This window comes from Ziziphus jujuba, chromosome 5 (assembly GCF_031755915.1).
Source record: "Ziziphus jujuba cultivar Dongzao chromosome 5, ASM3175591v1".
NCBI lineage: Eukaryota > Viridiplantae > Streptophyta > Magnoliopsida > Rosales > Rhamnaceae > Ziziphus > Ziziphus jujuba.
This window is the reverse complement of record NC_083383.1, coordinates 12,242,080-12,301,880: the sequence shown is the minus strand read 5'-3', so window position 1 is coordinate 12,301,880 and position 59,801 is coordinate 12,242,080. Positions and strand designations below refer to the sequence as shown.

The window sequence follows — 59,801 nt, the reverse complement described above, 5'->3', positions numbered from 1 at the left end:
CATCAGAGACTCAACATTGTATATACTAGAGAGAAAATCCTGTTACATTGAAATGAAAAAAACATCTATAAAGTGGCAAACTTTGTAATGCCGGTTGTTAAAAGTAAAAAAAGTAACTAACTTTATAAAAAAAAGTAACTAACTTTATGAAAATGTGTACATATTTATTTATTTATTATTTTATCAATATGTGTATACAGGAAAGAGAATGGCCAATGGCCTTCTTAGTAATCCACTTGTATTTGTATTATGAGGAGCATCTAAAGTAAAATGGGTTTTATTTACCAAAAGAATAAAAAAAATAATAAAAAAATAAAAGTAAAATAAGTTTTGGATTAGGTAAGACTACTTAAGTTTGTAGATATATATCAAACTTGCAAAGTTGAAAATTTTCAGAAGGAAGCACATAAGATTTACGTCATAAAGAAGGAAATTATATCCTTTTTCAAAACAAGTTGCCAGGACAGGACCATGAAACTAATGACTAGGTTTCTTTTGGTTAGCTATTCAAGAACATGTAATTGCTTTTGCCTCTGCCTTTGCCATGGACATTTATATATAAAAATATCCAAGGTAGTTGATGATCAGACCAAAACTCATAAACCTTTTCTTCAACTGCTTTGCCCTTCCCCAGCCTAAAGGGTCACGAAAATGACCATTATCAATCCATTATATATATGCATCTCCATAAAGTATATAAATAATTCTAACACATGTGGGGTATAATGCTTTACCATCACTATAAAGCAAATTTAACTAAAGTTATGCTCCAGAACTTGGCGAAACCAAGTATATTACCAAATTTGGCAACTAAAGTTTATATCAATTCGTGACACGATTTGCAGCTTTTTTTTTTTTTTTTTTTTTTTTTTTTTAATTTCCATACTCTTTGCCAACATCTTCTTCAGTATTCCTGTCATGCATGTTGAGCCTTGTCTACATGACATTAACATTTTTTCTTTTAATTAGTCATTATTCATATATTTGCCATATATATGTGTGAAGCTCTAACAAATAAAAATTTATCATATTGAACTATTTCCCCAAAAAAAAAAAATGAATCTATCAATTAATAAATAGGTGGAATATGTATGCTTTAATAGTATATGTATGAAAAATTATTTATAAAATGAACAAATGCTATTTAGTAGAAGTATTTGAGGATGCTATTTTAATTAGTAATTCAAAACAAAAATATAATTGGATAAGTGATAATTTTTAATATTTGTTAGGTCAATATAAGATAAAAAATGACTCCCATAACAAATTAAAATCCCATATATATAATATCTCCTTTACTTTGGAGTGTTATAGATAGGAAATCGTTTTACCAATACCATTAACCAAGTAGGGTTGAAATATTAAATAAATAAAGAATAAAATGCATAATCATATTATTAATTGCATCATTTATCGAATAAATTTAATAAGGAATTTAATGACTATAGTATTATTATTGATAAATATTTTATACATGTAGTTTCCAAAATAACAAATAAAAAGCCTTAGATTTCACGTATGTTACTTATGCAATTTTGAGACAAATTTATGAAAGTAGGTGGATGTCTTAGCCGAAAATTAAAAAAATTAAACTAATAAAACAAAGAAGTAGGTGAATATACTCCTAAATCTTAGCTGGCTCAGGCAGCATATTGCTTTCAATCCTTTCACAGTTTTATGATATACCCCATGAACGTGATATCTGGTAGCTGCAGTGCCGATGCCCCATGTAAGACCCGAAATGCTGCGTCAACTTAGCATGTAAGGCATTAAGAGAAAAAAAAAAAAAAAAAAAAAAAAAAAAAAAAGAGCATAAAACAAAACAAAACAAATAAATAAACAAAACAAGCAAAACAAAAAAGCAAAGAACGGACGAAGATGTAGCCAAGTGGCTAAACGTGCATGGAGCTTGGTGATTTGGTTATGTAGGCTTTTTCTGGTACATAATCACACCACTAAGAGGGTAATCCATCACCAATTATTGGGTCCATGATTTTTGCTAAAAACTTTATGTAACTATCTGCTACTATTCTTACCTTTACTTAATGGGTTTAAACTCATGAATAATAAGAACAAACATGTTGTTATTAATTAAGCTCAAAAGATATTTTTCAAAAGCAAAGTTTATTTTATACGTATTTAAGGTTCTTTGTGCTAGCGTAATGCTTTTCTTCCTTTTTTTTTTTTTTTTTTTTTTTGGTTTGGGTATCGATGGGATTTTATATAATCTTTATATATATATATATGTGTGTGTGTGTGTGTGTGTAGATAATGAAAAGAGATCCATAATGATCAAAATTAGGTAAGAGAAGAATGGAAGAGCAAAAAGAAAAGGTGGTAAAAACTTTTGCTTTTTTTAATGCTTCAAGGTGGGATTTTGATTTATTTACCATAAAAAATAAAGAAGGTGGGACTCTGATTTTCTTTTCAACTTTTTTCTAATTAATGGCATCTTTTCTTTCCTAACCTCTCCCCCATCACTTACGGAATGTAAAGTGGGTTTTCTAGTGCTTATACCAAGCATATCTCTTATATATAAGATACCATTAAAAGGTATTTTGTTTGGACTAACATACCCACCTTTCTTTTCTTCTTTTTCTCTTTCCTTCAAGTATTATTATTATTTTTAAGCCGTACACGCCAGAGGCCGAGGACATTAAAATGAAATTTTCAATACCTGTGATAAATACTAATGCTGTTGTGATACTACAGGTTATTTTTTGACATATATATATATATATATATAAACAAAAATGTTATTGTGGAAAAAAAAAATTCACTATTTGATAGGAGACAACTATATATAATTATCAAATCACGTAAATGATACAAATCTAATAATTATAAATGAATATAGTTCATCATATAGTATCTATCTATATTATTAGGCCCATATATATATATATTGGATGATTAATAAAAATGTATCAATTCAAACTTACAAATAGTCTACCTAAAAGATAATTAGTTGGTATGTATCATTGAAGCTAAAATTTTTATATCACCATATATATATATATATATACATAGTACTTTGAATTTCCCATACCTAAGGTGTTTCTTTAATTTTTTTTCTTTTCGTTTTTTTTTTATTTTTTTTATGTAATATATTGCATATTGTGAAAAGACAACTTTAAAGTGAATTTACTCTTGAGATTCTGAGATGTGCTAGGTACGTAATCTAAATAATATGTTGAATGAAAGTCATATGAGAAGAGTACTAAAACTATAAGAAAAGGTTGTAAATATGAAGAGAATATTTACCATATGAGTAGTAGTATCAAATGTCATTCCCTCTGGCTGTGGACTTTTTCTTTCCCACTATATATACCATAAAATGGGAATAAAGATTCTCCATTAAGCAATGCCTTTAGAATGTTAAAGTCATAAAATTGATTGGATTTGCAATTTTTTAATATTCCTTATCTGCAAAACATAGGAAATTGAGTTGGTTTGTGTGATTTCTAGCTTTACTAGTTAATTACTAACAAGAAATTGAAAGAATCTAGCTAGCTCTCTCTTTTGCTTGTATGCATGGCCAATAATGAGCATATATAGGTAAACATCGCTCAAACTGGTACCACTTATAGAGTGCTCTGCCACAGAATTTACAATATCCCACTTTGACCTTCTTTTTGCAAAATATATATATATATATAAATACAAAATATATTGTATTAATATCTTTCCTCACAATTAATTGTTTTTTTTTGGTTGACTTATTTATATGTTAAAATTAAATCTAAAAAATAACTTAATAAGATATTGATTTTATATAAAATTACTAAAATGAGCTGCTAAAAAGACTTACTTTATATATGTATTAGTCATGTTTAAATGAAATTTTTATTGAAAGTAAAAATTTAAAATTACATTTATCAATTATCGAATTTTATCAATATTTATTTTTTCTAGATAAAATTTTAATATATCACTAAATTCATATTTAATCAATTTGTAAATTTTATATCTAAATTATTAATGTTGTTCAATGATTTTTACGGCTAAAAATTAATTTAATAAAATAAAATAGATATGTATATAAATTACATATTTTACACTTACCATCAAGGCATTCCATTTTATGTTTGAAAAATGTTCCGACATTTTATAACTCCTATATATATATATATATGTACATATTTTCTTTACTTATTAGAACCAAACGATTTGTTAACTTCAAGAATCACCGTACTAAAGGTCTCGCCTCTAAGTATAAAATTAAGCTGGACTTTCTTTTTATTTTTAAATTGTTTATAAATTACTTTATCGGCAACATGAACAAAATGTTTTCTTAAAGATGATATAATATACAAATATATGATATCCTAATCGTGGAGTTTATTAATAATTTGATAAACATCATATTAATCATATGCATCGCAATATTTTGGAATAGAAATTGTGATCCTTTTGGGATTGAAAGGTAAAATGGAAAAAAAAAAAAAAAGGGAAAAGCGGTAATTTGAAGAGTTAATTAATTAAAATGTAAATAATATATAAGCAATTATATTTGGATAACAAGAAGATCGTCGCTCGATTAAGGGATTAACATCATATGATGCGTGTTTGATTCTGTTAGCCTTTTTTTTCTTTTTCAAATCACTTCCTATGCAATTCATGTGTACATATCCTACTATTGAACATACATACATATATTATAAAACCATAGTATACATTATATATAAACACAGAGAGAGAGAGAGAGAGAGAGAGAGAGATGCTAAATGCAAATTAATTCTGCAAGAATCTTATGTGGTGCGAGAAGTTGAAACTCTTACAAGCCAAAGGAATCTATAATTTCCAGTCGCTAGCATGTGATGGCTGTAGCCTAAAGTGTTTAAAGTGGCGAAACCCACTTGGATTCCCAAGTGGTTTTCAATGAATAGGTATATTTATATAGTTTTTATATATATATCGTTTTTTGGTATTATGTTTTATATATATAGTTTGGTAAAAGTGGAAGATTAGCTTACGTTTTCAATGGATTAATCAGCAAGCAAATGAGGCCAGAGATGTCTTGGCATAATTGGAGATTACAAAAACAAAAAGCAAAGCAAAAAAATAAAATTTGAAAAAACAAAAAAGCAAAGGTCCTAGCTGGCCAATAGAGTTGCCACTCCGCAGTCTAATTATTTAAAAAGTAATAACCAACGAAACCTGAGACATGATTGTAGAAAAGATATATGATTCCCAAGTTGAAGGATTGATTTATCATCATAGAGCCCTAGACTATTGAGAGAAAAAAAAACTCTAGAAAGCCTAAATTATTTATTTATTTTATTATTTGTTATTTTATAAAGTGTGTGTGGGCGTGTGTGTGTGTATATATATATATATATATATATGTTCTCACAGCTCAAAAAACTTGGCTATTGGGACATCAGTGACCAAGTGATATATCAATATTATCTCCTCGTCAAAATTGTCATCTTTAAGTATGTCTTTTCTGATTTTTATAAATAAATAAATTATTAAAGGTGCTCTAATATATGTTATGTTGAAATCCAATCAGTATCTTATATCAAATTTCAACCTATTTAATTATTATTATTCATCATTTTCTAAGTTTTCCAATCTAATCCAAATCATTAATTAGATTCAACTTGTAATCCATTTGATCTTTTTTTTTTTTTTTCCCCCGAGAGGCTAATCCAATTCAATTAAAGCAACTTTGGTTCCATTATTTTTAATTCAACTAATTCTTGAAAAGATGGATTAACTTTTGTGATCAGATGAAATCATATCTCTAGGTGAACCTTGTCAGCTACAAAGAATTGAACAATCCTCAGAGCCAAAAAAAAAAAAAGTGTTTTGAACAATCCGTCCAATTTTAAATAAATAATTTATAGAATTAATACTGAAAATATTTAGATTATCAAATTTTGGGGTTTGGGCCACGGTATAAAAGATGGGAATCAGAACCCAATTTTCCCAGTCATCAATCTGAGAAAAATAAAAAAATAAAAAAATAATCCGAACCCAGAAATTAACTGTCATAACGGTCAAGAACCTCTAGAAATGAGAGAATTAGAGTCCTTTATTTATTTATTTTTTTGTATATATTCTTGCTAGTTGGTAAAGTGGGGTTAATGGGTCATGAAGTTGCTCTGTAATCCCACAAAAGTTGCATGGAAATCAGGTGTGGCTGTTGAGATGAGATCTCTCTCACAATGAAAATAGGATCCTCTTCAACTAAATCTCTTTATTAACTTTTTCTAACCGGTTCTTCGATCTTTCTGGCGGCTCAGGTTTTGCTCCCAAATTACTTGTATTTTTGACCTGCTCTTTTTGCTCTTTTTAACTTTTCACTCTCTAACCCCAAGTTTATTTTACTAGCTTTGCCCACATGCTTATTTGCTTTGTTTTTCCTCTCCAAGCTTCTCTTTTTGTCATTTTTTGGTTTTCTTAGGTTGATTTTAAGCAAGTGATAGAATTTCAAAAGACTTAAAATTTTCATGTAGCTAGTTTGGTAAAATATCATTTGGGTTTTATTTTATTTTTTCCATCCCTTAGAAATGTACACAACCTAATTGCAAAAAAATTTCTTGGAATGGATGATAGAAGTAGTAGTATAATGTCTCCTCCAAGTGGAGAAGAACAGGATCCACAAGCTCTGCCACTGGCAAGACAAGGGTCTTCTTTGTACAATCTCACATTGGATGAGGTCCAGAACCAGCTTGGAAATTTAGGAAAGCCATTGAACAGTATGAATTTAGATGAGTTGCTTAAGAATGTGATATCAGTTGAAGAGATGCAGTTCCTTCAAAACCCGTCTTCGTCTTCATTGCCCGCGTCTTCATTCCTTTTAGGTAATTTCAATCTCAATGGAGCATTGAGCAAGAAAACCGTCGATGAGGTTTGGAAAGAGATTGTTCACCATGAACATGTCAATGCAGAGGACAACAACCAGTTGGTGCAGCAGCAATTGAATCTTGGTGAGACTACACTAGAGGATTTTCTACTTCGTGCCAGTGTTGCTAATTTCGGAACCAAAAATGGTGCACTCAACTCTCAGCCGATCATGGCAGCAATCGATCCCATGGTTGTGGTGTCACAACAGACTGATTGGCTGCAGTTTCAAATTGCTGCAGTTCAGCAGCAGCAGATGACAATGCTGGACTCGAGCTTTCCGGTTTCTGAATCAGTGTATACGAATTCGGTTGTGGATGTTGGTTACTCGGACAACCAAGTTGCTATGTCAATGTCAATGCCAACATCAGCATTATCAGCAGCAACGTCTTTGGATTCTCAGGCTGCAGCAGCCGAGAAGAAGCGTCAGCATTCGGACGATGTGATGGAGAAAACAATCGAGAGAAGGCAGAAGAGGATGATCAAGAACCGTGAGTCTGCTGCCAGATCAAGGGCGAGGAAGCAGGTCTAAATTGGTGCTTATTTTGCATTTTTTTAAAGATGGTCTTAAATGTAACTGGGATCATAATTAGTATGCCTTTTTTTTAATTCATTTTTTTTTTCTTTCCTTGTTTAACTAATTTAAGGCTTATACCAATCAATTGGAGCATGAAGTTTTTCGCTTGAGGAAACTGAATAGCTGGCTCAAGAAGCAAAAGGTACCAATATCTCAACTCCTAATGAAATTTTCTATTTTCCTTGGTTCTTTTTTTTACTACATTCATTATCAAAGCTTGTAATGCATAAATTTTAACCTTATTATGCAGTAGTAAATAGAGAAAAAGCTTCTATAGAACATACATATGTGGTCTTTCATTTTTTTTTCTTTTATTTTTATTTTTTTGTGGCTTCTAGACACATTGGCAGTAGAATGTACATGTGCATTTTGTCTACAAGTGCATTTTTTGCGCATAGAAATACTAATTTGTTTGGGGGACTGGGGGGGCGAAGTTTGATTACAACCGGTGAGCCTGAGGTTCTTGTCAGTTGTCACATCTGAAAATGTATAATGGAAACATATGTATAATGGGTAGGACCAACTTGTTCGCTTACTAGTTGCCTCTTTTTCCCCCTTTTTTTTTTTCCCCCCAGTTTGTGACAAAATTGCAGTTAAACTCTGTGGCTGATTGATTGGTAGAGATTTTGAATTTTAAGGATTAAAGTTTCATATAGCAAGAAAAAGGAATGGCTAGGCAACATATAAGCATGTCAGCTAAAAGGAAGCTTCAGTTTTTGTTTGGTAACTGACTCTTCTTCCAAATTAGCAAACCCCATTTCATCTTTCTGGTGAATACTTTTTGTCCAATATGTAATTTGGAAAGTGGAATTAAACACTTGATGTGTAAAATTATGTTTAATTTGTTTAAAATAATCATAAATTAAAATAAATGGATGTTTAAGATATCTGTTAGACATCATGTTGTTGTTCTTATCAAGGGGTTAAATTTGAGAATATTTAGCTGAAAATTGTGAGATTTTGTCATAATATTATGCATGTTAGTGGTTTTATTTTTTGGCTTTTCGTTTGCAGGAGGTGGAGATATTCTTATCTTCGGATGAAAATCTGATGCCCAAATACCAACTGCGGCGAACCAGCTCTGCTCCTTTCTAGCATATGTTTATATATATATTCTTTGCTAGTTTCATTTATTCAATTTATTTATCATCTGTTCATATTCTTTTCCTTTATTCAATTTTATTTTATCATTTGCCAAAATTTTGAATTTACCTCCTCCATATGGAGAATTGGTTTTTTTCTTTTTTTTTTTGGTTTTTTTTTTCAGTATGAAGGAACAATTTTTCATGGTTTAATAAAATAACAAAATAGATAGCAAAGGAAAGGAAAGAAAAAAAAAAGGGAAAAAAATTATATATCTATATATTTATATGTATTGTAAATTTAAGAATTTTATTTTGTTAGGTTTTTGTTTTCGTAAGGTTCGAGTTGTCAAATCTGAAAACAATACAAATTTGGATACATTGATGGGAAAAAAAAGAAAAAAAAGAGTATATGAACAAAACCTTTGATGCACTTTTTCCTATTAATTTGTCGTCATTTTCTAATGGTATAAGATTAAGAATCCAGAATTACTGATGAATTAACAGTTCATATGAAATTTTGGTTTATTTAGTTTTATTAGAAAGCAGCGAGGAACTTAATAATAAAATTATATTCACATCCAAAAAGATATGAAATAAAGTTAATAATAAAAATCATTTACCAAAAAAAAAAAAAAAAGTTAATAATAAAAATCATTAATGCAACTGGTTTGGTTTGGATTAGGTGAATGGATTGGGCACGAAGACTTAAAAACTGGGCCAGTTATGCTTGTGTTCGATGAATACAAGATTTTGCTTGCCCAATAAAAGAGTTTTTATATACAACTCTATAAAGAGGAAAATTTTCCCCCCTGTCTTTTGGAAGCATACAAAAAGGTCAAAATTGAAAATTCCTTGTTTTTGTTTGTTTTGTTTGTTTGTTCTATTATGGCTTGCAATCTCTCTAACAAGTTAATAAAGATAAAGTTATTTTAAAAACATTATCTATAAAATGTGTGGCAAAATATCAATGGGGGTTGTCTCTAGTGAGCTTCTAACAAATCAAGTATTGACACACACATTCATCAAAATACTTGGTAGTAGTGGTGGAGTTGTGTAAAGAATCAAAATGAAGTAGTCAAAACTGGGAATGGAACAAATTCTTCTGGAACTTTTAATACACTTTCTCCAAGTTCATGAGGTATCATGGTTCCTCTGCTTTTTCTAAAAGACTTATAAGTGCAGACAGGATTGGGATTATATTCCTTACCATTTTCTTTCTTTTTCTTTTCTTTTTTTCTAATTGTGATTCTAAAGTTGCTTTTTTCTATGAAGAATAAGTAATTTCACCAAAACAATCTATCAATTTTAAAATATATATATATATATATATACACACACACACACATACACACACATAATGACATTTTGGTAAAAATATTTTCAATTTAAAAAATTAAAAATAAATGAGTTTGATCACTTACAACTTTTAAATTATATATATTTAATTTTTTTTTGCTTGAATTAAATTATATATATTTATGTGAGATATTTGATGGGACATGTAATTTAACAATTCAAAATAATTAAGTTTACATTTTCATCTCACCAGAACTAAATAATTATATATATGTGTGCAAATTGTTAAAAGATTTGATACTGACAAAGTCCTAAACTAAAATATAAACACTATATTAAAAGTATGATAATCAATTTCATCTGTTTAGGTTTTAGCTCCATATTCAATTGAACTTACGACATTAAAAAAAGTTATGTCTTGTAATTATTGTTAATTGAATTGTCCAAAATAATATTGAACGTCTTGAGTAATATATGTATTAAAAATATTTAAAATACATAAGTTGTAGTAATTTGAAAAAAAAAAAAGTTTTAATGTTATAAAAATTACAATGGCTAGTTCGAATAAGTCCAACCCAGCAGCCGTTACCCAGAAAAAATTAACAAATAAATAAAAGTACAAATAAAAAATCGAAGAGGAAGAAAATAAGAAAGAAAGAGAAAAGCCTTATGGGACCGTTAACAATGATTTCAATCATAAACAAAATAAAATATTGACTTGCAACGTAGACCAACCAAAATGAGTAAGATGTACTTAGCTATATTCACCACACATATATATATATATATATATATTCTTTCTTGTGTCAGAAACTTCATTAACATGAAACATATATATAAATTTCTAAAAATATAATGATATATATATATAAATTATTTTTCAATTTTCTACAAAAGAAGGGATGGAGTACCTATGGTTTTGTAGGAAAATAATTAGACGACCTCTCTTCTGAAAACTTTTGCCTTTTAATATAACCATTTTACTAACAAGTACTCGTTATATTTTGTAATATTATAACATATATATTAACTTAACCGACAAAATATAAAATTCTTATTATTATTTTTTTTAATCAGAAAATTATAGTTAATTTAACCAACTAAATATCAATATTTTATTGTCTCCTCGGAGATAGTCTCAGCCAAATCCATTATTTTTTAAAAAAAGTAATATGATTTTATTTTTGTCTTTCAATAGTGATATGATATTAGTGTTAATTGTTTTTGGTAAACGATATTAGTTTTAATATATATATAATTAGGAATATTAAAAACATTTTGGATACCAAAACTTACCTTTGACCATCAGACCGCTCTTTAAACTTAAAAAACTAAAGAAGGGGTGAAAAAAGATTCAAAGCTCTAATTTGGTAATTTAACAAAGGATGAAATCAACCTAAAAAGAACATACATATAATAAAAAAATCTAAAATGGGATTTCACAAAGGACAATTTAATGAATAATTAATCGAGTTTTTTTTTAAATGAGGTGATATATAAAATTATAATTTATTAAAAATTAAAAAAAAAAAGAACATATTCCCTTATTCTTTTCCCATTTTCAAACTGAGCGCAAGGACAAATTGGTAATTTTGAAAAATCCTGGTTTGAGTTAGTAAAGTCTCGCTTTAGTCTTCTCTAACAATTATCTCGGGCAGCCGAAACTCGGTGCCGTGTCACTGCCCAAGCTGCCCAATTTGCCTCCTAACTCTAACTTCACGGGCAGGTCTGGGCAGGCTCTTCTCTCGCTCTTCTCTTTCTCTTTCTTTCTTTCTCTCGTACATACCCTGAAAGGTTCTCTCTAAGTGGTTCTTCTGCGTCTGTGAGATCAAAATCTGACGGTTGAGAATGAAAATGATTCTAACGCAAGCTTTCTGAAACCAAAGAAACCAAAAAGAGAAAAAAAATAGTTTTACAATACTCACTCGCAGTCGCAGTAGACCACCTCCGCTCCTTTCAGATCTTCAAAACCTTCGCTTTTTCTCTCTCTCTCTCTCTCGCGCGCGCACGCTCTTACTCGCTCGCTCAGTTTCAGGTTCGCTTTGCTTTAACTTTGTTTTCTTCCTTTTCTTTCTCTGTGTTAGAATTGGAATTCCATTTTTTTTTCTGGTTTCTCGCTTCTGATAACTTTCTCACTCTGTCATTCTCGAACTTTCTTGTTTCCTTTTTTTTTTTTTAATTTTCTCCTCGTCGTTTTCCCGGAAAATTTTCAAGTCACGCGCGCTTCGTGGCTGGTTTTCAGTTTTTTTTTGTTTTTTTTGTTTTTTTGTTTCTCGAAAAGATAAATGTGCCGGATTCTGTAAATAATTTCGTTATATTTTTTTTCGTTGTTATTATTATTATTATTTTTTTGTTGTTGTATATTTTTATTTTCAGATCTGACGGAAAAAGAACATAAACGTATGCTATTTAATTTTTTTTAAAAAAGTTTTCTCCGATTTTCTACTGTGTCTGATACTGAGATTTTTTAATTGAAATTTTTCGTTTTTTAAAAAAAATGTTTGGGTGTAAATTTTTTGTACTTTTACAACCAGATCTAACGGTCGAGGGGGTTTGGGGGGCATAGATCTGACGGTAGAGTGGGATGATGATGATGTCTGTTTGACACTTTGACAGGTTTTATTAGAGTCCGTACAAATGGAGACCAAAAAGGATGGTGTGGTGGAGGTTAAGGCTGTTAACCTGGGTTTGCTGCTATCATGCGCCGGGGATGTTCTAGCTACCCTTCTTACCTCAGCTATGTTTTCGGCTTTGATTTCCTCACCCCAAGTGAGCTTTTATTATTTGTCTTTTTTTAAAAAAAAAAAAAAGTTATTTCATACCATCTTTTTTTTTTTTTATGGGTTATTCGGAAATTAATTTTTTTTATTTATGTAATTTAATCATTTACTCATGCCAAAAATTAGAAAAATAAGAACATAAAATTTGATTTTCTTTGTTGTTTTAGAGATTATATTCACAAAAAAAAAAAAGAAAAATCCCAAATTTTATTTGTTTATTATTTCCTCGGAACTGAAATAGAACATAGATGTTGTGGTTGTGAGATTGATTGAGTTCCGGTGGGTCCACTTTGAATGATAATAAATAATAATACCCCCCGTGTTGGCTTTTCCACAACAAAGAAGAAACTTAAAAATAAAAAAAAAATAAAAAGAAAATCTTTAAAAGTCAAGGCTTTTTAAAAAATCCCTTATTTGTTTTTTTCTTGGGAAAAATTTTTGCTTTTCGATTTTTAATGTTTTCGTATAAAATCTGATTTTTTTTTTTTAAATTATTACAGTGAGATGAAAAATAATATTGGAATATTCTATTCGTTTTTGTCGTTTGTGGTAGAAAATATTTTTCGAGGGCAACCTTGGAAGTTGGAAGTGGAAAAAGACATTACTAAAAATAGAGTGGTAAATTCGCAACAGTTTTGTCTGCTTAGCTTAGGCTGGATCTTAACACTTGGTCCGTTTGTGATATTTATAATTCATGGTTAAGTTACATATTTGCCCTTTTCAAGCTCTTGTTCATCAAACTTGAAAATATAAAAAAATAAAAATAAAAAAATAAAAATTTGGAGGAGAAAAAAGTAAAAATGAGAACAAGTTTAGCGTGGTCTAGCTTTTCGTCAAAATTGGGTCTCTAGATCTTGACTTCCACCGTGGAAGAAAATATTACAACTCTGCTTCATTAATTAGGTTGTCTCCGTTTGCTATGAATTATCATCATTGATTTGATTGTGACTAAAAAAAAAAAAGTGTAATTGCGGATAAAAATGGTACAAAAGTCTATATGGAATTTGAGGTAAAAAAAAAAAAAAAAAAAAAAAACAAATTTGAAGACCTATTTTAGTTCACATAGACACCTGTTGGAGCCTTTAATGGTACTAGTCTGTCACCTACCTATTTTTACCCCAAAAATAAAATGTCTTTCACCTACCCTACCTATTGTTAAAATATCAGATTACTATAAATATAGATTATGATATATATGTTTTATTTGGAACTTCTTAATTGGGTAAATGGACTCTGGAATTAAGCATTCTATTATGGTTTAGTAACTCTGCCTAGCTAGCAATAATGTGTATGCTGATGATTAGAAAAGCTAAAGCCTAGCTTGCTTTTACATTGCTTAATATAGACTGTCTAAGCCTGTCCTTTTTTCTAATTCAACGTATTTTGGAACCCAAGCTATCCCAACATTCAAAATGTAGCTTAGCTTCCCGGTTTACTTTCCTCAACTTTAAGAATTTATTTTGTAAAATGGTAATTTTCCAGGACTCTATTGGGGTTACAAAAGCTACCATCGTCAAAAATTGGGATGATTGCTATCACAAGGAATGCCAGTCGAAAGCGGTTGATGGTGGGGAAGATGGGGACGAAGACGATGAAGGGGATGGTGGCTTAGGAGGAGAGGGTGAAGACGAGCTATCTTCCGAAGGAGGAGGAGGAGAAGGAGGAGGAGGTAGCGGAAACAATCCTAATGGAAACAGCAACACCAACAACAATGGTAAAGGCGGCGGAGCTGAAGGAGGAGAGAGTGGTGGAGCTGGGGATCGTGACAATGGAGAAGATGAAGATGAAGAGGGTGATGACCATGAGGACGAAGATGATGATGACAATGATGATGACGACGACGATGATGGTGAGGATCAGGATGAAGAAGGAGTTGAAGAAGAGGATCCGGATGATGAGCCAGAGGATGAGGCGGACGAGGATGAAGAAGAGGCCCTTCAGCCCCCTAAGAAGAGGAAGAAGTGATTAAAGGAAAATTTTTAGTGTTATATGAAACCATTCAGCATTGCTGCTTTTTAACATTGTAGTGACTTTTTAACGCTTATGAGCAACAACTATTTTAGGCTGGTTTTTATTTCAGGCGCATATTGTATGGACTAAGTATATTCAGATAAGGTTAATTCCCTCTTAATTTTCTACTTGGAGTTCGAAATTTTTCTACAATATAAATATCATTTGTGAAAAATTTCAGTCAAAAAGTTCATAAAGATATAAAGATAAATTACACCCACATTCAGTCTATTTTTAAACAAATACATCTTAGACGTACTAATTTCATTTTCAGCACACGAAAATTTAGCTCATAATTATGTTTTATAAATATAGATTTTCAAATCAGTTCAAGTTTATGTTGAAACAAAAATAAAGTTGATCTTACACACATAATTAAATTCCAATATTAACTTATTAATTGTAGAACCATTAACCTTCAAAATTGCTCTCTAACCTTTTTTTTTACATATATGTGAAGTAATCTTTCAAAAACACTAAGGAAAATACGAGGTGTGTATATTTCCACTTGTCCTATTGATAAAGCCTTAGTCTTTTAAATATTGAAATCACATGTAAATTATATGATTTACCAATTATTTTAACTCACAACAAAATAATAATTTAATAATATAATAATAATAATAATAATATGAATACGTTAAACAAGATTTTTAAATAAAACTGATCTTCTTTAATAGATCAATTGGATTAAATCAATTGAAGTATTATAAAAAATATATATCCAAAAATCCTATTACATTAGTTAATAAATAAACTAGTTCTATTAATAATATAAATAAACTCTATAAATGAATTATTAATTATACCGAATTCATATAATATATATATATATAACAGATTAATCATAATTTTTTATCCATCACATTCCTTTAAGATGATAATTTGTCTTTTTTTAGTTTTAGTTAATTATTTGCTTTTAATTGGATAATCATCTTCGAGTGCTGGTCAATTAATTTTGTGAAAGGAATTTATTCTTTTTCTCTTTACATATATGAACGGAATATTTGTAGAAGTAACCCTATCGTCACTAAATTTGTTTATTTAATTGTAAAGAGAATTTTTAGTTGCAATACCAAAGAAAATTAATACAGTTGTCATTTTTTTAATTTTCTCAGTTACTTTTTTGGATTTTTTTAAATTTTTAATTATGTTAAAAAAAAATTGCGAGTAGGAGAATTGCCGGAGGGTTTCCTGCAAGCCTATCCCTATAGCAGTGGAAGCTCCTCCTTGGGGGATGAAAACCTAACCCTAATTCAAAATGAAAAACAAAAAGACAATGGTAGCTTTGTACTTTTATGGAATGGTATATAATTAGTTTAAAATTGCAAATAGAATACTAATTAACTTAGCTACGTAGGTCCACTCCTCCCACATGGAAGGGTTGAAGTGTAATTGCACACATATAATAACTATGGATTAATAAAAAAATGTATAACTTTGTCTTTAAGAAATCCTTGTGGGAATTATTTTATACGAAACTTGGTCATAAATCATATTATCTTTTCTTTATTCAACGAACTAATGAAGCTTTTTTGTATTTTTTATGTTTGTAGATTAATTTGGATTGGACATATTGAAGTTGCTGATGGAAGGTTGCTTCAATAAGCATTTTTTTTGTTTTTTTTTGTTTTTTTGGATGATAAGCTGTATTATTAGTTGAGTAGTAGTTTTCATAGTTTTTACTTACATTTGATACTATACATTATCTTATCTTATTTAAGAGAATTGCACAACAATGTAAAATAAAAGAGAGAACAATCTTGCTGGACTAGTATAATATGTCCAAATTTTCATCAAAAAAAGGTATACTATGTCCAAATCAATCCATTGAATGAGCTGGACTGTTTTTATTTTTTATTTTTTCTTTATCTGGGATAATATGAACATGCAATTTTTGTCAAATCAAATACTAGAAGTCTTATAAGAGATAATTTAAAAACTTCTAGAAATGTAATTGCATACTTCCATGTTCTTGTGATTTGATTGTTTGTGTGGTTGCCGGTTTTTCCACATACAAAATTTGGTGAGGAACTCTGGAGGTATATGATTTTGGAGGAAATAGAGAGGATCCAATATGATAAGATTTAATTACTATAAAATAATATTAATTTCAATTAAATAAAGAGAAGTTGAGTTTAAAATCTTTTAAGTCATGTCAATTAAATAACTTCACAGTTGCAAGATTTTTGTCAATTAGAAAAGGGTAAACTAGCCAATAAAAATTTCAGTCATTCTCGTCCTTTAGAGTTTCATATGTTTTTTATTTAGACAAATTATATTCATACTATAAAATTATTATACACGTTACATTCTATATATATTTAAATTAAAATTTATTTTTACTATTTATGTTAATATATTATACTTATTTTATCTTTAATAATTTTCTTTAAAACGAATTAATCCTAAATACACTACAATTAATTTTTCAAAAACAATCCGACCTTTTCATAAATTTAAAAAAAAAAAAAAAAAAACCAACCAATCAAAAAATTTTCCATTTTTTGGCTAAAAAATCAACAAACGATCCGTTGTTTTTTAATAAAAATCATTGTTTTGATATTTGTCTAAACCACCCCCAACCTCCCTTCTTCTTTTTTTTTTTTTTTTTTTCATCTCTTTCTTATCTCCTCAAGGGTGTGGAACCAAAATTGTTAGCTGTTCGACATAATTGTCTCTCCTCACCATTTGCCGTTCATTATCTCCATTCATTAGTCATCCAAAAGTGTTCAAATATTCATTTCTTTTATTATTATTTTTTTCCCCATAAATCTAAAACTTGGCATTCAAATATCACTTCCCAAAGTGAATCCAAAATAACAATACATCTATGGTAGACAAATCAAGTTGAGATTTGGCTGAAAGATTAGAGAAAACACTATAAAACTAGATGAAGCAACTGATACATAAAATCAAAAGTTCAAGATTTGTACATTGTAGTGTATTTTATTTATTTATTTATTTATTTATTTTAAGGCTAGTTAAGATATTTTATCTATTGGTATTATTAAAATATTTAAAAATCATTAAAACCGTCGTGTGTTTAACAAGTTTTTTTTTTTTTTTTTCAGTATAAGTAGAACTGCCATTTTTATTTTCCTCCTAAGGAAGTTGTAGTCTCATAGAATTGTTGTTTACTGATTGCGTTGGGTTCTTTAGCCCTAGCAGTGTTTCACGGTACTGTTTTTGTTTGGGGTGTCTAACCACCGGTTTTTACAAAGAAAAATAAATAAATAAATAAATAAAATAATAGTCAATTAAAAACAAAATGAAAGTGTAAATATTGCTCCCCTAAATTAAATGATGAAATAAATCTATCACAAAACTTATCCTAATAAAAAAACATAAACGTGGAACGAAGTCATCATAAAAATATTGATTAAAAAAATCAATCTAAGATAAAATTAACTTTTCTTCTACCAAGGAATCAATAGAATGATAAAATTATAATTAAGCAATAGAATAATCAAGCAATCAATTGAACAAAGTTTATTTAATTATTTATTTTTTTGGGAATGTTGGTGTGGGCCCCTGAGCCACTTAGGCCCAAAAAGAGCCGGTCCACAAGCTGCTGTAGCCCATTGTCAAGCTGGCCCACTAACTTCTCAGACCATAGTAGAGACGGCCATTAAACAAAAATCATTCCAAGAGGTTGGACAAATAGTCAAATTCCAATATGCGGAAAATAAATAATATTAATTAAAATATAGATAATAACCCATTTTCTTATTAAATTTAAAAGGTTTTTAAGCTAGTTACGAATCCTGTTACAGAGAAAGAAATTTGGAATAAAAACCACCTTATTTACAAGTAAATATACACAACCAAAGAAAACCCTCTCTATTTACAAGGAAAACGTCAAGGCCAAACATATTAAAGAATTTTACAAAGTTAATCCTCCATGGATACTAGTCTTTTCTCCTTAGGTTTTTTTCATTCACAAGCCTGTTAACCATAAAACAAATAAGAATTAATCCTCAACCCAACGAGCAACTCAAGAAAAAAATTCACCCAAAAAAAAAAAAAAAAAACTCTAAGAAACAAATAATGAAGATATACTATGAAAACTTTGGATGCCTAACAAAGACTATAGGATCACTATTTTCAAAAGGGTACTTGTGCTTGACACAGGAACAATTCGAAGCCTGTTCAGAATTAATTCTTCAAAAAAATAAAATAAAATAAAATAAAATTGTAACTTACATCAAGTAGAAAAACTGCTATACCACCAGATCATTTCTTTTTCGCATCAATGATCATGGCTCGGGTCCAATGTTCAATATCCTCCGATTGTGATGGTGGTGGAGGAAAAGTAGGATGCTCAACAAGATCCCATCCTTCAATAAAGCATTCATTCTTTCCAACATCGGATAACTCTGTTGCATAAAGGAAGCTCGTACCAGAATTAGGAAAGTTATTTTCAGAGAGGTTTCTCTGCAAAGCAAAATAAAACAAGCGAAATCAAGTTTGGAACACCTGCATGCAAAAATTCTTAGCATGCAAAAGGTTTCCTCTTTCTCTATCTATACATATAATCGGACAGTATAATCACAAATACTAACTCCTGAATCCTGACTTGAATTACTCAAAGGGCAACACAAACAAAGTACTAAAATTATATAAGACATTCTAAACACTTTAGGCCTCCATTACATGTATGAGCACCAACGAGCAAGGCGTTGCAAATCGATTATCTTCTAATATCACCTTGTTGGTCCCCCATCATGTTGATTCAACAATGTTCAGTGATAAGTATATATCAATAACTGAGAATTAAATTTTACTACCATGGCTGGAATGTCCCAAACCCCTTTTGTCCCGAAAATACAGTTATTATTTTATTTTAATTTTTTTTCTTTAAAAGGAAAAAGAAAACAATTAAAAGAAAAGGGAAAGCTGTAAGGTGGTTCTGGTAAAAATAGGCAATCCTCTAAAAGCCACTGCAGGAAAACAAAAAACCACAATATGGGAAATTGCATTGGAAATAAAAGCCATTTTCATTTTATAGAAACAGAAATACTCAAGAGCTAAATTAAATTAAATTGAAGCAAACTCATACCGTTGTCATTGAATGTGCACTCTCTAGAAGAGTGGTTGATGAAATGGTTGAATTCACATCCCATACAGATTTGTTTAGCTGCTGAACTTGCTTAAATGACCTGAAAATTAAAAAATAAATTAATAAACACATGCTTCATAGTAAGAATTTAGCATATGAGTATAAAAAATGATAAATTCCTGATGACTGTCTAATGTCCATGAAATTTTATGAATTTTTCCAAGAAAAGACACAGAAATGCAACTATTCTAATCATCAGATTGCGACATTAAACTTGAGAAACTAGGGGGTGAAACTTCTAGCTTGAATTTGTGTTACATATATCATTCTTCCAATACCGCACAAAACACGATTCAATACTCATCTATCATTAGCAATTTTTAAATATTATAAAAATAATAATAAAGTTTACTTTAGAAACATAAACTGAGGATTCTTTAAAAAAAGAAAAAGGGAAATGGCCCGTTAACCTTAGACCACATTTACCCAACGCCAAATCTAATTTTAGCCCCAAGGACAGTTATCATTTCTTAAGGAGGTTTTCAAAGGCTGAAATCTAAGGGATTCAAGCAAAGCAACGTTTGCAAGCAGGTTTTAGGACTTGAAATTTCCAACCCCAAAAAATTTTCAAGTATGACAAGGCTCAAGTATAATTCAAGGCAATTTCATTTTGTCAAAAGACTCAAGTGATCATCAGGATATCTTAATTTGTCTATAAAGGGGAATGCTGGGATTTTGTTAAAATCTAGTCAGTGGAGATGCTAGGAGCTATTATCACAATAAATAGCATCAAATCCTTCCCCATGTGAAAGGGGGCTGATGATTTAGGATGGATCTGGTGTTCTATTTGAATAACATTGTCAGATTGTCTCACCATCCTCTGTGATGGCCCTTCCAGTTATGATGCCAATGACTTGGGATAATATGCTATATCAACTTTGTTCATGCAGTGCAAACAAGATGCTATATCAAGCCAAACAATCAATGGAGAGCTTGCACAACCAAGCAATATGCAACCAAATTTCTAGCATATATGTGACACCTAAGGTCTTTCAGTATGTGCTGGTTATTTTGCAGCAACACAATTGACTCAGTCAGAGCCCAGACTCAGATTCTATAGATAACATGTATTAATTGCAAATTTCACAGAGGAATTAGACATCATCTTTATCCAAAATCTTTAAAACTCAATTCTGTTACTCTAGCATTATAAGCATCACAGATATCAAATGAAACATGGAGCATATTCACATATACAAAAAATTGTGCAGCTCATGTACCTTGAACAAGCCATTTTTAATGAGAAAACAGAACGAATTTCCTTGGATGAAGATAATGTCGCCAATAATTTTGCAAATGCTTCAAAAGTAGATGCCTCAGAAGGAACTTCTAGACACAATGAGTTGTAGCAGTATGCTGTTATGCACGCCACACTTTTCTTAAGAAGTGAAATGCCTTTTTGCAAGTCCTTGTGTGTTTCAACAGAATGTGGAGAAGCAGAAGAGTAATTAAAGCTACTGCTTCCAGAAGAATCCAGGCGAGGCTTCCTCTCTGATTCTATAGAAGCAACACCAAAATTACTTGAGCTTCTATCTGACCATGAATTTTCCCCACTATTGGTGCAATAATTTAGGCGCGGTATAAACAAGGGATACTCATTGCTGCACGATACAAAATTCAGTAATCAAAAAAAAAAAAAGGGGCGGTAACCACAAACAAGGGATACTCATTGCTGCATGACACAAAATTCAGTAACTAAAAAAAAAAAAAAAAATTAAATAAAACAACAATGTTACATATTACTTCGGGCCAATTACCTTCGAGAAGAAGGACGTGCATCCCAATAAGAATCTCTTTGCCATATTCGTGAGCAAGAGCCCTAAAGCAGGATTACAAAAATACAACATGTATAAATAAAAGAATCCACAAATGCAGAATGAAAATCTTATTCAATAATCTTAGTGAAGCTCCAAATGTCCAGAAAAATATGGATGCCTTAGAAAGTTACATACATCTAATAGGTATTGGAGAATGTCCATCTTGAAGGTACATTGGCAGAAAAGAGATATTTATAATGGGAAAAAGGCAGATTCTTCCATATAAACAATATAGAAGGAAAAATATTCTTAACGTGGCTAGAATAGGAAACATAAATGTGTATTTTATGCACTACATTTAATTTGTAAATATCCAACAAACCTAGAAGATGAATGATAAACATAGCATATGAGTAAGATTCATTTTACTCGTAACCTATATAAGTATAAAAATCAATGAAATAATTTTGATTATAACCATTTTAGAAAAACTGAAAAATACATAATAAAATTAAAAAAAAAAGAAAAAAAAAAGGTTGTAACATGTTACTTTTCATCAATAATTATAAAACAGCTTTATGCAAATGAAAATATCACTCAGGATTAGCATTTCGAAATCCCTTAATTTTGCCACACCATAAAACTTCATGTTTTGTATAGATATAGAATCTAATATGCTTAAATCATGGCATTCAATTGAAACTTTAAGCATTACATGGAGCATGAAACTGTGCTTACCGCAAAACCAGAGTTATGAAGTGCTGGAGCAGCCAAGTTCTGAACAACAAGATTTAGGAGTTGCACCATGTACCTGTTCTCCAACCATAGGCATCACTAGTTAGTTAAAAAACAGGTACACCCACTCCAAATTACGATAAACTGCACATGATAACACTGAGCCTAACTTCATTTTCAGAATGCAAAAGAAATAGCCTGAAGCGCAGTAAAATACTACCATTCAATAATATATTGGTAAATCTCAGCAGTATGATATAACCATAATTTTCTAGCAATGTGATATGGATACATAGGCTTATAGAGAGTTAGAATACCCCAAAGAGGCAGCAAGCTCTTCTGATGGAACAGAGTGTGGATCGAGTCCTCTTGGTAAGCGTGCATTGCAAATTTGATCATATTGACCATTAGACCCATCTTTTCTCTCTCCTTCTGTAATAACCTAAAACAAAGAATGCACATCTTTAGAGTTGAGTAAACAAACCAGCATGTAAAGAGGTCAGTGTGATACAAATCCTAGAAGACAGTTACAATCTAAGATTCAGGTTCATTTGTTAATCATATTCTTTTTGATGTCTACATTTTAAATAAAGCAGGTGAAAGATGGCAAATACAATAATGTTTGTTCATAGCAAGACTAACTTTCTAGAATTTATATCACTTTGGACAAAAGATGGAACAATGAATATATTGTTGTTATTAAAAATAAAAAAAAATAAAAAAATAAAACATGCTTTTCTAAGAAAGCTATAGAATTAGAACTAGAATCAGATGTTACTACTCCTCTGCTATTATTCTTAATCACATCCTTTTCTTTTTCTCAAAGTTTAACTGCATGAAACTGGATTCTAATAATTTTTCTTATATTATGTAACAGTCCCCTCATAAATTTCCTTAATGCCTTGGTACTTCTAACTAGTGCTCGTTAATATCACAAAAGGCTCTACAAAATAGACAAAATAGCATATTTTTCGTGACCCTTGACAAAATTTCTCATGTAGACGTTGTGGAAGAACATGGAAAGGGATCTACAAGGCTCACTAGGCAGGACTCAACGACAAGGCAAATCTTGAACCTTAACAAATCAAGCAACGATTGTACCAAGTACTAAGCCTGGCAAAGAATACACCTTCAGATATATTCTACGTGTCTGGCATGAGACTCTACACTTCACATTTCAATTGCTGAACTCCATGCCTCTTATATCCCATTATTTACCATTTAATCTTAGAAACTGAGACAAGTTTCTTTTATAACATGATAATATTTTAATATAGCTAATTGTAATTTCGAAATAAGCACTTCTTTAATCTACTTTCCTATCGTCACATAACAGTTTTTGCTTACAATGAAATTTTGATATTTGTGAGGATTCTACAAGTGGTTAATCTGAAACCATGTTCAACAAAATCACATTAACAGTCTTCATTCTGTCCAAGTTGCAGTGAGATGTTAACTAGTTAATATGCCTAGACTTGCAATGATCCACAAAATGTGTAAATTACTTTCATAACCAGGTTAATTAACATTTGTCAATTTCTAAAATTGCCAAAGGCTTAGGTGTTCTGCCTTCAGGCCATATCCCTTGCTTTTTACTTGGTCTCATACTTCTGCATTTTGAACAGAAACTGAAGTAATGGATTAGATCTAAAGCCTGTCCCTTTACCCTCATATAAACTGTATTAAGGTATCTTAAGTGCAATATCAACCAATAAATCTTCCACAAAAAAAGCACTGAAACTGAGAATTAGGACAAAGAAGGGGCGAGGGATGACAGGATATCTTAATAAAAAGATTCAGAGAAATGTCTGATGGTTATCAGACTCAACAGCACTTGTAATGTTCAAAAGTAACAAATGAACATTTTGAAGTACTTACCTTGCGTTGGGGGAACAATTTACATATTTTTTTTATAACGACAGACTGCTTATGAAGACGTTCAGAGGTAATTGCCATCTGCATTTCAGAAAATTTATTGAGCATTAAATTCTGTGTTGGGATAATCAACAACATTAACGCAGAAAATTAGAGCAACTATATGGTGGAGGATATAAATGTCACAACATGATATGATGAAAGATTAATAAAAAGCAGATCAAGTTATAGACATAAATTCTTAAAAATTTTGATTATTAGTATTAAGCATTTTTCACCAGGAAAATTCTTTAAATGACATTGCACAAAGGAAGGTTATGAGTAATCCTTACAAGCCCTAAGCCCTGAGTGTAATTAAAGTTAGGGTAGAACTTTTCCAGTTGTTCCCCACGATTCTTTTCCAACTGCAAACAGGAAATTGATGCATAAGACATCCAAAAACTCATGATGTTAACCTCTTCATCTCGCATAAAGCATGAACCCCATGAAGAAGACAAAGAAACAAAAAACACAAAACAGAATTTCACCATACCGTAGAAATGGCTGATTCAAGCAATGCATATTTGACTTTTAGATCGTAGGAGGTCTTCTGAATCCTAGCCTTCCCTGTAAAAGTATCAATAGGTCTTTCAAGTTTTACTAGAGTGAAAAAGAACAAATTTCAACCTAACTTGCATTTGATCATTGATGAGCAGCCAACCTTTCACAAGCTCTTCTTTATTATGGCGAAGCTTCTCCCTTAACCTTGCAAGCTTTTCATTTTGAAACACTCTCCAACTACGTTGATCATCTGCCTTCCCCTGAAGAATGAAATTTGGACAATAGCAATAGAAAGGATAGAAATTATACTGTATCATTCCTACTGCCAGTTAGAGAAAAATATAAAAACAATGAAAGCCCAAATTCCATTAGCTCAAGCTTTTGAGAGAAGTGGTAATTCAACTAGGTATCAGAGCCAGTGATCTAAGAGGTTCTGTGCTCAAAATTCAACAACTCCACCCAAGAAAATTAAAAACACATATAAGGACTCAAAAAAAAAAGGTCCAAAAGAGGCAGGCCTACATGTGAAGGGGAATGTTAAAGAAAAATATAAGAAAAAATGAAAGCTCACATCCTATTAGTTTAAGCTTTTAGGAGAAGTGGTAATTCAACTCTACCTAAACCAAAGAAAAAGAACTTCGACTCTACTTTACATTATATTAATATGAATAAAACAATATTTTAAACAAACCAAGATAAGCAAGCCAAACAATACAAAAATAATGGCATGAAGGAAAATTGGTTAAAAGAAATGAAGCAAAATTTTCATTATCCCATATATTCTTAACAGATGGATGATGACAAAAGTTAATCCTACTTTGAATATTTTTGCTATCTTAGAATATACTGCAAACTGAAACCTTTTAAGCAGAACCTAGATAACCTAACCCAATCACCTCAATAAAATCTATAAACAGCATTGCTGCTTCTCAGTTTGCAAGACAATCAAAGTCCTTCCTTGAGATTCTTGCGAAATTACTGCATTCATTTATATTTTCAATAAAGGAGTGTTTGGATCCTCCACTTCTTGTCCAGATCAAGAAATAGTCCTTTTTTCTAGTGGTAGTTTAAGGCAGTACACTTTTCCAATTAGCATTTTGAAAAAAGAAAAGGGGGAGGGGATGGTTTAAATTGTTATAGCAAGGGAGAAGTTGAAATGATAAAGGTAACAAAGAATGAAAAAAAAAAAAACTCGTCTATTGATACTCAACAGGTGATGACGAAGTAATTCTTAATATATTTCATGTGGAATGGCACTTTACACAGGCAACCTATTAAGGAACTTTAAAACTTCAATATTGTACCATTGAAAACTCAAATCCATTCTCAAACTTATACGCAGAGTGTAAATATCATCTTTATGATAAAAGATTAATCCATTGCTCCCCAGTCATAAAAAAAATATATTTTAGCAGACTTAGATTAGCACCATTCTTTCTCGAAACGCCATCTATTATAAGCTCATTGGCACTCAAGAAAAACACATCAAGGACAACTAAGACTTCATAAAGCATAAATCAAACCTTAGCAACAAGCACTTCACTCAATCTTAAGTACAAGGAATCCCGATGGCTCTTTAATGCTTTTAAAGTATTGTAGTGATCAGACAACCTGGGCAAAAACAAAGAGATAAAATCATTGCTATGTATATTATAAGCACAGTTCAAATCAAGATAACACCAAAAGGCACTTAAATTTGGAGATAGATACCTGTAATTGACACACCCGGCGCAAATAGAAGCGAGGTTTGAATTCTCGCAAATAGCGCAATTACTGGTTTTCCTGCTCATCATCATCTGACTTCACATCAAACAACAACAACCCTCCAAAAAATTTGCAGTATCCTTTCAAATACAAAACAAAATCATCTATCCGTTTGGCTCCTGAGAAAGTGTCAGAAATCGAATATCAAAATCTTTCACGATTCTAAAAATGATAAAATAAAAACTCAAAAAAACAGTGTATTTCAAAATTTACTGTCTTAGGCATCAAAACCTAAAAAACAATAACAATGATAATAATAATAAATTAAATTAAATTAAATTGAACAGCTACTAATCCAAACAAAGAAGAAAACAAAACAATACAAATTTAATTTAGAAAATTTACCAGATAACGAGCCCTAATCCGAAAAACCAAACCACTCTCGGAGATTCGAAATTCTGATTCTCCAATTAATTACTTTTTATCAGTTCGAATCAGAATTCATACGGCAGCAATTGAATAATTACTAGAGAGTTGCTTCAGGAAACGCGCAATTTTATCTATAAGGTTTTAAATTTTGCGCGCAAAAATAAATAAAAAAATAGTTTCAGGGTTTATTTGATTTTGAAAAATAATTTTATTCAACGACTGAGATTTTATAGCGTCTTTGCCCAAGCCAGCTTTGTTACGAAAGGGAAAGGTTTTCTAAATTATTTTATCAAATTTTTGTGTTTTAAAATTTCATTAAAAAAACGGATTTTGATATTTATAAAACATTTTATGAAATTGACATGGTGTGGTGTGAGTTCGAAGTTGAAGCGAGAAAGTGTAGCCTGAATGAGACACGTGGGTGCACTGCTCCATTTTTCATATAAAGAAATTGCAGGATTTGTTCATTCCCCAAAAAAAAAAAATATATATATATATATATATATATATATCCTTTACAATTTTCAATTTTATATACTATTTAATATTTTAGTAGCTTAATGTATGTATATGTATTATGTCCAAAAAAAAATTATAAATTCTAGTTCGACACAGATGTTTCTGCTAACATGTTGACAAAATTGGCCCATCAAGCAGTACCATAATAGACAAAGCACATAGTTGTAATAATCATAGAGCATTTTTATTTGTATTTATGAAAATATAAATTTGAATAATGAAAAAAAAAATTTGATAGTTTATAAATAAGATGAATTATTCAAAGAAAAAAAAAACAGTTAGATAATAACTTATAAATAATTAATGATTAGACAACAAAATATGTAATTACATTTAATTATTCTAATTACTATTTAGAAAAATAAAAAAAATAATAAATTCCCTTCTTTCAAACAGCACGCTATTCTCAATCAATTCACGGTCCTTCCAACCATTTAATAAATTTTTGAAGTTCTACTTGAATCATAAAAACACGCAATGGAAGGACCATATCGGAATCTCTATTAACATTTGCTATAAACAAAAATATTGGTTTGATTTTTATGATTAAGCTCAAATTACATTGTTGGTTTTATATAAATATAAATGATTCGTTAATTCAACTAAAAAAAAAAATTACGAAGCTTCCTAGGCTAGAATATATCTGCCTCAAATGATCTATTGGATAGAACCTGTTAAACTTGGAACTCTTACAATTTTACATGGGTTAACAATGACATAGGGACCCACTATACAAATCAAACAAAATCCATAAAAGCAACTACGGTTTTGTCAACCTTCTGATTGTGATTTTGATTGAAGCTCACAGTTTCACAGCTTCTCTGCAAAAATTTTGCTACATTTTCAAAGCTCATGTGAAAAACTCCACGCTTGGGTTGTATAAAAGGTCTACATCTTCAAGCGCCGGAACGAGCTCTTAAGACAATGCTACTTCTGCAGCAAAGAGACCCAAATCAAAGGCTTAACCCATAGACATTACATTAGGAATCTGGTTCTGTCATTGACTTGTGGCGCAAGAAATGCAGGCCAAATCAAAGGCTTAACCCATAGACATTACATTAGGAATCTGGTTCTGTCATCGACTTGTGGAGCAAGAAATGCAGGACAAGCATCGGAGAAGTATATAAGATTGCAGTCACATGAATTTGTTTTCAACTAACTTCTTCAATTCCTCAAGTTTCAGAATGATCTTCGGATTCATTAGGTCCCTAGCTTCCCTTATGAGAGTGCCTTCACTACTGAAATGATATGCATTCACAACAGCATCAATCCATGCATGAAGCTTCTCTGGGGTTCTGTTATAATATCAAAAGACAAAAACATAAAACATTAAAGAATTAAGGTATATTGAAATTCAACCTGTTAAAATTAAAATTGCTGTAGAGCTTCACAATCTCAGTAGCATATAGTATTTTTCAACAAGAGTTGATTGATTCGACAAAAGCATTTGATTTTCTATTACATACGTGTAGAGAGAGTCAACGTCCTTTCCCTCAAGTTCTTCTCCTGGGGTAAATGCATCATTTAGAGCACATAGTCGCTCCTCAGGATCCTCAATTGTGAGAAGATACTTTACAATTCGAATTTCTTTCGGCATGAGTCTTTGAAGATTACCTCTAGCAGTCATGTACAAATGATATAATATGTCTTTAACCTAACCAAAGTAGAAAAGATAATCATTAGCAGCCTTTCAATTCCAAGTACCTCAAACTATAATGTCTCTGTGCATATGGTACTCTGTCAAATTAAAGCTATCACGATTAGAGATAACAGTTTTGTTTTCGATGTGCAAAATAAATAAATGAAGAATAATGAGAGCAAAGCTATCCCTGTTAGAGATATCAATTTATCTCATTTATGTGCAGGACTTGATAAATGAATTATAATAAGAACAAGGTTGATGAAGCATATACCCTTAAGTTGGTTTGACATCAACACTATAAACAAACCAGCATCACTTTACCTCATCTTTCATCATGTTCGATTCCTTAGCAGCTGACCAAGCTTTTGTGATCATCAACGCTAAAGCGGAATCTAGTTGATTTTTATCAGCCAAATTGTCTATCTTCCTGCAAGCAGCATCTAAAGAAGGAGAATTGATAATATCTTGGAATTTCAACTCTGCAGCATTCAATGCTTCCATGCTTTCAGTTGCTGCATCATGAGCTTGTACAGCCGCCAAACATGTGTTCCCAAGCTTTGCCAAAGCTAGCCATACAGAGAAAAATTAAACTAAGACAATAGAAAATGCTAGTATCATAACATACAATATTTACGTATCCTGCCGGCAGCTAGGCACATAAACCATAAATAGCTTGTGGTTTGAATTAGTAAACACTACTTGAAAAATTATATGCGTGGTATAAGTATCAATTAGATCATCATGATGTGACTACCACAGCCTGAAATTCGCATATAATTTGAACAGAAGTATACAACTCTTTTTCAAACACAACGAGAGAATATTAAAAGTTATCAAATACTCATTATGATTATTCGAGAAAAAGACCATGATACATACTTGTACATCATATAGCGGGTGTAAAAAGTATATTGCCTAGAATTGGACATTTGGACTCAAAGGACACTCAACTATGGGGCATCGTTAGCATATATAAGTTTAGAGACACAGAGTTTAGTCTCACCATTTTGCTCCGTTGGATCATCGTAGTAGGATTCAGCTACAGTGTGAAGATGCACAAAAAATTCTTTTGTGAAATCTTTGCGGCGCCTGGCAACAATATCACTTACTTCTGTTGGTGCCCTTCTGATTACTTCAAGAAGCTCATTATGTCTTTGTACATCGTCGTCAACCTGTGGAAGAGAAATTTCCACTAAATTCATAAGGTACCAAAAAAGAAAACCCAAGGGAACCAATGAAGCAAACACCACTCACTGATGAATAAAACAATCACAACCTGAATATTTTATATCACTCAATAAATTAACTTACTGACAACATGCCATTTTTACATGTGGATTCTACCCAGAGACTGTAATATTGTTAAATACCCCCATGAAAGGATCTTTTAAGGAAAACAAAGTATTATTTCTTTCTTTCAAATTGGAGAAGAGTTAGTAGATCAATTAGATTGAGGAAGTTGTTTGGTATCATGAAGCAGGAAATGCACAACCCAGGTTACTTCTTGAATAGGGCAAAGAGAAGAAACTATTCTTGTTCCTGAGCATAAATAAATATATATATATGCTAGAAGAATCAAAGACTTCTAGGAACCAATATCACTCCATACAACTTACCTCTTTCAGCTTTCGTCCTAACCGAAGTAGTTTATGCTTCATCCCAGGATCATCCTCATTATCTGCTCGATCATGACAGCGCTTATAGAAATGGGGCCTAATATTGTCCCATTCCTTACTGAAAGCTAATAATCTTCTCCAGTCAGTTGGAGTGGTCTTGTCAACCATGAAAACCTCAATGAGCTTGTCACATACTCTGATCATTTGTTGGTCATCCAAGTGCCTCATGTTATCTTCTTCTCCTCCATTTTCACCATTTTTTGTGGGTTCTTGAATCAATGCTGGGTCAGAAGAATCAGAATTCGAAAACTCTTCTCCACGATATTTATTTGGCAGTGCAGTTGTATCACCAATAGCAGCAGCCACAATATAGGATGGTCGAAGCCTAACTGATTTAGTGAGCAAGTGACAACCTAGCATTCCACAATAGCTTATAACAAAATTAGGACGAGTTATATGTAAACAAATCAAAATCGAAAGAGTAAGAGACTTCAACTAAAATTTACAAACACATTATCAGGAATTTACCACTACAGATCTGATAGATGACTTCAGTTCAAGTACATTACAGAACAAAATATTTGATGTTATTAACAACTACCACGCAAAGAATATTGATTTTTTTACTTTGAAAGTTGGGATAAACGCAGTTTACACCACTTGTGGTTGGAATAAGTTTTTCACTTGATGTTGATTTGACAATATTTGGCAGAACATTCTGAGCTTAAACCCACCAACAAAAGTTTCAGCTAATCCTATTTCTTTCCTAGATATGATTTGTGATATTCGAAGTTTAAATGGAGAATAAGTCAGCAACAACCAAATGATATCAGGCGGTTAGATGTAACAATTTTAAGATTAGCAGCTTAATCTCCCTCAAAGGGAAAGCTAAGCTTTTTGGGCTTTTATTTATTTTTTGTCATGTAGCTTATAATATTCGTATGTATGTGTTTACTTAGCTTAAAGAGAAACCATAAAAATTGTATGCTTAAGCGGCCTGCAAAAGCAGCAAAACCAATTGCATATATAATACTTTTACTTCATCAACACCTGAAGACATCCATATTCATTTAGCAGACTAGTGCAAAATTACATACTTATACGAGAAAGAGATGCATTACAAGCAAGATTCCCAACGAAAGAGAGAGAAGACACGCGGTCTCTTGTGGCGGCTTTAGGCACTCGTAGTGGGAAAGAACACGAAGGCTGGAGAGTCACAGAAGAAACCTCCATATATATTTATCTGCACGAAATAACAATTAAACGTATACCCACTATCAGAAATCCATGCTTCAAAACATTCCCCAAAAACCAGAACCCAGAAATTGACAAAAATAATAATAATAATAATAAATAAAGAAATAAAGAAAAACAGAGAACATAATAAGAACTATGGAGTTCGCATGGAGGTAGTTTCAGAATCAACCTTTATATGCTCTCCAACTGAATTTGCTCCTGACTTGTTCGAATTGTGACTCTGTTTCGTGTTAATAGGAACCGAACCGGACGATAATCGAAGCTTTCTTTTCCCACCGTAAGGGGTTTTAGGCTTTTTACTCTTCGGAATGAAAAACAGTATGACAGGTTGTTCTGCGAAATAATTGATATTTTGTTTGATATAGCGGCGTCGTATTGTATGCCATGTAGCACCGGTGCTGGTTCTTCGGGCAAAGTTTGCGAGAGGATAATACGGCCTTTGTACAGTTTAATCCAATAGAATACCGCCACGTAACTAACCACTGTGGGAGGGTAAATGAGTCTTTTTGCGAAGCTAAAAAAATTGCATATTGCAGGCGAAACGGGTGGGAAGGCCAACGGCTATCTTATTATGTCTGAGCAGAGGTTTTCTCACTGTGTAAATTAGGTTTTTTTTTTTTTTTTTTTTTTAAATTATAAATTTTGTTTCAATTTGGTTTCCAAAACCGGCAATGCTTTCACCGACTTTCTTGTCACCTGGAATCGGTGTCAATTTTTCTCAGCCACCTTCTGTTTTCGCCATTCAAACATCCAAATCAACAAGCCAGATAAAGAGCTCGGATTCAAAGAACCATAAACGACAGCGGAACGCTACGAATTGTCGTTGCTTTTCCTGTGGAAATCCATATTCTATATACGATTTCCAGAGTATAAGAAATGTACCCACCTCCCTAGAAAACCCAGATGCGGAATTCTCTGAAAATGAATCATTTATTCAAAGCCTCCGTCCCTATCTGATTGCGTTTTGGCTTCAGTCATGTCGTAGTCCAAAAGATGTCAGGAGAATACATTCGGTTGTCATAAAATGGTTGATAAACCCGGTTACTTATGTCTATAATAACTTGATATGTGCCTATTTGAGATTTGGGAAGCTAAGTGAAGCACGGAATGTGTTTGATAAAATGACGGTTAGAAATGTGGTTACTTGGAGTGCTCTTATTAATGGTTACTTGAGCCTTGGTTTTGAAGATGAAGCTTTGAGTTTGTTTGCTGATTCTATTAAAAATGGGGTCCAAGCAAATGGGAAGATGTTTGTGTGCATCTTGAATCTTTGTAGTAGGATGTTGGAGTTAGAGCTTGGGAGACAGATTCATGCTTGCGTTGTAAAAGGTAGCTGGAGGAACTTGATTGTTTCCAGTGCCATTGCAAAATTCTATGCGGACTGCGGGGATCTAAGCAGCGCTTTTCGTGAATTTGATCAAATACCGAATTGGGATGTCGTTTGTTGGACAACTATGATTACTGCTTGTTCCCAGCAGGGACATGGACAGAAAGCTTTTTCTCTCTTCTCTCAGATGTTAAGTAATGGATATTCCCCTAATGAGTTTACAGTTTGTGGTGTTCTGAAGGCGTGTGGGGAAGAAAAGGAACTAAAATTTGGGAGACAATTACATGGTTCCATAGTTAAGAAGATGTACAAAAATGATGTTTTTATAGGCACTTCTCTAGTGGATATGTATGCAAAATGTGGGGAGATTTTAGACGCCAGAAAAGTGTTTAATGGAATGAGGAATAGAAACACAGTTACATGGACATCTATTATAGCAGGATATGCTCGGGAGGGGCTTGGCCAGGAGGCTATAAACCTCTTCCGAGTGATGAAGGGTCGGAATATATTTGCTAACAACTTGACCATCGTGAGCATCCTTAGAGCTTGTGGCACAATCAGAGATTCACTTATGGGGAGGGAAGTACATGCACAAATAATCAAAAACTCTATTGAAACCAGTTTATACCTGGGAAGTACACTAGTGTGGTTCTACTGTAGATGTGGGGAGTCCTCTAATGCCACCAAGGTCCTCGAACAAATGCCTCTCAGAGATGTTGTCTCATGGACAGCCATCATTTCGGGTTGTGCTCATCTTGGACATGAGTCTGAGGCTCTCGAGTTCTTAAAAAAGATGACAGATGAGGGTGTGGAGCCAAATTCTTTTACTTATTCATCAGCCCTGAAAGCATGTGCTAAGCTGGAAGCTGTTCTGCATGGGAAATTGATTCACTCATCTGCAAATAAGACCTTAGCGCTGTCTAATGTCTATGTGGGAAGCGCTTTGATTAATATGTATGCAAAATGCGGATATGTAGCAGAGGCAATTCAGGTTTTCGACAACATGCCAGAACGGAATTTGGTTTCTTGGAAGGCTATGATAGTGGGTTATGCAAAAAATGGGCTCTGCCAAGAGGCTTTGAGGCTCATGTATCGGATGCAAGCAGAAGGATTCGAGGTGGATGATTACATCCTTGCAACGGTTCTCACTGCTTGTGGAGGTGTTGAATGGGATGTGGACTCTTCATCTCAGTTTATCTTGCAGTCCACTTGAGCTATCCACCTGATATTGAATTCAGATTTTCAGATCGAATGGTAAATGAAGTCGCAAATTAGCCAGCTATTAGGGTCATAATTTAAGAGAATGAAATTCAATATCAAATTCAAAAATTTATGTTGTTGCGTTACTGATATAGATTCAGCAATGCAGAGTAAAAAAAATCAAGTGGACAGGAGATGATATATATATCGATATAGGAAGCATGCAATTCCTTGGTGAAAGATTTGTACAGTTTGGTACTGGGGGAAGAAAGAGACACGTCTCGGCTTGGTAACTTCTTTCCTTGTCAAAGCCATTTGTTTAGAAGCATGTAATGTTACTGTACAACGATGTTCCTTGTGTCAGCTATTTGTAAATGTACATTCATTGTAACAACTAACAAGCCCAATCGTTTCACTTCTTGTGCTTCTGTGGAAAACGTTGCTTTTCCTAAATTTATGGTTTTTTTTGGATAAATAATTTTAATGGGTTATTCCGCAATTTTTTGAACCAAACAACATTATTATTATTATTATTATTTTAACGGCTGACTTGTAGTTTTAGGAGTTTATTACCATTTTCTGGCACAAGGAATTTATTGCCTTTCTTTTTTTTTTTTTTTTTTTTTTCTGCTAACATGAATTTATTACCATTTTAATACCGAGGGTTATTCCTTTTGTTCAACGTAAATTTTTCCTTGCGGAAAAGGGTTTTGGTCTCGTATAAATTTTCCCGTTGGTCTCGTATCTGTTAATTTTGGACCGACCATAATTTTAACAACTAATCAAATCCAAAAATAAAAAAATAAAAAAAATAAAAAAAATTATATAGTTTTTGGAGCGTGGACCAAGTTTTAAAATTTGGACATATGTAATATCCAGTCATAGATTTTTTTGGGCGCACGGTACTCAGCACCCAGACTCTATTGTGTTAATACCAATTACATAAATTTATCAGGTAATCAGTGTAAACTATATAATTTAAACTTTTGTTATTATCCTTTTTTTTTTTTTTTGGGTGAAATTAAAATCATTATCGTTAAAAGAGCATAGACAAGCACATTATTGATATCTAGATGCAAATTCCACAAGGGCTGCCCATCTTTTTTTTTTTGGGGTGAATATTGCCTGTCTGCTTATTTGATTGAGAAATGAGTTGTATAGTCGAAAATTAAATATAATCTTATTTTGTTGACTTTTTCTTTTAACGTAATTGAAGCTTACAGGCTAAAATATCCGCAAATTTGACAGCATAATATGCTTCGAATTTTCAATGATTTAGAACTAGTTTTCCTCACAGTCAAACTTTTTCTTTTTTTTTTTTTTTGTTTACCAAATATTTATATACTTTTCTTCATCTTTATCATCAGACGTAGGAAACAAGTTATACATGAAAAAAAAAAAAAAGACTCTAAATTGAAGGAAAAATGCTTGTGAACTCATTAGAATATCATTGCATCATTTACATGAATGAGTCTCTCTTTTTTTCTTTTTTCTTCTTTTTTGGGCAAATTTTAATATGTCTTTTCTTTGCTTTTTTTATTTTCATTTTTTTTTTATGAAGCATGAATTAGTCTTTTATTTTCCAAAAAAAAAAAAAAAAAGAATGAGTCTTCTGTTTTTTTTTTTTTGGTAATGAAAAATGAATGAGTCTTGTTTCTTCTATTGGCAATAAATATAATGAATGAGTCTTTATGATGTCATATGACTAAAATGGTATTTGTTATTGAATAATGTTGCAGGTATTTAATATTACAATAATATGATAAAATTCATACCACTTAATAAATGGGAATTAAAACCAATAAAGTAATAATCACATTATTTAACATCCAATATGACACTATTTTAACATTCAATATTATCATTCGATATATAACACCATAGATAAATTTTCTACCAAAAAAATAAAGAAAAGAAAAACATAGATGATTTTATCATCATTGTAAATTAAGAATATATTGTTCCACTAAAATATATTCACTAATTTTCGATTGAATTTGCTTTACCATTGGGGGATTAAACTCGCATATGATACTGACCTAACTTACCAAAAAGACAAAAAAAAAGGGGGATTGTTAAGTTGTTGCCTCGGGTGTATGGTTAGTGCATGAAATGGCAATACGTGTAACAAGAAAGGAAAAAGGGAAGAGGATTTATTTAGTCAGCTATACAAAATCTAAAGCACGGTCCAGTTGTATAAAACGACAGCGCCAGCGTGGGTTTTCTAATTCATTCATTTTCTTGTTTTTTCATTTTTTTCAGCCCACGGACTTCCCGCTTCTCTCGCTTTCTCTCTTCTCTCTCTCTCTCTCTCTCTCAAACTCGTACCCAACCGTGGTTTCAATTTATTGATTTTTTTTCTTTGAAAATTTTTAGATTATAATAACCAAAAAAAAAAAAAAAAAAAAATCGTAACTTTCAGAACATTTAATAGCCATTTTTTTAGCACAACGCACTATAAGATCTTCCCTCATTTCTCTGCGGTTTTGTTTTTCTCCAAATTCAAACGCGGCCTTCATTCGCTTTGAAGATCTGTACGGTTTCTCTATCATCTTATAATTCAATTTTTTTTTTTTCGTAATTTTTGGATTTTTTTTTTGGTTGAAAACTTTCGGTATTTGGTTGCTTTGATTTGTGTATGTTTTTATAGTGATTGAAAATGTTATCATCATTGTTCATCTGTTTGGTTTGTGAGAAAGCTGAGAAATGAAACTTTTATTAGGCTTTTTATTTTTTCTTGGGTACAAAAGTTCATTGTTTTTAGGCAATATTGAGGCTGCTGATTTTTCCTCTTCTTTTTTTGTTTTTTTTGTTTTTTTTTTTTGTTTTTTTTCTTGTTTTTGGTCTGAGTCAGAAAGAATTGAAATATTAAAGGGACTGAAATTGTTGTATTTTTTTATTTTTTATTTTTTTGGCAATATTTTACATTTTATCTGGAATGAATGCTGCAGAGATGGTTTAGGCTCATTTTATTATTGTATGCATTTGTCTGCTTTTGCAAGCTTTTCTTTAAGTTTGTTTATTGGTATAGTATGGATTGATTTCTCTTACAGGTCTGTCATACATATGCATTTTTATTTCACAATTTTATTGATTTATTTATTTATTGGGGAGGGAGATTTTTAGCACCAAGCCTGATAGAACCGAGGATGTGGGGTTTTCACCTGTAGTAATTTGATATGTTATGTCCAGTGGATTTACTGTCTGAGGTTGTATGCTTATTACAAGTCTATATATTCTGGAAACAGTAGTAACAATAATTCTTGTCAATGCTTATGTCAAAAACAACATATCAGGTTGCTATTTAATTAAGATGTTGCTGCAAGATTTGGATTAGATGTTAAATCCATTGTTATTGCACATGGGTTAGTACTTTTTTCTAAGCATTCTTGGCAACGTAGAACTAAAAGAGAAGTATATACATCTGGCTAAGTTTTCAGAAAATGAACTATTATTTCGTGATCACTATATTGCAAAGCCAGTTGACCCCGTTCACTTGTTCTCACACATTAAGAAATTGCATAAATTACTTTATTAGTTTGCAAGTTTTTTCAGCAGCTATGCAATTATGCATTGTTTAAACTCTTAGTTGAGCTACTTCCAGGATTTGCACAAATTCATGGAATCCTCATAATCTACAAGGGAAAGAAGTATTCTAGTCTCAAACCTTATATATTGCTTGCCTTATGGAGAACGGAGAATCAACCAAGAAAGATCTCTCAAATCCTCCAACTGCTGAGAAGTTGGAGGGAGAAACACTAGCTGTGGATAAAAATGAACAAGGAGAACCATGTAAAGAGATGAAATCTCCGGACATCAGTACTGAAAGCCCAAATTTAAATGATGGTAATGGAAAAGATGGCACAGTTGACAAGAGGGATGAGTGTAGTGATTTGGTGTCTAAAGCTGAGGGAGAGAAAACTGAAGATGGTCCTGGGCAAGATGGCTTGAAGAACAGCATCCCTCTGGAGTCTAAAGCTTGTGAAGAAATGTTAGGCAATGATAGGAAACAAGATAATTTGGACCAAAAGATAGATAAAAGCAAGTATTTGGAATCTAAAGCTGAAGGAGAAAATTTGGATACTGACGTCGGACAAGAAGATTCTGTTGGTAAGATGGATGAAGGAGGGAAATTGGAGTCCGGAGCTCAGGAAAAAAAATCAGCCACTGATGGTGGGATTGATATCCCTGGTGGAAAGACAGATGCAAATCGAGATTCAGCATTGAAAGCTCAAAATGAAACAAACCAAGCGACGGAGGAGATTCACAGTGAGAAGAAGAAGCAAGGATCTGTCTTTGATGGAACAGAGGCATCTAAAGCTCGAAACGAAACAAACCAAACTATGGAGGAGATTTTTAATGAGGAGAAGGAGCAAGAGCCTGTCTTTGATGGAACAGAGGAGCCTGGGATGGAAGTTAGCAGAAGTTTATCGAATCATTCTATCGAACATGATTCAGAGAACCCAAAGGTAGTTGAGAAGGCAGTTGCATTAAAAAACCTTGTTGCAGAGAAGGGTGTTGTTGCAGTCTCAAGTATTCTACGTCGCCTTTCTGGAAGAAAGGATGATGTTGGACAGGATGTTTCTGACAATGCAGATAAGAATGTTTCAGATTCCACTAAAGATAATGAAACCTATGAAGTCTCCCAAAAAACAGCAGAGAGGTCTGCATGGAATCCCCTAAGCTATATTAGTTTTTCAAATGTTGATGCAGAAAACAAAGTTGAGGAGAGGGGGGAGGCTGTTGAAGAACCACCAAAACTATTAGTTCTGAAGGGAAGAATAATATTGTACACAAGGTTAGGATGCCAAGAATGCAAAGAGGCTAGGTTACTTTTGCACAGGAAGAGGCTTGGATATGTTGAGATTAATATCGATGTCTACCCCAGTAGAAAGCAAGAGCTGGAGAAGATTGCTGCATCTACAGCTGTTCCAAAGGTGTTTTTCAATGAAGTTCTTATTGGAGGCCTGAATGAGCTAAGGGGCTTGGATGAATCTGGGAAGCTTGATGAAAAAATTGAGTATCTGATCAATGAAGCGCCATCATTTGAAGCGCCTATGCCACCACTTTCTGGTGAAGATGATGTTTCCAATGGTGGAGCTATTGATGAACTATCTCTGGTTGTCCGGAAGATGAAGGAATCTATTGTTATTAAGGACCGATTTTATAAAATGCGGAGGTTCACCAACTGTTTTCTAGGTTCAGCAGCCGTGGATTTCTTATCTGAGGATCAGTATCTTGAAAGGGAAGAGGTAAATTGAATTTTTACTTGCTAAGTTAGTAAAGTGGCTTGCACATGCTGGGTAGTGGGCCTAATCTATTGTTTCTTTGGGCCTAGAAGTCTTCTTTAGTTCATATAACTTTCAGGCTTTAGTCAGATATACCTCTTTCTTTCTTTCTTCTTCTTCTTCTTTTTTATTTATTTATTTTTTTTTTTTTGTCGTAGCATATCATTGTTTGCATGTCAATTTTGTGGTTGATTATTAAGTGTGGTTATGAATTGAATTGATTTCACTTAGTACTGTGACGCTTGCCACAAATCAAAATCAGTTGCTGTTATCATGTATGTGCCATATTTATTTATTCACAAAGTTACCCAGATGTTAAATACATGGTAAAGTTTGATGAACCAAAAGTGAGATGGTACCAGACAATGGAACAACATAAACAAATATGTTTAGTCATGACTGGTTTCCGGTAACTCGAATGATTATGAAAGATGGTGCTATTAATCTATCTTATCCAAAGATGATTCTCCGAATCTTGTAGTGTATTTTCATCTCCCTCATAGAATATCTGTCTCCTTGGCTATATAACTTGAGGTCCTTTTTGGGGCATCTTACTAATAACTACTCCATTGAAATTGAAAGAGGCTGTTTTCTTTTATCACACTAAAACTAGAAAATGGGAAACCAGGTTATCTGTAAATTGGACCAAGACCAATTATACTTTTGCATTCTATGGGGCTCGTATTGAAATATTAAATTTCATATGACTTGGTTGAATATATCTCCCATCCACTATCTGAAGTGGAAATTTCAAGCAAACCTGCAATCACATTATGTATATGTCACAGATTGATTGTATTGTTCTTAACTCCTCCCTTTTCTTTTTTGTGCAATCCTATATTACGAGACAGGCTATTGGATTTGGGAGGAAGCTTGCAAGCAAACTGTTCTTCCAACATGTTCTCCAGTAAGTCCCATAAGTACTCGTTAAAGTGTCTATGTATTTTGGTTTTGTTATTAGGAAAGTTGTACAGACCAACAGTTAAGGAGAACAGTGAAGCAGAGCAAAGTAAAAAATTGCTGGGTTCTCAATATAATTTTGTGGGAGAAATGGTCTGGAACTTTGGTTGATGTATTTTGTTGTTAAAAATAATGGATGATATTCAAGGGAAATATTTATTAGCAGGATGACGCTGGTGAAACATACATCTTTTGAGATAAAAGCAATTTAATTTTGAATAAATGTAAAATATTCCATATATTTTTGCATTTTGTTTCTTCTTAACCATTTTTTTTTTCCTTTATGCAGTGAAAATTTATTTGAGGATGGTAACCACCTCTATCGGTTCTTAGATGATGATCCTTTAGTGTCTGAATGTCAAAATATTCCAAAGGGTATAACTGTTGTGAAGCCAAAGCCTATCATAGAAATTGCATCAAGGTTGAGATTTTTGTCATATGCAATCTTTGAGGCCTACACATCAGAAGATGGAAGGCATGTTGATTATAGAAGTATACATGGCAGCGAGGAATTTGCAAGGTTTGATTGATGCTTTTGGTTCTTATAGGAAGCTCAGTTTCTCCTTAAACTTTATTCATTTATATTTTTTAATCTAAGTAATTCTTAATTGTTATGTCTTTGTAGGTATTTGAGAACAGTGGAGGAGCTCCAAAGGGTGGAAGTACAGGATATGCCAAGGGAAGAGAAACTTGCTTTTTTTATAAATCTATATAATATGATGGCCATCCATGCAATTTTGGTGTGGGGTCATCCAGCTGGTGCTTTAGAAAGAAGAAGGTTATTTGGAGACTTTAGGTATGTTATTGGTGGGAACACCTACTCACTTTCAGCTATACAAAATGGCGTATTACGGGGCAACCAAAGACCGCCATACAATCTCATGAAGCCATTTGGTGCAAAAGACCAATGTTCCAAGGTTAGATGGTCATACTAATATTGCTTGGCATAAATAATGAATTAAACTCTGATTGCATTTTGTAGAATAATTTCTTATCGGTAGCAGGTATGGATTTTTTTTTTTTTTTTTTAAAATGTCAATCACTTTATGTGATTCTTTATGGTTATGCTCAATTAACATCAGCGGATGTAAATTGTATGAAAATTGGGCGTTCCTACACAGCATTTACTCAAGCTTTTCACTGTACAAATGAAAATTGGCTTGCTTATTGTCTTTTATACCGTTTAGTCTTCTAAAAGTTACTATTAGGTAAAGTGACGCTGCTCCGTCTAGGTTTTTACGGAATTTTTTTGAAAGAACTAGGTGTCACCCCCTTTTTTTTTTTTTTTTTTTTTTTTGTTGGGGGGGGGGGGGGTGGTTGTGTGTGGGGAAAGAACTAGATGTTCCTTATTCAGGTTTATGTGAGGTGAAGTTGGACAGAATTTTCTGAGTTTCCATATTGTTTTGCTTAACTAGAAATGATTAGACTATATTCTTTCGCAATTTACTCCACTTTTATCTTTTCTGTACCAGGTGGCTCTCCCTTACCCAGAGCCTCTTATTCACTTTGCTTTGGTATGTGGTACACGATCTGGACCTGCTCTTCGATGTTATTCTCCAGGAGATATTGATAAAGAGTTGATGGAAGCTGCCCATAATTTTCTGTCAAATGGGGGAGTTATTATTGATTTCAATGCCAAAGTAGCATCAGTCAGTAAGACTCTCAAATGGTAAGCATTTTGAGTAGAAGGCCCAACTTTTTGTTTCTTGATTTGGTTTGGGGAAGTTTAGAGAACCAATAATTTTGTAGATTAAGAATTGTTCTTAAGATTAGTGGTGGTAATTCTATACCCTACTTATTAACCCACTTTGAGCCAGTTTCCTTTTTTGGGCTCAAATTTATCTTTTATGCTTAGAAAACAAATATCTTTATTTTTTGACCAATTTTATGAGCAATATGGGTCAGGTTGACTTATGTGACTGCTGTTATTTTATGCCTTGTAACAGTGGGATAGAGTCATATGCACTCAGCCTGTGCAGAGTCAACTTGTAGATATGTTTTCTCTCACTTTTTTGTCAAGTAACTGTTGCCACATTTTTACTGCAATCAAGTGCACTGCAGACTTGATAATAATTTATAAAAGAAATGCTGTTTTGATCATATTAGTAATATGTAATGTGTGGATTAATGGGGGATAATTTGGCTGTCTAGGGCTTTGATTGCCAACTTTTGTACCAATTTCGGTTTGCTTCTATGTTAGTAATCTGTTTGATGAATGAACGGTTTGCTTTTAAGTTGAGCACATCTACACCAGCTCAATGTAACCCACTCCATTACAGGCAAACGTTCTGCATAGTGTTTGGCTCACTTAGGCAGATGGCCTTAATGGAACTTCGATAGAGTTTCCTATTTATTTTGTAGGGTTGAGGATTTCTGAGATGTTCATCAATTAACTGGATAATAAAATGAACATGTATGCACCCCAATCACATTTTAAGTGGAATTATCTTGTGTAAAATTTGCTTCAGTATTCTACCCCTGTGTACAGCACAAGTACATATCACCTACTTTGTTATTGTGATTATTCAGTCTAGACTGTGAGTTTATTACCTAATGCTAATATTATCTCGTTGATGCTCAGGTATAGTGTCGACTTTGGTAAGACTGAGTTAGAGGTACTCAAGCACGCATCGAACTACTTGGACCCACCAGTCTCAGAAGCTTTATTGGAGTTGCTTGCCAACACTCAGTTGAAGGTTATATATCAGCCATATGACTGGGGTTTGAACTACTAATCTTAGTTGTAGCCTTTCTTGCTTACCATATACAATACAGTTTTACATATATAGCTTCCCCTTTTATACAAAAATGAAGAGGGAAGTTTTAGACAATGGTTATTTTTTACCATCCCCAATTTCTGTTCCTCTTATCTCCTTTATAAAGGGCATATATAGTATTAGCAAACTAGAACGTATTGGGTGGTTAGCATACTTCACATGAGCTGCTTGAGTAGACATTTTGCTAATTTTGCTTCTGATACCCCTGCAAAACTTGGGATAACGGTTTATCATGTTGACTCCTAATCATTCCTAAGAAAATAGTCTAGATTTTAGGTGTGAGAGTGGAGCTTCGGAGTCGTGGCTTTTGCTTCTGGGTAGTGATACTGATTATATTATATATGAGCCTTCGAACTAAATTCTTTTAACTAAATGGATTTAAATTCTTCTAAATTTGATTATTTTTAAAGATCAATCTCTAATGAAATAACATGTCCCCAGAAAAAAGAAAAAAAAGAAAAAAAAAAGGGAATACTAAATGAAAATTAAAACTTTTCCAATAACAGATATGAAAACATAATTTTCTGCTCGGAATTGCTTCTGTCTGAAAAAGTAAAACCACTTCTGTCTGAAAAAATAAAACTACACTAGGAATGCTAAATATGTATGAAAAATAACATTCCCATATGTAAAAACTGTCTTAAATCGTACGTAATTCCAATTCATATTTATGTTGTCATTTAATTGCAGATAATAATATATTATACGCAGGCTATATATAAATAGAAAATTACTATAATAATAAAATAATGATAGTCTGCAATTTCTTTGGTAGTAGAGTAAAACAAATGGGTAAAACAATCAGCTTTCATCAAATAAAATTTTTCCACTACACTTGGAACCAAACATTCAACTGAAAACCCCCATTGGTGGTCAAAATATCAATTTTTACTTCAACGACAATGACATAGCTTTATTCGATTTAAGACCACCATTATTTCCTGTCCTTGTCAAAAAACCGATCATCTTTAATTACCTAATATCCCTCATGGTTTCATTGCAACTTTTAATCCTTGATTTCTCACCAACTTTGCATGTATATGTATTCCGCTATTTGTTTCTGAAGAAACTTGATAGAACGAATTCAGGAAGTGAAAACACAGGATCCAAACTTTTAGTCCTACTAGCTGTAGTTCCATAGGACATGCTAACCTTTATATCAATTGCCACAGCGACAGTATCATCTGCAAGCTCTGCAAATAAATGACTGAATCTTAACAAATAAGGTTCTCTACAACCATATCACCTCGGCTTAACTGCTCTTTCATTGCTTACGATCTCTCTATTGGTATCTCATTAAACCAATCATTTTGATCAGAGCAATTATCTAGTTGATTTTGCTTATAATGCATGTAACTGCAGTGATATATTTCATGAAAGCATATTGAAAATAAAGTGGATCAATGAAGGTTCTATGGTTGCATACAAAGAGAATGCCTTTCAGTTTTTCTTTTTCTTCATTGGTCATGAAGATGGCTAGGGTTTGAATTAGTGTTGGCCTGAAAGCTATTTGGATATTTCTCCTTTGGAAGGATTCTCCAGGCTAGAGTCCAGAATCAACTTATTTCCAGTAGCAGGTTACTTACAGGAAATAGATCACTTATTAGCAGGAATAAGATGATCCAGGACTTTAAATTTTGTCCATGATCTAGGATAAGAAACTTTCGGTATGTCGATATTATCTCATGTGCATGCATAAAGAAGATAAAAGGAGAGGGAAAAGTAGTAGCCTTCTGCATCTATTATCTCATGTGCAAGCCAATTTTTGTTTTCTGTACTTTAGTATCTATTTTTTGTTTCCAGAAAAGTTAAAAACGAAGAAAAAGAAATACAAAAGTTACCAAATCATTGAGATATTAAAAAAGCAAATTTATGCACTGCTCATAAGAAGAGAGCAAATTTAATCCAACATTGAACAATACAATGACGTCAACACCTCTAACAAGGCATGTGTGTGTGAGTTATGCAAAATTTTCTACATGTAATCATGAAGCCAATTCAAGTTACATTGAAGCCAAAGTCTCTCTCTCTCTCTCTCTCTCTCTCTCTCTCTCTCCCCATAAACTGTGTTTCATTGCCTATAAGTTGCTTTTTGAGGGGTGTATGCAGTGAGTAACTTAGGATCAGCCGTCTGATCTTTTCATAATGTCTTCTCAAGAATGATACACCAGTTGGATTTGTCAAAAAACCGATCTACAATTACTGCATTGTCCATACCCGATACTAAACTGCAAAATATGGCACAAAATCAAGTGAGCAATAAAGTTAATATATCCATTAAACATGTACAGCATTAATAAACTAAACTCTTTTTACAAACAAATATCAAGTTAAACAAAAGAGATACATATAGGCAGTGAATTTTTCTAGCTCAGTAGGCTATTTAAATCCAAACAGAAACATTGAGGTTGGACCTAGAAAGCAACTGGAGAATCCTATACGCAAACAGGAATATTATGCAAGCTCTTATCTAAGCAGCAACTCATTTCTCCACTTCTATATGTTTTCTTTATTAGAATCTCAAGTGCTGAAAAATCATATAATACCAAGTCAATAAGTACTTTCAAGATGATTCGGTTGTTAGAGATCTATATTTACATAAATCAATCTAATGGGCATTAACGTATAAAAAATGGACATCTTCTTCCTTACAAGTGTAGTACCTATTTACCTATTTGTGTTACAAGGATTGTTTGTTCAGTTTCAACAACGTGCGCAAATCACAAAATTTGAATGGCAGAAAAGCAACCAAGGAGTGGGAAGGGATAACAAAAATTTTGCATTCAAATGAAGACAATATCTTTGGTAAAAGGGCATTACCTTTCAAGTTCACCTTCACTGAAGACATGGTAATATCTGTTGTACACTACAGCACCCTTTTTATCATCTTTCCTTGCCAGGCCATTAGCAAGAGCACAAGCAGAAGCACCACTGATTTCAGCACGATGATATGGTAGGTGCCAAGGGACAAAATATTCCTGTTGATTATTGACATTTTCCACATCACAGGAAGCAACGGAAGCATATCCAGAGGTTGTTTCTGGCAATCTCTTAGTTGAACTTTCCTTGGAATCTTTTACATGCTCTCCCAAACTGTTCTCCTCAGCTTCTGGGATGCTTTCCAGTCTAGGGGATGAAGGGCTACTACGAACGCGAGGACTACCAGGTCCTATCCATTCTTCAACATGCTTTTGGGTGAGTGGAGTCCACTTTGAAAGCAATGATCTATCCTCTTGTTCTACAGCCCAAACTGTTATTAAAACTAGGCCACCCTTTTTAACAGTTCGGATCAATTCTTCAATTGCTTTCTTTCTCCTATTCTCTGTACTAAGATGGTGTAATACTGCGATAGAAATTGCTGCATCACCAAAACCAGTTCTGTAAGGAAGATTTACAGCGTCTGCAACCGAAACTTCATGCCCCTTATCAGCACAGATTTTAATAAGGGGACTGCTTATGTCACATCCTATGAAGAAGCAGTCAGAATTCAATCCCAAGTACTTTCCATTTCCGCATCCTGCATCCAGCACTAAAGATCCCGAAGGCAAGGATGACAAAAAAGAGGCCACTTTGGGCCACTTAGAAAACCGGGTGGAACTGAAATGGGGTGCAATAGCATCGTAAACACGATGGACATACTTCTTCTCTATTTCAGGAGTAAATTGTACATCAAGAGATGGATAACCATCATCAACGGATTCGGGTTGAGGGATTCGAGATTGTTCATCAGATACAAGTGTAGACATACTAGAAACACCTTTTACTTTGATTTCTTTCATGGTGCTGAAGATTTCTGAACAACAGATGTTCAAAATTTTGACAAAGGGTAGACAAGAGGCCTTTCTACACAGATAACTTGCTCTTAGATTATTGTAAGTTATCAGCATGAAACACTGTATCCGAAGGTATACAACCTGAAAAAATACAAAGCTCAATTAGTTTGTAGCTTCATGGAGACTAAGTTACAAAAAACGTTTACAGTTTTAAGGCAAAAGAACCATTAACATCATTATCACTTGTCATCATTCAGAAACAGATACAATATCCCAGTGCTATCAAATCAAAATGTAAAAGATTAAGAAAACAAGGAAAAGCTGAAAAATCATTGTAGAAGCTGCAACGCCTTTATGTGCTAATTTCTCTTCACATTTAAGAACAAAAATCAAGGGGGGCAAAAAAAAAGAGCACCTAACTCAAAACCCGATTGCAGCTACTCAGGAAAGGGGAATTCTTCAACTAGGAACTATCCACTAACATTTGCTTTCTGAATTGGGCACAGCGTAAACAAGAATATTCTATGATATTTTCTTCTACGGCAATCAAAGGCCAGAACTAATCAGCAAAGCAAAAGACTACCAACAGAAATCAATGGCCTGCAAAATTCACCAAGTATTTGCTTACAATACCAGCAGCTTCTCAATATATACATATTTTTTCTTGTTTTAGGAAAAATGGACTTAGAAAAATGCATTTTTAAACTTCAATACTCGAAACCCATTTTTTCTTTTTCATGTTAAGGCTGGAAGATATTTTTTTAAAAAAAAAAAAAATGGCAACCCATTATTGATAGCAATTTGAAGAGTGAAATTATTCCACTGTTTCCAAAAATTGGTGTTGGGTTTTTGCAGTCAAAACACCCAGTGAATTTCTGGGTTGACTGAAAGAAAAATAAGAAGAAAATGACGACCAAACTTACCCAGAACGAGCAGATCCAAACCAGGTTTGCTCTCAACTATCACAAGCTTCTGTGTGTCCGCAAACATCCGACACCATGCCCTGTTCCTCCCTGATCGCAACGCATCGTCTTAAAGCGTAAACCCAATTAATGTTTACATTTATTTATTATTTAGTTTTTTGAAATGGGCTTAATTGTTTCAGTTTAACGTGGGCATTAATGGGCTTTCCTGGCCCAATAGCCTATTTCTAGAACAACAATTTTGCTAGTACTTGTAAACAGGCTGAAACCCTTGACCCAAAAAGAACAGAACAGAACCTAAAGAGTATGCAAAATTATATTTATACCAAAAGTAAATCAATTGTAATTGAATAATAATAGAGGTATTAAGAATCATCTTTATCAAATTAATGAAGTATTACTATTTTATTGACTTATATTTTAGTTATTTATTCCTTCAAAGTTAACTTACTCATATTTATATTTTTATTGATTTTTAACTAATAAAATAGTAACACATCATATTGTCACAACATTTTCATAAATATTTTGATAGGTTTTTTGTTACCCTAACATTAGTTAAGATATGATTGGTATACATAATAATTATTTGGCATAAAATAGGTATGCTTATTTATAGAAATTAATTAAAAAAATAATTATTCCTATTTATATGTTTAGTTATTATATTGAATTAGATTCAATGTTTAGCATTTATAAATATTTTTAAAAAACTCAAAGTTAGTAAAAATTAATTTAATTTAAATTTTATGGTTATTTATGTATTTTTAGTATAAAATAATCAATTTATATTTTAATATATTTTAAATAAATAAAATGTTTATTCTTAAAATAAATTAATATTAATTCTGAGCTTATTAAAAAAATACTTATTCTTTGAAATAAAAAAATATATATAATTTTCTATGAAATAGATATTTTTGAAATTGAAAATATGCTGATAAAATAATAATTAACTATTTTATTTCTACATTTATTTTGCATATTAAAGGTGTCTCGAATATAATTTTATTACACAATGAATCATCGGTAATAAAACCACAACCACTTATCCTGGTAATAATATAGACATTTGGGAGAAATGAGTTGCTCATAGTGTACTTTTTCTTTGTATAATTACTATGTAAATTCACTAGGATTTGGACATTTTACGTTCATTCATTTTATCATTACAATTAGTCAACAATTGTATTCCCAAAAAAAAAAAAAAAAAAAAAAAGGTCAACAATTGCAACGTTTTAAATGATAAACTTATCATAAACTTATATGTAATCAAACATATAATTTGCTTTGTCCAAAAGGAAAACATATAATTTACTTTAATAATTTATGAGAAGACTATTTTGCATTAGATAATATACTACACGCCCATATTTTTCCTTTCAATTCCAATAAAAAATAAAAAAAAGTGGTTAGTGACAAAGCAAATACTTCCCATTTTGACTTTGAAAACAAAAAAAACCTTAAAAACGCTTTAAATTTTTTATTTCAAATTATTAATTTATTTTAAAATGAAAATCACATAGGAAAAAGTCATAATATATTCTATTAATTGTCTGAACAAAGTTAGCTGATTTTCCACCAATTTGCTTCAGTAGAATTTCGAGGTGGACATATTGACTATTTGGATATGCAAGATAAGAACTGGTCTTAAAGGTTCCAAATGACGCTGGATATTTTTTTTTTTTTTTTTTAAATGTTGACTATTATTGATGGGATCCAAGTCTTTTTATTTATTTATATATATATATATATATACACACACACACACATATATTTAGATAAATAGATATATTTTCTCTATTATGGTTTTACAACTTTACATCATATAGTCTCCTACTTTATGATAAACTTAAGTTTCAGCGAAAGTTCTCCAACGTATTATTACTGGCCTCACAAGTCACAAGAACGTCTCGTAGCTAGCATATGCATGCACCATATAATTAGTAATATAACCTATATGATTTATATTTTTAATTATCACAAAATAAATGTGAACCACAGTCCATAAACATGATTAAGTTCTGGACCAAATTAACACAAACAAATTAAATAAAATATTGTCCCCGGGAACATATAATCGCAAAGCTATCATTTTCTCGCGCAAAATGTTGAGAGTTTGAATTTTCCTATTTTAAGATATATATATATATATATATATATTTAAAAATAATAATAAAACAAAATATTTAAACATATATTTGTGTTTAAATGCGGTATCTCCAATATACATTGCACATGAATTTAAGGATTTTAGTTTAAATTTATTCATTTAGGTGTGAACCATATGATTTGATACATCATTGTATCTTGCTGATGTATATCATCACAATATTCCATTAATTATAGATTGGAAAATAATTTTCAAAACAACAATATTACATATAGGATTTTGATATGTGTGTGTATATATATATATATATATATACTATTTTAAAAAAATATCTCCTAGTAATAAATTATAATAAGGATTAGGCCATAAGCCCTTCAAAACTCAATATAGGGCCTTCCAACTTAATAAAAAAGCTTTCCAAAATTTGAATTACAACTTTCAAACCTGCAGATGTAATGATTGAGTGATTTATTTCCATTAAATTACCACCTTAATAATAATACATGTGTGGTTGAAATTTTGATATATACATAGATATATATATATATATATATATATGTATATAGTGATACATGGTAAAGGCTTTCTAATAAATACATTATCATCCTAGCTATATATGTGCAGATACATTTATATAGGATTGAAAATCAAGTCCCACTTTTGGGAGTTTGTTGAAGCTCCGGAATGGTATATATCAGATTCATAGAAAATTAAAAGGAGTAGTACAATTCGAAGACTTCAGATGGATCACGGTGCTATAGATGTCAGAAGGGATTCCCCTTTTGACAAATTAATTTTTAATAGGAGGTGGTAGATGTTGATTGTATTTTTCTGTCTGATAGTGTGGAAGAGACACTTTCAGAATCTACCTAGCTAGATAGACATATAAAGCTAATATATATTATTGGTGAGGAATTCCACAATGGGAGTATCTTAGAAGGTAACTACTACTACTTACTTCCAATTTATTGCAATATTTTTCATCAATGATAAGAGAGACCAGTACATGTTTTCAGATTTTAGTGCCACATTCTTCCTCTCGTTTAATTTCCTGGCGTCTTCTTCCTTATCTCCCTTGAACATCTTTCAATTCTTTATATATGCTATCATTTCCATTTTCCACCGCCAAATGTGACATTCATTATCTTCTTTTGAAAACGAAATATACTTAGATATCTACTGAACAATCATCTGATTGAGTTGCTCAGTCGAAATTATATATATGAGCACGTATTGTTATTTATTGTAAGTTGACTGAAATCCATCGACAAATAATTAATATGGCAATCGTTTACTGATTTTATTTAATTTTTTAAAGTCATCGTATTGAATTGACATCTTAGGAGCTGTTGAGTCTAAAATTATATGGGACAATTATTTCCACATTACAAAGAGAGGAGAATTGGGTTTTACATATATTTCATTTTTATTTGATGTAAGCCCACAAAAAATAAAAATAAAATAGAAATAAAATTTTTTCCACAACTCCTCGCAAATGAGAACCCTGTATTCTCAGCTGTTACCTGTACATGAAGGCTCTTTTAGCAGCCAGTCCCCACAATCTGCTTCGTTCAACAAAGTTATATATACTCTTTAAAGGACACATGTATATTTTTCTCATCACAAATTGAAAGAAATATATGATCATCTTTAATAAAAATTGCACGTGACTGCAATATATATATATATATATATGTATGTATGGTTTAGGAGTTTGGAAGGATTTTCTGTTTATATGGTATAAATGTTTATATTTGTAATATGTCAAAAAAAAATTTAACAATCTATAAATTTATTGAAAATGTTTAAATTCTATTAAGGAATTTTAATTTAGGATTAAATAATTATATATATATATATATATATATATATATTTATATATTTACCGTCTTGATCCTATTAGAATAAAGTGTAAATTAGTCATTTGGATTTTATTGAAACTTATTTGCATTATATTGAATCTATAATGATAGAGTGTAAATTAGTCATATGGATTTTATTGAGACTTATTGGCATTATATTGAAGTCAAAATATCATGGTAGGATCAAGATTATATATATATATATATATATATGGATATATATATATATATATATATATATTTTCTGCTTCAGCGTCTTATTATAAATTAGGAGGTTGGAAAAATTGAGGTGGTAGGTTTCAGGGAAAAAACAGTTGGGATGAAAATTTCCACATGAGAAAAATTAACAACTTTAGTATGCAATTAACTAGAGTGTGGAAAAATGTTTATATCAGAGTTATTTATGCGGATGACTGGATATGGAAGTCGTAGTCAAAGAAGTTGTATGGAAATAACAAAGACCACGTGTACTGATGGCTAATTAAGCTTTTGGGTTTTTTTCCTGGAACTACCACAGAAAATTCTATTCAACACTCACCAAATTAAAAACTGCCCAACTTATTCACAAATTTTTGCCGCCTGTGGCAGACACCAACCCCTCTTAAGTCTTCACGTATATATATATAGTGTTGCTCATTTTCTTTCCTTTGATACATATAACACCAAAATATATACGAATAGAGAGTAGTTTCCATATACAGGATTGCAAAAATTTCAAATATGCTTTACTCTCAGCTATCTTTGTGCATTTTCAGAGCTTCTGTAGTTTCACCGCAACCTAATACCAATTGGTCAAGGTTATTGGTTTATTTTGCTTTAATATATAAATCATTATGATCGGATTATAATATCCTGATTTTATAAAGCAGGATAATTCAATTGATCGGAATTATATACTATTCTTACACAAAGGTCATATTTGCTCATAATCTCTATTTTTTCTTTCACTTACATGTTTACTTATTGAATGATTTACAGGTCAAAGTCGAACAATGGGAGGAGAGTTGGTAAGTTGATTCTAAATGTTATATATGTAGCATTTACCACATTATTATGTCTTAATATTATAAAAGTTTCACAACAAATATAAGTGACCAAAATTTCACTCTTCATTCTATATGTGATGATCGAATGTGAAATTGTTTTGTTTATAATATTTTTATCTAGATATATACTATAATATTTAAATTAATTATTGATCGATGATGCAAAATTATTATTGTTGGTTGAGGATAAGCTAATTAATTACTTGCAATGATGCAATCATATAGGTCACTGCACGAAAGTTTCTCGCAGTGTGAATATGGAGAACCTGCAAAGTGAATATTTATTTCCGGAGGTCAGCAGCTTTCCTTATGTTAATAAGTTGGCTCTTAAGTCTTGTTTGAAAACTCTTTTTTTAATTTATATATTTTTATAAATTGGAAGGGGGACATTAGCATGGGACTTGATCGAATTAAGGATATAGTGGTTATCATCAATGGTATAAATGGTAACCTAACATTTCGTCCCAAAAAAAAAAAAACAGAAAATTAAAAGTTGATGATGTTGAGAAAGATGAATTTGGCCTCTGAGTTATCTTCCTTATCGTTATCTCTTTCACCACCATAAGAGCATCTTATGACCAGGTTAAGTAGGATCAATTTCTCTCTCCTCAGCTAAGCTAGATCATGTTGCCTTCTTGGCCTGTTCACATATAAGCCTATTTGCACGGTCCATGTCCACATATGAGCTTGCATGTGGAGGGAAATGTTAACTTGAATGTTAGATTGTTCCATTTTCTATCAGTTATATTTTCTGGGATAGATATTAACTTTATTTTGATAAATTAGGAAAGAATATTTCATCACTAAACCTTGAGTTAAATACTTAACTAGTAGTATTAACTTAACAATATTGTTATTTAATATTACCTTCGTTATTTTAATTTGGTTTTATTGAATATAAATTTATTTAGCTGCTCATTTTTGGTCCTATATATATATATATATATATAAAATTAATGGTGGTGATGTTGTAACTTATAGATATTCATGCGTGAGTACGAGCATAGTCAGAAAAATCCACATGCAAACTTAATAAGACTTGGCGTTGGTGATACTACGCAGCCCATACCAGACATCGTAACAAAAGCCATGGCTCAGGTAATTCATGTACAGTAGTGGTCCTCATCAGAGAGCTTTTTCTTTGTCTTTTTGTTTTTTTTTGATAAAACAGGGATACCTATTGGTGCTCATCAGAGAGTCAGCTTTTTCTTTGTCCTTTTGTTTTTTTTTTTTTGATAAACCAGAGATACCGATTTCTTTTCTATTAAATTTCACTTCTGTATATATACTCCAACTTGTTGGACGGGCAAAATGTATAGTATATACAATCATAAAACATACATAATTCACCAAACTATATATATATATATATATATATATAACACATATAGAGAGTATTAGAGTAAAATACAAATTATATGATAATTTACTTTTAATGATTAAAGATTCTAGAAAAAATGATATTTGGTATCAGAATCAAAAATTTAAGTGATTCTTTTTTCAAAACTAATTTCAGAAAAAAATAACTTTGATAATTGATATATTTCTAGGAAAATATTTTTATAGGAGAAAAGTAATTAGTTCAAGCAGTACTACACACATCAAGTGTCTTGATAATACATTTATCTAAAACAATAGCTAGCTTCAAAGAGTTTATTTGCTTTTGTTTGTTTTTTTTGGGTTATTTATATTTCTTGTTGTGGTGTTTAATCTCTCTTTTTTGTACTGTTTTTGGTTAATAACTATATACTTATTTGCAGCATGCACAGAATCTATCAACAGTTGAAGGTTACAAAGGGTATGGAGCTGAGCAAGGGAACACTGTACGTGTATCTTAATTAATTTTGATGTTCACTAATTCTGATTATTATTTTTCTGATTAGTTTATCTAAATTTTAAATTAATTATTATCAGTAGTCCAGTTAAATTAAGATATACTTAATTTGATTTTTCTTTAATTTTTGAGATTATAATTTACATATAGTACTACTGAAAATTCTATTTTGACTGCCCCGCGCGGTTTCGTCACTGTGACTGAAATTAATTAGTTCTTTAATTATATATATATATATATATATATATATATGTTTTGTAGGAATTAAGAATGGCAATTGCAGAAACATTATACGGAAACATGGATGTCAAATCCCATGAGATTTTTGTATCAGATGGCGCACAGTGTGACATTTCTCGCCTACAGGTAAATCATGTATATATATATATATATATACGTACATATTTAATTAAACAAAAAATATTTTTTCTACTAAGCTTAAAAGAAAAAAAATGTCACATAATTATATTTTATTTTTTTTGTAAATAAAAACAGATGCTTCTGGGATCAAATATGACGGTGGCGGTGCAAGATCCTTCATTTCCGGTAATACTTTTTCTAAAATTAACCTTAGGGTTCATATTTATTTTATTTTTCTTTTATACACATGATCTCTAATTGATATTATTTTTATTTAATATTGGATAGGCATTTATAGATTCCAGTGTTATTCTTGGACGAGCTGGAAAGTTTCATGAAGAAACTGGAAAGTATGGGAATATTGTATACATGAATTGCAATCCTGAAAATGACTTTTTTCCCGATTTACAAACTACTTCAAGAGCAGATATTATATTTTTCTGCTCCCCAAACAACCCAACTGGATATGCAGCATCTTGGCACCAGGTAAAGCAGCTGGTCGAGTTTGCAAAATCAAACGGTTCCATCATAATCTACGATTCCTCCTACTCTGCTTACATTTCGGATTATAGCCCAAGATCGATCTATGAAATCCCTGGTGCTAAGGAGGTTTGTGAATCTTGCCTTTTTATTTTATTTTTTTAATATTAAAAATATGAAAATTCAAATTCAGAATCATTGTTTAAAAAAAAAACATACAATAATTTTATCATTGAATTGCCACTAAAATGACAAATACATATAATATATATATATATATATATATACACGTACACACACACTTGTGCAACATCTTATTCAATATTTTGGTTGTTAATTTCTGACGAGAGCAAATATATATAAATTTGTGTAATGTATAGGTTGCAATAGAGATTTCTTCCTTCTCCAAATTTGCTGGGTTTACAGGGGTCAGACTTGGTTGGACAGTGCTTCCAGAAGAGTTATTATACTCGAATGGATTTCCTGTTATTAAAGATTACAATCGAATTGTGTGCACTTGCTTCAATGGTGCATCAAATATTGCTCAGGCTGGAGGGCTAGCATGCCTTTCTTCACAAGGTTATCAGGTTAGAAATAATTAATTTGCAATAAATTTCAAAAAGAAAAAGAAAAATAATTTGATAAAACTTTCCAATTTTATATATATATATAAGTAAATATAATTATTAATTCCAATGTTTCAGGCAATTACCAATGTGGTTGACTACTATAAGGAGAATGCCAAAATCATATATGAGACATTGGGATCACTTGGATTAAAAGTGTATGGTGGCAAAAATGCACCTTATATTTGGGTGCATTTTCCGGGTAGGAGTTCTTGGGATGTATTCAATGAAATTCTTGAAAGAACACATGTCGTAACCATTCCCGGCAGCGGATTTGGCCCCGTCGGAGAAGGGTACATCAGAGTGAGCGCTTTTGGTAGTAGAGAATGCATTCTGGAAGCTACAAGGAGACTCAAAACTATGTTCTCCTGAAAAATGCCTCTTTTACTTTTTTTAAATAATGCTGAGCTATAAGGTCGACCTAGTAGAATGCTCTCTCTTTTTTTATTTTTTGGTCCTTTATAATATGGCTCTTGAGAGAAACAGTATTAGTACTGGCTATTTTGTGTATTATTAAAAAACGTAGTGGATTTGGAGTTGGAGTTTGGAGTTTCTGTGTCCTTTTCCGCTTTGCCTTATCCGCTAGCTTTCACTAATGATAATGATTTTATTTTATTTAAAAATATTAACGAAGGAAATAAAATCGAAAAAAATAAATAATTAAATTTTAAAATAAGATAAAATTTTATCAAATAAGAATGAGAACATAAAAAACGGGTATCAAAGATTCCCAGCCATGAGTAGTATACATACGCCTATATATGGACTATGAAGTGTACCATTAATGTATTAATAAGTTTCCTCAAAAAAGAAATTATTAATAAGTAATTAAATAGCAGTATCCATCACATTTTAACTTCAGATTTGGCCACATTCAGCTAAAAATATATCCAAACTCCACTAATCTAATTCGACTAATCATAATTATATATATATATATATATATATATATATATTTATGCATATATACACATATGACACCAACTTCTTTTGAGCATATTAATTATAGAGTCCGAGGTCTCTTGGTAATTGGAAGAGGCAATTAACCTTAGAATTAAGGCCACAAAATATAAATTGGTATCGTGAAAATGACAATGAATGCTTTGATCTGCCAAAAATCTGTCTTGTGATTCATTAATTACGAAAAAGAATTTGTCTTTTGATCTTGGGTTTTTTTGTTTTGATTTGTTTTTGTTGAACTTGATGATGATGTTACACATGTCAACCAGCGAGAGAGTAATTTAAAGCAACAACAATATATATATATATAGCATTTGATAGATAAATTTCAAATTTGTTTTTGCTTGCCCACCAGGCCTCCAACACGTGAAAAACATCACAAAAAAATTCATATTGAAAAAGTCTAATTGGCCCTACAATGAATAAATGTTCAATTTTCTGAGCCACCGCCAAGGGAAACAGTAAACTACTATACAAATCAAAGGAGAATTTACGAGTCATGGTCAAACAACTGGGGCCCTCACTGCACTAGTGGACATCTGTCCCTCCTTGCTGCCCAAGCTAACGCGTACATGCCCACCAAACCAAGAGCCTATAAATACGTCTCTCTCTCTCTCTCTCTCTCTCTCTCTCTCTTTCTATTCCTCTCACTTTCTCTTTCGTTTCTCGCATATTCTTTTCGCTTGGAAAAAATTTATATTATTATATATAAATTCGAAGGCCAAAACTATATTAATATATACAAAATTGGAATTGGATTTGGATCGTGTGGATCACCATGTCTGTAGCTAGTTTTGGTTTGGCTGAAGCTTATGTGATGCGGAAAATTCACAAAGAGAAATTGAAGCAAATTGAAGAAGAAAGATCAACTTATTCTGGTGGTAAATCTGGAGCCAAAAAGTCCGGTGGTGGTTTATTCAAGGTTATCAAGAAAATCCACCCTACCATCGCCCAGGATACGGTTACGGATTCCCCTGTTGCCAAACAAGCTGGATCTTGATGATGATGAAGAAGAAGAAGAAGAAGATAGATAGATAGATATGGACTTTTCTTTTTTATTATTATTATTATTATTATTTTGGTGTTGTATTGTATATTTATATGGGCTCCAGTGTGCCAAAGGAAGCCCAAGGTATTACTGTACAACGAAAGACGTGCCTACTGGCTTTGGTTTTTTTATTTGTAAATGGATTTTGTTATTTATTTATTTGTTTTAGTTGAAGTGTATGGATTTTGTGTTGTTTCTAATTCTAACTTATGTATCCATGTAGTATTTTCAAGTCGCTTGCTTTATTTAATTGTTTATCATATTTGCTTTATTTAATTGTTTATCATAATTTATCCTAGGTTAAACTATAAATTATATTTTTTTACTCACCAAAACAAAAAAAAAATCTATTAGTTATATTTTTTGGTGTAAATCTTTAAATGTTGGATCTTTAGTTTAGAACATTTTAATTTGTCTTTGTAATCATAAATTAATTAAATTGAGTCCACGACTGATTATATAGTGCTAAAATCCTAATGAAATTAGGTGAAGAAATCAAATATAATTGTCATTAACAAAAAAATATATATTAACTGTAGAGAAATGATTATCAATTTCATGGTAGAGCTTTACCGTAACGTGATGGTGTACATTTGCTTTTTCAAAAGAAACTTCGTTCTTAATTAAAACTTACAATTGTTTTTCACTACAAAAGACTTAAATGCATTATAAGTGGTTTTCTTTGAAAGCTTCAACAATTTTTGAGTGGTTTTTCCTATTGGAAAGGAGCTGCTAGAAAGGATTGAAATTTTAGAGATCCAACCAAATAATGCAATTAATGGCTTGCCTATTGGAAACTTCGCAAAATAAGAATGGATACAACAGAGAGAGAACTTCATTGTGCTGATAACTCATGTTTTGAAAATTGTGAAGTAAATTTTAGTCTTTCAATGAAATTCTTGATAAAACACATGTCATACGTAAAGATTCCAGGTTGCGGTTTCAGTCCTGCCAGAGAAGAGTATATCAGAGCTAGCGCTTTTGGTCACAGAAAATGCATTCTGGAAGGTACATGGAGACTCAAAAGTAAGTTATCCTGAAATATGCCCCACATATATATATATACATGGACACTCAAAAGTAAGTTATCCTGAAATATGCCCTACATATATATATATATATATATATATAGAGAGAGAGAGAGTGAGATTACAGTTTAAATGATTCGCATACGGATCAGTATCAAAATTAATATTAGAAAAAAAAAAAAAAACTTTAATTTTACTGTATATGTTTAACAGCAAAACAGATATCAGATATTTTTTTTGAAAAAACATCAATTTTGGTATTAATACACCCACAAACCGTCTACACGTAGATTTAATATATATATATATATATATTTGGTTGTGGTTGTTTAGAATTTTGGCTCCCAAGACAAACAACACTACTACTAGTAGCTGTATATTTTGTGTAATATTAAAAGGA

At 31.7% G+C, this 59,801-nt stretch overlaps 8 protein-coding genes across 13 annotated transcripts; 5 read left to right on the top strand and 3 right to left on the bottom strand.

Moving 5' to 3' along the window:
* Window positions 1-6,041: 6,041 nt before the first annotated feature.
* LOC107422670 (ABSCISIC ACID-INSENSITIVE 5-like protein 2) lies at window positions 6,042-8,636 on the top strand. The gene is made up of 3 exons (XM_016032146.4): window positions 6,042-7,378; window positions 7,500-7,571; window positions 8,444-8,636. Exons 1-3 carry the CDS (start codon window positions 6,554-6,556, stop codon window positions 8,522-8,524), a joined length of 978 nt encoding a protein of 325 aa, XP_015887632.3. The 5' UTR covers window positions 6,042-6,553; the 3' UTR covers window positions 8,525-8,636.
* Window positions 8,637-11,458: 2,822 nt separating this feature from the next.
* Window positions 11,459-14,728, top strand: LOC107422708 (uncharacterized). Its single transcript, XM_016032208.4, has 3 exons — window positions 11,459-11,845; window positions 12,427-12,579; window positions 14,073-14,728. The coding sequence occupies exons 2-3, from the start codon at window positions 12,448-12,450 to the stop codon at window positions 14,553-14,555; spliced, it is 615 nt and encodes a 204-aa protein (XP_015887694.1). The 5' UTR covers window positions 11,459-11,845; window positions 12,427-12,447; the 3' UTR covers window positions 14,556-14,728.
* Window positions 14,729-18,298: 3,570 nt separating this feature from the next.
* On the bottom strand, window positions 18,299-27,156 carry LOC107422711 (uncharacterized). 2 transcript variants are annotated; one of them, XM_016032210.4, is made up of 14 exons: window positions 26,739-27,147; window positions 26,340-26,512; window positions 26,153-26,240; window positions 24,790-24,889; window positions 24,622-24,695; window positions 24,422-24,493; window positions 24,093-24,170; window positions 22,532-22,656; window positions 22,218-22,290; window positions 21,480-21,541; window positions 20,943-21,323; window positions 19,663-19,762; window positions 18,807-19,037; window positions 18,299-18,548 (listed from the first exon to the last, which is right to left on the bottom strand). In XM_016032210.4, the coding sequence occupies exons 2-13, from the start codon at window positions 26,423-26,425 to the stop codon at window positions 18,837-18,839; spliced, it is 1,440 nt and encodes a 479-aa protein (XP_015887696.2). In that variant the 5' UTR covers window positions 26,426-26,512; window positions 26,739-27,147; the 3' UTR covers window positions 18,299-18,548; window positions 18,807-18,836. The 2 variants fall into 2 exon arrangements, with proteins under 2 accessions (XP_015887696.2, XP_060673347.1); XM_060817364.1 differs by lacking the exons at window positions 18,299-18,548; window positions 18,807-19,037 and adding an exon at window positions 19,115-19,543 and having other exon boundaries at window positions 26,739-27,156.
* A 749-nt stretch (window positions 27,157-27,905) lies between these two features.
* On the bottom strand, window positions 27,906-32,206 carry LOC107422675 (uncharacterized protein At4g37920). 2 transcript variants are annotated; one of them, XM_016032154.4, is made up of 7 exons: window positions 31,966-32,206; window positions 31,637-31,782; window positions 30,540-30,952; window positions 29,927-30,095; window positions 29,245-29,489; window positions 28,748-28,935; window positions 27,906-28,576 (listed from the first exon to the last, which is right to left on the bottom strand). In XM_016032154.4, exons 2-7 carry the CDS (start codon window positions 31,770-31,772, stop codon window positions 28,417-28,419), a joined length of 1,311 nt encoding a protein of 436 aa, XP_015887640.2. In that variant the 5' UTR covers window positions 31,773-31,782; window positions 31,966-32,206; the 3' UTR covers window positions 27,906-28,416. The 2 variants fall into 2 exon arrangements, with proteins under 2 accessions (XP_015887640.2, XP_015887641.2); XM_016032155.4 differs by having other exon boundaries at window positions 31,661-31,782.
* A 149-nt stretch (window positions 32,207-32,355) lies between these two features.
* On the top strand, window positions 32,356-34,822 carry LOC107422676 (pentatricopeptide repeat-containing protein At4g18520, chloroplastic-like). The gene is made up of 2 exons (XM_025075646.2): window positions 32,356-34,377; window positions 34,493-34,822. The coding sequence occupies exon 1, from the start codon at window positions 32,468-32,470 to the stop codon at window positions 34,334-34,336; it is 1,869 nt and encodes a 622-aa protein (XP_024931414.2). The 5' UTR covers window positions 32,356-32,467; the 3' UTR covers window positions 34,337-34,377; window positions 34,493-34,822.
* A 1,741-nt stretch (window positions 34,823-36,563) lies between these two features.
* On the top strand, window positions 36,564-43,433 carry LOC107422702 (uncharacterized). Its single transcript, XM_016032202.4, has 7 exons — window positions 36,564-36,857; window positions 37,928-39,575; window positions 40,463-40,518; window positions 40,861-41,091; window positions 41,197-41,488; window positions 42,044-42,240; window positions 43,153-43,433. The coding sequence occupies exons 2-7, from the start codon at window positions 38,010-38,012 to the stop codon at window positions 43,304-43,306; spliced, it is 2,496 nt and encodes an 831-aa protein (XP_015887688.3). The 5' UTR covers window positions 36,564-36,857; window positions 37,928-38,009; the 3' UTR covers window positions 43,307-43,433.
* Window positions 43,434-45,177: 1,744 nt separating this feature from the next.
* Window positions 45,178-48,179, bottom strand: LOC107422678 (tRNA (carboxymethyluridine(34)-5-O)-methyltransferase). 4 transcript variants are annotated; one of them, XM_048475037.2, is made up of 4 exons: window positions 48,045-48,171; window positions 47,537-47,721; window positions 46,169-47,262; window positions 45,178-45,576 (listed from the first exon to the last, which is right to left on the bottom strand). In XM_048475037.2, the coding sequence occupies exons 3-4, from the start codon at window positions 47,233-47,235 to the stop codon at window positions 45,489-45,491; spliced, it is 1,155 nt and encodes a 384-aa protein (XP_048330994.2). In that variant the 5' UTR covers window positions 47,236-47,262; window positions 47,537-47,721; window positions 48,045-48,171; the 3' UTR covers window positions 45,178-45,488. The 4 variants fall into 4 exon arrangements, with proteins under 4 accessions (XP_048330994.2, XP_048330993.2, XP_048330995.1 ...); XM_048475036.2 differs by having other exon boundaries at window positions 47,542-47,721; XM_048475038.2 differs by having other exon boundaries at window positions 46,182-47,262; window positions 47,542-47,721.
* A 4,512-nt stretch (window positions 48,180-52,691) lies between these two features.
* On the top strand, window positions 52,692-56,880 carry LOC107422669 (aminotransferase ALD1, chloroplastic). The gene is made up of 10 exons (XM_060817695.1): window positions 52,692-52,816; window positions 52,998-53,026; window positions 53,291-53,358; window positions 54,047-54,163; window positions 54,826-54,888; window positions 55,161-55,265; window positions 55,395-55,445; window positions 55,548-55,868; window positions 56,120-56,326; window positions 56,444-56,880. The coding sequence occupies exons 1-10, from the start codon at window positions 52,740-52,742 to the stop codon at window positions 56,735-56,737; spliced, it is 1,332 nt and encodes a 443-aa protein (XP_060673678.1). The 5' UTR covers window positions 52,692-52,739; the 3' UTR covers window positions 56,738-56,880.
* The last annotated feature ends 2,921 nt before the right edge of the window (window positions 56,881-59,801 follow it).

Coding starts and splice junctions, on each gene's coding strand:
- LOC107422670 (XM_016032146.4), top strand. CDS start 6,554: ATGGATGATAGAAGTAGTAGTATAATGTCTCCTCCAAGTGGAGAAGAA. Junction 7,379..7,499: donor GATCAAGGGCGAGGAAGCAG/GTCTAAATTGGT, acceptor AACTAATTTAAG/GCTTATACCAATCAATTGGA. Junction 7,572..8,443: donor GCTGGCTCAAGAAGCAAAAG/GTACCAATATCT, acceptor TTTCGTTTGCAG/GAGGTGGAGATATTCTTATC.
- LOC107422708 (XM_016032208.4), top strand. CDS start 12,448: ATGGAGACCAAAAAGGATGGTGTGGTGGAGGTTAAGGCTGTTAACCTG. Junction 12,580..14,072: donor CTTTGATTTCCTCACCCCAA/GTGAGCTTTTAT, acceptor GTAATTTTCCAG/GACTCTATTGGGGTTACAAA.
- LOC107422711 (XM_016032210.4), bottom strand. CDS start 26,425: ATGATGATGAGCAGGAAAACCAGTAATTGCGCTATTTGCGAGAATTCA. Junction 24,890..26,152: donor GTGAAGTGCTTGTTGCTAAG/GTTTGATTTATG, acceptor TTCATTCTTCAG/GGGAAGGCAGATGATCAACG. Junction 19,038..19,662: donor GTGCACATTCAATGACAACG/GTATGAGTTTGC, acceptor TTTGCTTTGCAG/AGAAACCTCTCTGAAAATAA.
- LOC107422675 (XM_016032154.4), bottom strand. CDS start 31,772: ATGGAGGTTTCTTCTGTGACTCTCCAGCCTTCGTGTTCTTTCCCACTA. Junction 29,490..29,926: donor TGATCCAACGGAGCAAAATG/GTGAGACTAAAC, acceptor CTGTATGGCTAG/CTTTGGCAAAGCTTGGGAAC. Junction 28,577..28,747: donor GACGTTGACTCTCTCTACAC/GTATGTAATAGA, acceptor ATATTATAACAG/AACCCCAGAGAAGCTTCATG.
- LOC107422676 (XM_025075646.2), top strand. CDS start 32,468: ATGCTTTCACCGACTTTCTTGTCACCTGGAATCGGTGTCAATTTTTCT.
- LOC107422702 (XM_016032202.4), top strand. CDS start 38,010: ATGGAGAACGGAGAATCAACCAAGAAAGATCTCTCAAATCCTCCAACT. Junction 39,576..40,462: donor AGTATCTTGAAAGGGAAGAG/GTAAATTGAATT, acceptor ATTACGAGACAG/GCTATTGGATTTGGGAGGAA. Junction 41,489..42,043: donor CAAAAGACCAATGTTCCAAG/GTTAGATGGTCA, acceptor TTTCTGTACCAG/GTGGCTCTCCCTTACCCAGA.
- LOC107422678 (XM_016032158.4), bottom strand. CDS start 47,235: ATGCTGATAACTTACAATAATCTAAGAGCAAGTTATCTGTGTAGAAAG. Junction 45,577..46,168: donor AGTGAAGGTGAACTTGAAAG/GTAATGCCCTTT, acceptor CATATTTTGCAG/TTTAGTATCGGGTATGGACA.
- LOC107422669 (XM_060817695.1), top strand. CDS start 52,740: ATGCTTTACTCTCAGCTATCTTTGTGCATTTTCAGAGCTTCTGTAGTT. Junction 55,266..55,394: donor GTGACATTTCTCGCCTACAG/GTAAATCATGTA, acceptor AAATAAAAACAG/ATGCTTCTGGGATCAAATAT. Junction 55,869..56,119: donor AAATCCCTGGTGCTAAGGAG/GTTTGTGAATCT, acceptor TGTAATGTATAG/GTTGCAATAGAGATTTCTTC.